The 72,089-nt window shown below is 47.1% G+C and overlaps 1 protein-coding gene and 2 pseudogenes across 4 annotated transcripts; all 3 read left to right on the forward strand.

Moving 5' to 3' along the window:
* Positions 1-772: 772 nt before the first annotated feature.
* Positions 773-11,025, forward strand: LOC148479177 (E3 ubiquitin/ISG15 ligase TRIM25-like). Of its 3 annotated transcripts, none has more exons than XM_088454817.1 (2): positions 773-1,787; positions 10,997-11,025. In XM_088454817.1, the coding sequence occupies exons 1-2, from the start codon at positions 773-775 to the stop codon at positions 11,014-11,016; spliced, it is 1,035 nt and encodes a 344-aa protein (XP_088310943.1). In that variant the 3' UTR covers positions 11,017-11,025. The 3 variants fall into 3 exon arrangements, with proteins under 3 accessions (XP_088310943.1, XP_088310942.1, XP_088310940.1); XM_088454816.1 differs by lacking the exon at positions 10,997-11,025 and having other exon boundaries at positions 773-1,049; positions 1,182-2,359; XM_088454814.1 differs by lacking the exon at positions 10,997-11,025 and having other exon boundaries at positions 773-1,005; positions 1,132-2,359.
* Positions 11,026-43,400: 32,375 nt separating this feature from the next.
* Positions 43,401-48,596, forward strand: LOC148479178 (E3 ubiquitin/ISG15 ligase TRIM25-like; annotated as a pseudogene). Its single transcript, XR_015871988.1, has 2 exons — positions 43,401-43,459; positions 45,717-48,596. The product of XR_015871988.1 is annotated as an E3 ubiquitin/ISG15 ligase TRIM25-like (transcript).
* A 7,901-nt stretch (positions 48,597-56,497) lies between these two features.
* Positions 56,498-57,998, forward strand: LOC148479179 (E3 ubiquitin-protein ligase TRIM39-like; annotated as a pseudogene).
* The last annotated feature ends 14,091 nt before the right edge of the window (positions 57,999-72,089 follow it).

The raw sequence follows: 72,089 nt of genomic DNA on the forward strand, positions 1-72,089 counted from the left end.
ACGCGCAGGTAGTTCCAATAGTCGTCCGAGTTGTTCTCCTTGATCTCCATCAGCAGGGACATGTGAGAGTGGGTATCCCTTTGTAGAAGCCACTCCTTGGTCCAGCATGCTCTCGTCCTTCTTCGCTGGGCCCTCTTCCTAATCTCCCGACGGTTATTTTTTTCATACAAGATACAAACTACCTCTGTAAGAAAATAATTATATGAGGGGATATACGACTCTTTCTGATATTGAATGGGACATTAGAAATCCTTGAATTATTTTAGTTTGGTGGATGGTGATTGTGAATACAAGAAAAGTATTTAATGTCTGTGTTCCCACTTTATGAAATTTGTTTTTGAAAGGATTATATAGGAATAAGAACATTAATAGCAGCGCTATTATATGTCACTTGTTCTCCCTTCCATGTTTGGAGCAGTAGATTGAACTGTTCATTTGTGAAAAACTTCTGCAGCTTTGGAAGCGCTTTAATTGGAGTTTTCTATGTAGAACTAGATGTGTACTGGTGACCAGCCAATTGCCCGTACACATACTGCTCAACCAGGCTGGCAAATTTATATGCCTGCCCAGCTGTGATGTCAGTGCAGACACATTGCCTTTGTATGCACTTACCAATCAGTACATAAGTCAGTCTAGTGTGTACCCAGCTTTACTGTAACTGAGCCTGTGGCTATAATCTGAGTCAGCTCAGCCTCGCCCTGTGTGCAGAATGTGACCACACTGGTATCTGAGTGTCAGAGTTCACTTTCATTTCTCTCTCCTGCTGCCAGCGATGGCGTCTGCTGATCTGGGACAGGAGCTGGTCTGTTCCATCTGCCTGAGCCTTTATACAGATCCTGTAACCCTGAGATGTGGCCACAACTTCTGCCGGGGCTGTATTGATCGTGTGCTGGATACACAGGAGGGGTCTGGAGTTTATAGGTGTCCTGAATGCAGAGCAAAGTTCAAGAGGCGTCCTGTACTGATACGGAGCATAAACCTGTGTAAAATAGTGGGGAGTTTCCTGTCTCAGCCAGATCAGGAGGAGACTGGGATCTTCTGCACTTACTGTGTGGACTTTCCTGTGCCTGCTGCTAAATCCTGTCTGCTGTGTGAGGCTTCTCTGTGTGATAAACACCTGAGAGTACACAGCAGTTCAGCAGAACATGTCTTATCTGATCCCACCACTTCCCTGGGGAAAGGGACATGCTCCGTCCATAAGAAGATCCTGGAGTATTACTGCACTGAGGATGCTGCCTGTATCTGTGTGTCCTGTAGTTTGGCTGGAGAACATCGGGGACACCTGGTGGAGTCGCTGGATGAGGCCTCCAAGAAGAAGAAGAAGAAGGATAAGCTGAGAAATGTTCTGCAGAAACTGAGCACAACGAGAGCAGAGACTGAGAAAAGAGTCCAGAGTCTGCAGGAGTGCAGGAGAGAAGATCAGGGAAAAGCAGCTGGTGTAACAGAGACAGTCACTGCCCTGTTTAGAGACATCAGGAGACAGCTGGAAGACCTGGAGAAGAGAGTCCTGAGTGAGATCTCCAGGCAGGAACAGCGCGTTTCACTCTCAGTCTCTGATCTGATCCAGCAGCTGGAAATAAAGAAGGACGAGCTGTCCAGGAAGATGCGTCACATTGAGGAGCTGTGTAACATGTCTGATCCAGTGACTGTCTTACAGGAACCAGACACAGGTGACTTGTGTGATACTGAGGACACAGAGAGACATGATAACCAGGTCCGTGGTGCAGGAGATCTGGATGTGGGTCTCATCTCAGGGAAATTACACACATTATCTGATATAATAACAGGTATAAATACAGGGATCTATGTGCAGGAACCTACAGACATATTACTGGATGTAACCACAGCTGGTAATAATATACAGATATCAAGTTATAGAAAAACTGCATCATGGTCACAGATAAAGCAGAATCACCCAGTAACACCAAAGAGATTTCAGTGTAGTCAGATAATAAGCTCCAGGGGATTCTCCTCAGGGCGACATTACTGGGAAGTGGATGTCAGTACATCAGTGTGGTGGAGGGTGGGGATGTGTTATCCCAGTATAGACAGGACAGGAGTTCAGTCATACATTGGATATAATAACAAGTCCTGGTGTGTGTGTAGGTATAATAATCAGTACTCAGTGATACATGACAGTACAGAGATCCGGTTACCTGATAATATCCCCTGTGACAGAGTGAGGATATACCTGGATTATGAGGCAGGACAGCTGTCCTTTTATTCTCTGTGTGACCCCATCAGACACTTACACACCTACACTGCCGCCCTCACTGAGCCCCTTCATGCTGCATTATGTGTAGTGGGAGGTTGTATAACTATATGTGGGGGAGTCAGTGGCTGGAAGAAATTACCATAAGAATCTGCCCAGAGAAATCTCTCCTCTGCACAGGGAGAGAAATATAACTGGTAGGACCATTAGCCAATAGAATGAAGCATTAGGTGGGGCTACAACTGAGCCCCTTCCCCTGTGTAACCACATGACTGGATGTTCCCATGTTGGTGTGTTAAAAATTTTCATTATAAATCTATAAATATACATCTCTATGGGGGTTTCCCGCCTCTGACTCTCTGACAGCTGTGATTGGTTGCAATATCTGTCTGTCAGCCAGTGCGCACCATATTCATAGTTGCCAAGTCCGCTTATACAAGCGGAATTGGGCTTCTTTTCTTTGCAAGTTGCTTCTTTTTTTTGAAAGCAGCTTATTGCTTGTTTTTGGGCATATTTTTTTTTGTGCAGAAAATATCTGTAACCAACAATGACTGACCAGTAACACAGTATCTCATACATAGTAACACAATATCTCATACACAGTAACAATGACTGACCAGTAACACAGTGTCTCATACACAGTAACAATGACAGACCAGTAACACAATGTATCATACACAGTAACAATGACAGACCAGTAACACAATGTATCATACACAGTAACAATGACTGAGCAGTAACACAATGTATCATACACAGTAACAATGACTGAGCAGTAACACAATGTATCATACACAGTAACAATGACTGACCAGTAACACAGTATCTCATACACAGTAACAATGACTGACCAGTAATAGTGTCTCATACACAGTAACAATGACTGACCAGTAACACAATGTCTCATACACAGTAACAATGACTGACCAGTAACTCAATGTATCATACACAGTAACAATGACTGACCAGTAACACAGTATCTCATACACAGTAACAATGACTGACCAGTAACACAGTGTCTCATACACAGTAACAATGACTGACCAGTAACTCAATGTATCATACACAGTAACAATGACTGACCAGTAACACAGTATCTCATACACAGTAACAATGACTGACCAGTAACACAGTGTCTCATACACAGTAACAATGACTGACCAGTAATAGTGTCTCATACACAGTAACAATGACTGACCAGTAACACAGTGTCTCATACACAGTAACAATGACTGACCAGTAATAGTGTCTCATACACAGTAACAATGACTGACGAGTAACACAATGTCTCATACACAGTAACAATGACTGAGCAGTAACACAATGTATCATACACAGTAACAATGACTGACCAGTAACACAGTATCTCATACACAGTAACAATGACTGACCAGTAACACAGTGTCTCATACACAGTAACAATGACTGACCAGTAATAGTGTCTCATACACAGTAACAATGACTGACCAGTAACACAATGTCTCATACACAGTAACAATGACTGAGCAGTAACACAATGTCTCATACACAGTAACAATGACTGAGCAGTAACACAATGTATCATACACAGTAACAATGACTGAGCAGTAACACAATGTATCATACACAGTAACAATGACTGACCAGTAACACAGTATCTCATACACAGTAACAATGACTGACCAGTAATAGTGTCTCATACACAGTAACAATGACTGACCAGTAACACAATGTCTCATACACAGTAACAATGACTGACCAGTAACTCAATGTATCATACACAGTAACAATGACTGACCAGTAACACAGTATCTCATACACAGTAACAATGACTGACCAGTAACACAGTGTCTCATACACAGTAACAATGACTGACCAGTAATAGTGTCTCATACACAGTAACAATGACTGACCAGTAACACAGTGTCTCATACACAGTAACAATGACTGACCAGTAATAGTCTCATACACAGTAACAATGACTGACGAGTAACACAATGTCTCATACACAGTAACAATGACTGAGCAGTAACACAATGTATCATACACAGTAACAATGACTGACCAGTAACACAGTATCTCATACACAGTAACAATGACTGACCAGTAACACAGTGTCTCATACACAGTAACAATGACTGACCAGTAATAGTGTCTCATACACAGTAACAATGACTGACCAGTAACACAATGTCTCATACACAGTAACAATGACTGACCAGTAACTCAATGTATCATACACAGTAACAATGACTGACCAGTAACACAATGTCTCATAGACAGTAACAATGACTGACCAGTAACACAGTATCTCATACACAGTAACAATGACTGACCAGTAACACAATGTATCGTACACAGTAACAATGACTGAGCAGTAACACAGTGTCTCATACACAGTAACAATGACTGACCAGTAACACAGTGTCTCATACAAAGTAACAATGACTGACCAGTAACACAATGTATCATACACAGTAACAATGACTGACCAGTAACACAATGTCTCATAGACAGTAACAATGACTGACCAGTAACACAGTATCTCATACACAGTAACAATGACTGACCAGTAACACAATGTATCGTACACAGTAACAATGACTGAGCAGTAACACAGTGTCTCATACACAGTAACAATGACTGACCAGTAACACAGTGTCTCATACAAAGTAACAATGACTGACCAGTAACACAATGTCTCATACACAGTAACAATGACTGACCAGTAACACAGTGTCTCATACACAGTAACAATGACTGACCAGTAACACAATGTCTCATAGACAGTAACAATGACTGACCAGTAACACAGTATCTCATACACAGTAACAATGACTGACCAGTAACACAATGTATCGTACACAGTAACAATGACTGAGCAGTAACACAGTGTCTCATACACAGTAACAATGACTGACCAGTAACACAGTGTCTCATACAAAGTAACAATGACTGACCAGTAACACAATGTCTCATACACAGTAACAATGACTGACCAGTAACACAATGTCTCATACACAGTAACAATGACTGACCAGTAACACAATGTATCATACACAGTAACAATGACTGACCAGTAACACAATGTCTCATACACAGTAACAATGACTGACCAGTAACACAGTGTCTCATACACAGTAACAATGACTGACCAGTAACACAATATCTCATACACAGAAACAATGACTGACCAGTAACACAATGTCTCATACACAGTAACAATGACTGACCAGTAACACAATGTCTCATACACAGTAACAATGACTGACCAGTAACACAATATCTCATACACAGTAACAATGACAGACCAGTAACACAATATCTCATACACAGTAACAATGACTGACCAGTAACACAATATCTCATACACAGTAACAATGACTGACCAGTAACACAATGTCTCATACACAGTAACAATGACTGACCAGTAACACAGTGTCTCATACACAGTAACAATGACTGACCAGTAACACAATATCTCATACACAGAAACAATGACTGACCAGTAACACAATGTCTCATACACAGTAACAATGACTGACCAGTAACACAATGTCTCATACACAGTAACAATGACTGACCAGTAACACAATATCTCATACACAGTAACAATGACAGACCAGTAACACAATATCTCATACACAGTAACAATGACTGACCAGTAACACAGTATCTCATACACAGTAACAATGACTGACCAGTAACACAGTATCTCATACACAGTAACAATGACTGACCAGTAACACAGTATCTCATACACAGTAACAATGACTGACCAGTAACACAGTGTATCATACACAGTAACAATGACTGACCAGTAACAGTGTATCATACACAGTAACAATGACTAAGCAGTAACACAGTGTCTCATACACAGTAACAATGACTGACCAGTAACACAGTGTCTCATACACAGTAACAATGACTGACCAGTAACACAGTATCTCATACACAGTAACAATGACTGACCAGTAACACAATGTCTCATACACAGTAACAATGACTGACCAGTAACACAATGTCTCATACACAGTAACAATGACTGACCAGTAACACAATGTCTCATACACAGTAACAATGACTGACCAGTAACACAATGTATCATACACAGTAACAATGACTGACCAGTAACACAATGTCTCATACACAGTATCAATGACTGACCAGTAACACAATGTCTCATACACAGTAACAATGACTGACCAGTAACACAGTGTCTCATACACAGTAACAATGACTGACCAGTAACACAGTGTCTCATACACAGTAACAATGACTGACCAGTAACACAATGTATCATACACAGTAACAATGACTGATCAGTAACACAGTATCTCATACACAGTAACAATGACTGACCAGTAACACAATGTCTCATATACAGTAACAATGACTGACCAGTAACAGTGTATCATACACAGTAACAATGACTGACCAGTAACACAGTGTCTCATACACAGTAACAATGACTGACCAGTAACAGTGTATCATACACAGTAACAATGACTGACCAGTAACACAGTGTCTCATACACAGTAACAATGACTGACCAGTAACACAATGTCTCATACACAGTAACAGTGACTGACCAGTAACACAATGTCTCATACACAGTAACAGTGACTGACCAGTAACACAATGTATCATACACAGTAACAGTGACTGACCAGTAACACAATGTCTCATACACAGTAACAGTGACTGACCAGTAACACAATGTATCATACACAGTAACAGTGACTGACCAGTAACACAATGTATCATACACAGTAACAATGACTGACCAGTAACACAATGCCTCATACACAGTAACAGTGACTGACCAGTAACACAATGCCTCATACACAGTAACAATGACTGACCAGTAACACAATGCATCATACACAGTAACAGTGACTGACCAGTAACACAATGCCTCATACACAGTAACAATGACTGACCAGTAACACAATGTCTCATACACAGTAACAGTGACTGACCAGTAACACAACGCCTCATACACAGTAACAGTGACTGACCAGTAACACAATGTCTCATACACAGTAACAGTGACTGACCAGTAACACAATGTCTCATACACAGTAACAATGACTGACCAGTAACACAATGTATCATACACAGTAACAATGACTGACCTGTAACACAATGTATCATACACAGTAACAATGACTGACCAGTAACACAATGTATCATACACAGTACCAATGACTGACCAGTAACACAATGTCTCATACACAGTAACAATGACTGACCAGTAACACAATGTATCATACACAGTAACAATGACTGACCAGTAACACAATGTATCATACACAGTAACAATGACTGACCAGTAACACAATGTATCATACACAGTACCAATGACTGACCAGTAAAACAATGTATCATACACAGTACCAATGACTGACCAGTAACACAATGTATCATACACAGTAACAATGACTGACCAGTAACACAATGTATCATACACAGTAACAATGACTGACCAGTAACACAGTGTCTCATACACAGTAACAATGACTGACCAGTAACACAATGTCTCATACACAGTAACAATGACTGACCAGTAACACAGTATCTCATACACAGTAACAATGACTGACCAGTAACACAGTGTATCATACACAGTAACAATGACTGACCAGTAACACAATGTATCATACACAGTAACAATGACTAAGCAGTAACACAGTGTCTCATACACAGTAACAATGACTGACCAGTAACACAATATCTCATACACAGTAACAATGACTGACCAGTAACACAATGTCTCATATACAGTAACAATGACTGACCAGTAACACAATGTCTCATACACAGTAATTGACCCATATTCTCTAAGCTAAGCTATATTTTTCCTACCACAAATCACAGAGGGTTATAAATCTTTCCATATTTTGTTTTTTTAATAAAGTCTCCTTTAAGTACGTATGTAACAATAAATTGTTCTGTTTAAAATGACTGTCATTGTTTTTATCTGAGGTTCCCTTTACTGCACAAGTGTTACAGTGTCACAAAGTGTGGTCTACAGCTGTTATAGAACAAAGTATTTAGGTGATTTACTCTGAATTATTATAGGGGTGACGTGTTCCACTATTGCATACTTGGGGGTGATAGGGATCACGCAAATTCACGATTATGAGGAAAATGGAGGCGTATCGCGACCGTTGGGGGTGGGGGGGGAGTGGAGAGGCCAGGTTCTCCGGCTGACAGAGATTTCCTGGCCTCTTTCACTCATCTGTGGCGGCCGGCTTACGAGACTCCATGGCCACTCAGCCAGCCGAAGGACACGCAGATGATCTGATGCAGCTCGGATCAGTAATGCATACAGGAGGCGTGATGCCTCCTGCTGCATTACCATATTACAGCTATTGCAGTCTGTGCTATAGACCTTACTGTTACAACCTGTGCTTCATACCTCACAGTTCCAGTCTGTCTCATACCTCACAGTTCCAATCTGTGCCTCATACCTCACAGTTCTAGCCTGTGCTTCATACCTCACAGAACCAGTCTGTGCCTCATACCTCACAGTTGCAGTCTTTGCCTCATACCTCCACAGTTCCAGTCTTTGCTTCATACCTCACAATTTCAGTCTGTATTTTATACCTCACAGTTCCAGCTTGTGTTTAATACTAATCAGTTCCAGTCTGTGCTTCATACCTCAGTTTCAGTATGTGCTTCATACCTCACAGTTCCAGTCTGTGTCTCATACCTCGCAGTTCCAGACTGTGCTTCATACTTCACAATTTCAGTCTGTGCTTTATACCTCACAGTGCCAGCCTGTGCCTCACATCTCACAGTTCTAGCCTGTGCTTCATACCTCACAGTTCCAGTCTTTGTCTCATACCTCACAGTTCCAGACTGTGGGCCTGATTCAGACCTGCTCGCAAGCACATAGTGCTCGCAAGCAGGTCGATGGCCGGGCAGTACGCACGCGCGGAGTGCGCACTGCACCTGCGCGTGCCCTGGAGCAAATGAGAAATTCACTCACTCCGGGGCTTGCTACAAACGGGGCGGCTGTCGATGTTGCTCAACAAGTCGCCCCGTTTTGTAGGCGGGTCAGGGGGGTGGCTGGCCAAATGGAGGCGTTCCCTAAGGAACGCCTGGCGTTTGAGGGCGGCCCTACTGACATCACACGTGATGTCAGTAGTGAGCTTCCTGCTGTATTAGAGCAGGAAGCTCACTGGGGCTTGCGCGAACGAGACCCTACCACAAGGGGTGGCTGGTGGTTCCCGAAGGAACGCCTGCCATTTGAGGGTCTCAAAACCGGATAATTGGCGAAGACAGAATCTGTTTGCAATTGGAATCTGCGCAATGCTATCTTGTAAAGGGCGACAAGACTCCATCTTAGAAATAAAATCTCACAGCACTATTTTGTAAAAAAAAAAAGGTACATAGTCAGCCTTCCTCACACACAGGCAGACAGGGTTTAACACAAACAATAACTTATTAGCATTTGGAACCCTATACAAAGCCCATCCTGGAGAAAATCCCTATACCATAACACGACACAATATACTGTGGTGCTATGAGCATTCTTACATAAGAATATAGGAGCTGTGGCAATTGTAATGTAGCCCTAGCTATGGAGCTACACATTTGAGCCCATCTTCAACCCAAAACAGGCCGAATAAACAGGGAGGTTCCGACAGCACAGCTGGGAGCCTCCACCCTGTATGAGAACTAAGGGCCTGATTCAGAGCCGCTGGTAAGCGGCCGCTCGTTCGTTCCGAGCGATGTTTGCCCAACTGCGCATGCGTACGGATCGTAATACGCATGCGCGAAAATCGTTTGTTCACTAAATAGCGAATGCCTGCTAATATGAGTGACAGGAGGAGGCGTATGTGGGTGGTAACAGGGGAAGGTGCTTGTAAACGGGGAGTGGAGATCAGAACGCAGGCGTGCTTAAAGGTCAAAACGGGCGTTTTATGGGTGTGCATAATTAATACAGCAGCGTCACTGACCACGTCACTGGGTTATTTTATAGTCGAACTACTCGCAAATTTGTGGTAGGAGAAACCAACCACAAGAATAGCGAGCAGTTCATACGCTGGTCGATGTACTCGATTAATCTAATAAATAGCGGACATGACGTAGGATGCGAGCGGCCAGGGGGCGTTTTTATAAAAAAAACGACCGCATGTTTTGTTAGCTCGTTCAGACATAGAGGCGGCAACAGACCGCAAAGAGCGAACGGTTCATTTGAATAGCAACCCCCTTTTTCTGAACGAGCGAGCGCAAATAGTGACCGGCTCTGAATAAGGTCCTAAATTCATTGTATAAACACATTTTGCAATTGCAGTTTAAAAACATCAGAAAAATACATGTGTGCTTATGTGTATGTATATATATATATACATATATAGTTACATGTATGTATGTGTGTGCATGTGGCCCATCATGCATGGACTTATGTATATAATATCACACAGACTTATATTTGAAAAGTAGCAAAATTCCCTGCAATTCATACACACAATGTTAAACAGAATACAGTCAGTTTTTTAGTGATCCTTCCCAAAATCATACTGGCATGGCCACACACACACATAGATGCCCTTCCAGCTTAGTGCTGCTCGCTGAGTGCCCCACCGACCCTCAGACGCACAACGCAATTCAGTGCTGTTTCTCCCCGCATTACATTTAAAAGCAATGGTCCCGTAACGCAAAAAGGATAATTATTACTTGGTTTAAACGCAATGTCAGTATATAAAGAAATTAATGTTTTCTGTAACTATGGCTTAGTAAATGACAATTGGACTGTGTTTGGTGCCGTACTGATCTACTCTGTTTCCACAGCGTTCCGGTGGCATCGGTGAGAAGATCAGAATATGCGGCTATGAAATATGAATGTTAGAGAGAATAACTTCTTGAAATGTTGTATGCCATAGTTTAGACTAGATTTATTATGCAGCGGGAAAGTGGACACAATCAGGCTGTTGGAGGCTGGGTTGTGTCTTTGCACTGACCTATGAATTGTACCGTAACGGAAGAAGCAAGAAGAGGAACCAATGAGAACCTGCCAACGTATTCTATTGTATTGCTTATCCCAGTACGGGTATATATGTAAGTGTTCTGAAACAAGATGCCAGTCTGCAGTGTTCCTGTTATGCTGTTCGACGGAGGTCTCATTATTGATGCCGGTAACTGGTCCCAGAGCGCACGCTATGTATTGACTGTACCTTATGACCTAATGTTTGTACAATTTATTTTGCGCTCAATGTTAGATCATAGCGTGGTAACATCTGTACTTTTACCTGAATAATAATCTTTAGCACGTTGGACCGCTATTCAACTGTCTTAGAGGTTTATTAATGGTATAATTAAACACAGCGCTAATTAGCGACATCTTGTGGTTTTAGAAGGTATAGGCAGGTTTTGTCTTAGAGGTTCTAGGCAGGTGAATCTTAGAGGTTTATAGGCAGGAATGTACTAAAGGTTTATTTACGATTCAACAAGGGCGGCCCTACTGACATCACGAGTGATGTCAGTAGTGAGCTTCCGGCTCTATTAGAGCCGGAAGCTCACTGGGGCTTGCGGCAGATGAGACCCTACCACAAGGGTCTCGTCGCAAGCCCAGTGGTCGCGTTGGTCGCAATCATCACGACCATCATCTGGCCGCTCGCAAAAGGGTCACCCACAGCTTAGCGAGCAGCCAGAAGGCCGGACAAAAAAAAAAAACGCCCTTCAGACCTGCGAGCTGCCTCCAGCGAGCGGGTCTGAATCAGGGCCTGTGCTTCATACCTCACAATCTCAGTCTGTGCTTTATACCTCACAGTTCTAGTGTGTACCTCATACATCACAGTTCCAGTGTGTGCCTCATACATCGCAGTTCCAGTCTGTGCCTCATATTTCACAGTTCCAGACTGTGCCTCATACCTCACAATTCCAGCTTGTGCTTCATGCCACTCAGTTCCAGTATGTGTCTCATACCTCACAGTTCCAGCCTGTTCTTCATACTTCAGTTTTAAGCTATACTTTATACCTTGCAGTTCCAGTCTGTGCCTCATACCTCACAGTTGCAGCCTGAGCTTCATACCTAATTTCCAGCCTGTGCATGATACCTCACATTTCCAGTCTGTGCCTCATACCTCACAGTTCCAGCCTGTGCTTCATACCTCACAGTTCCAGTCTGTGCTTCACACCTCACAGTTCCAGCTTGCACTTCATACCTCACAGTTGCTCATAATTCACAGTTTCAGCCTGTGCTCCATACCTTATTTCCAGTCTGTGTCTCATATCTCACAGTTCCAGCTTGTGCCTTATATCGCACAGTTCCAGTCTGTGCTTCCTACCACTCAGTTCCAGTCTGTGCCTCATACCTCTGAATTCCAGTATGCTTTATACCTCACAGTTCCAGTCTGTGCCTCACCTCACAGTTCATCTGTGCCTCACACCTCACAGTTCCAGCTTGTGCTTCATACCTCACAGTTCCAGCCTGTGCCTCATACCTCACAGTTCCAGTCTGTTTTCTACCACTCAGCTCCAGTCTGTGCCTCATACCTCTCAATTCCAGTATGCTTTATACATCAGTTCCAGTCTGTGCCTCACACCTCAGTTTATCTGTGCCTCACACCTCACAGTTCCAGCTTGTGCGTCATACCTCACAGTTCCAGCCTGTGCCTCATACCTCACAGTTTCAATCTATGCTTTATATCTTACAGTTTCAACCTGTATTTCATACCTCACAGTTCCAGTCTGCGCTTTATACCTTATTTCCAGTCTGTGCTTGATACCTCACAGTTCCAGTCTGCGCCTCATACCTCACAGTTCCAGCCTGCACCTCATACCTCACAGCTCCAGCCTGTACTTCATACTTTACAGTTTCAGCTTGTTCCTCATACCTAACAGTTACAGTCTGTGCCTCATACCTCACAGTTTAAGCCTTCGCTTCATACCTTATTTTGTCTGTGCCTCATACCTCACAGTTCCAGCTTATGCCTCATACCTCACAGTTACAGCCTGTGCTTCATACCTCCCAGTTCCAGCTTGTGCCTCATACCTCACAGTTACAGCCTGTGCTTCATACCTCACAGTTCCAATCTGAGCTTCAAAACTCTGGGCTCGATTCAGACCCGCTCGCTAGATGCGTTCACACGCACCCAGCGTATGCAAATCTGGCAAAGGCAGTAGCATACCCACTATGTCTTAGCGTGCGATCGCTCTGTGTATGCAGATGCCCACCAGCTTGTCTTAAGACGCCCACTTGCGCACATCTCTAGGAAGTGTATGCATCAATGGGTAACATCGTGTACCATCGGATGCAATCGCAGACTTGTGGATGACCATACCCTGCCGCAAGCACTGTGAGTGCTTCAGTGTGGAAAACAACCAGGTGACGTGTACTGTGACGCTGCGTCTTACTGATGCACGCCTCTGAAACGGCGTTAAGACACTCAGCCACGCCTGCGTTCACACCTCCACTACTCCCCGTTTCTAGCGGCCAGCCCCTGTCACTACCCACCACCCACAAACGGCTTCTCCTGTCACTCAATCAGCCAGGCTGTCTATGCGCAGCGAGCGAACGCTTCCGGATCGCTCGGTCTGGTTCGCGCACGTGCACTGCGATGCGTACGTATGTGCAGAATGCAAGAAATTGGCTGTGTGCAAACGCAGCCTAGCGAGCGGGTCTGAAACGGGCCCTCTGTTCCATTCGGTCCCTCTTAAGGTGCGTATCCACTAAAAGACATGGAACCGGCGTTGTAATCGTGTGGTCGTTTCCATGTCTGTGATGTGACTACACGGAGCGTTCAGTCGTACAGTTTAAGCACATCCATCATACCCGTACATGCTGAACCTGACATGATCGTCAGGTTGACCAGCATGCACGGGCGATGATAGATGTCGGAAACGACCAGCGGGCACGATGCATGCACGATTTGCACGCGATTGCACAATAACGATGCCGTTATCGTGTAATCGCTTGATAATATCGCTATGTGGATACGCAACTTAACTACCTCACAGTCACAGTCTGTGCCTCAGGACTTCCCACAGTGCTAATACATTTTACTATTTCAGTCTGTGCTACCGCATTCATCACAGCGCTTCTACCTCACGGTCCGTCTGCTAACATTCTCTGCAGTGCCTCATACCTCTCCCATGACAATAGTACTGGAGCATTCTATGCAGTGTCCTAAGAATCACAGCTGCAGTCAGTGTGTACAGTACAGTCTCTGCTTCTACTATATCCTGTACTTCATACTGTGCCCTGCTCCTTGTGCTTCCCGTTGCTACAGGACTTCCAGCGGAACAGGTATGATTTATCGCCGGACGCATGTCGGGCAGTTGGAATCCCGACACCGGCATCCCGGCAGCAGTGGAAATCCCGATTGTCCTCAGGTAAGTATTAGCTAACCTAATTCTACCCCCTAACCCTCCCTTAGGGGTACCTAACCCTAACCCCCCCCAGGTACCTAACCCTAACCCCCCCCAGTACCTAACTAACCCTAATCCCATTTCTAAGTGCCTAAACTTAACCCCCTCTTCCCCGCTGCCTAAACCTAAGTCCCCCAGGGGGGTGCCTAACCCTAACCTCCCCCAATGGGGTGCCTAACCCTAACCCCCCCTATCCCTAGCCTAAACCTAACATCCCGGGGGGTGCCTAACCCTAACCTCCCCACCAGTGCCTAACCCTAACTCCCCCCCTATCCCTAGCCTAACCCAAACCCCCCCTATCCCTAGCTTAAACCTAACCCTCGCCCCCCCCTGCGGCTGACTCAGCACCACATAAGGACGCCCAGGGCTGTACCATAAGCACATCCGTAATACTTAGCAGAATAGCGAAACCATCGGTAACATCGAGTACCATCGCAGCCTCCAGCAGACTTGCACAAGTCCTGACCTTACTCGAGCGCATGCTATCGAGCCTCAGACTGCGTAGGCTGTCGCAGTGAATAATTTATCCACGACCCTGAAACGGTGTGCGAGCGCACTGGCACACCTGCGTTTCCCCGACCACCCCCAGTTACTACCCACAAACGGCACTTTCCTCTCAATCACTCTGCGGTGGGTCTGCGTAGCCTCTGCGATTGCAGTGGCTGGTTCGCGCACGTGTACTGCGATGCATACGCATGCACAGAATGCAACAATCCGCCGAATGCGTGCGTATTAGCAACTGCGATCCTTGGTTTATCAGGCCCAATGTTCAGTAATCGTTTTCAGGATCAGCTGGGCCAGAGTTTATTTACTGTAAGAGTATGTGCTGCATTCAGGATGCAGTACCCCAATGTCACCAGTAACAGTTTGGCAGTATAGAGCAAAGTCACCTATGATACTATAGGAGTGGGACGTGGCTGTTTCATCAATAGTCCCCCCCCCCCCCATAGCATGCAAAATGCCGTGAATTGCAGGTCCATTGGGAGGGGAAGGGGCTAAAATTACAAAAATCTTATAGAATTGCATCATATTGACCCCCCCTCCCTACAGATCCACGATATGCAGTATTATTTTCCCCATCGAGCCGACTTCACTAGGAATTGGGCTAATGCAGTCCACTCTTCCGGCGGACTACCTGAAAATTTGAGAGCCTCCAGACTCTCCTGACCTTGTGGTAGAGTTGGTAAATATGGTTAAGATAAGTGTTCAGATTAACAACTGGGGCAAGCTCTCTGTATTGTGTAGCCATCACTGGAAAGCTCTCCGTGTTGTATGGTGGTCACTGGAATGCTCTCTGTATTGTATGGCAGTCACTTGGATGCTGGTCACTGAGACTGTGGGCCTGATTCAGAGATGTATGCTAACCCGATGCTTAGCGCACATCTCCAATGCTGGGAAGACTGCGCATGCACAGGGCGAGTACTGCGCAAGTACGCAGTCTCTCCGAGATGCAGCTGGATTGACAGGTGTTCCTGGCCACCATTTCCGTTTTTCCGGAAGGGATGAGGCTAGGGTTTGCATCGGTGGACGCATAGTTCCTGGATTCGCAAGCTACCAGAAACCGGTTAAGCATCCTGGCCAAAGGAGCAACCATGGCGACCGATGGTTACAATGGTTGTGATGGTGATCCGAGGCACCATCTACAGACGCTGCACTCAGATCGCAGATGCAATGCAGGAGATCTCTATTTCCTCCAGATGCCACCTGCTGCATTTGCATTTAGTTGGACGGTATTGCACAACCTCTTACCTGCAGCTGCGCAATACTGTCCATCTCTGAATCAGCTCCTGAGTATGGGAAAGTTACACATGATATGGAGCGTACACACGGTCAGATTTGTCAGACTTGTCAGATTTGTCAGATGAACGACTGAACGATTAAACGATTTGAACGATTTGGACGATTTGACCAAAGTTTTGAACGATTTGAACGATTGAACGATTTTTGACTGCATTAAAATGAATGGAATCGTCCAAGTCTGACTGCAAACCCATCAGATGTCAGATATCGTTATCTGACAAACGGGAACGCGCATCGTTGATCGTCCATCGTTCAGGCATGTCAGATATGAACGATTTTCCATCAGATATGAACGACTGAACGATTTTTAAATCGTTATCGTCCATATCTGAAGAAAAAATCTGATCGTGTGTATGCACCTTAAGGAGGGGAATGTACACAACTAAAAAGTATATATAATGTTTATTTCTTGTGTACATACAATGCTTTGTGTTTTACACAGGATCTGTGGTAGGAAGCATGCGTAATAGTCCACCTCAGGCTATGATCCCCTTATTAGTAGTTGGTCAAGAAAGAAAGCTGACCCATAATTCTAATCAGTTATTAGACGACCATCTTGATGCAGTTTCCGAGTGAAAAAAAAAACAGTCATCTGAATATGGGTTGCCTGCTGAATACGTATTTCCAGTAATGGTAGGTGTTCCCCAAGGTTCTGTTCTTGGACCTCTCCTATTTTCCCTCTACACATCTTCTTTAGGTGAACTCATCAGCTCTTTTGGCCTCCAATATCATCTCTATGCTGATGATACTCAGATCTATCTTTCCTCCCCTGACCTTTCCCCCTTTCTCCTCATGCGTATCTCCAACTGCCTCTCTACTATCTCTTCCTGGATGTCCCAGCACTTCTTAAACATAACATGTCTAAGACTGAGCTGATCCATCTTCCCACCCTTCCGCATAACCTCACTGCCCACAATTACATTATCTATTAACGGCACAACTATCTCCTCTAGCCCACAAGTGCTCTGTCTTGGAGTTATCCTTGACTCCTCCCTCTCCTTCACACCTCACATTTATTATCTCTCACAGTCCTGCCGTTTCATCTCAAAAGTATTTCTAGGATCAGGCCCTTTATCTCCCTGGATGCAACTAAGACCCTCATCCACTCACTGGTCATCTCCAGATTGGACTATTGCAAACTCCTCTTATCCTGCCTCCCTGACTCCCACCGCTCTTCTCTCCAATCTGTCCTCAATGCTGCTGATTGGCTCATCTTCTTTAAATGTACTACATCTGCCTCCCCTCTCCTACAAGCCCTATAATGGCTCCCCTTCTCCTGCAGAACCCAATTTAAGGTTCTTACACTCACAAAGTCCTTACCCAATCTTCTCCCATATCTATCCCTGATCTCATCTCACTTCACACTCCAGCCCAACCACTTCACTCAACAAATGCACGCCGCCTCTCCTGCCAACTGATTACTTCCTCCCACTCCCGCCTCCAAGATTTTGCCCGTGCTGCTCCCCACCTCTGGAACTCTCTCCCTCTTCTCCACCTCTCTCTAGATTCTCCACCTCTCTCCAAATCTTCAAACGGGCTCTAAAGACCCACTACTTCATCAAAACCTTCCAGCTCTCATCCTAACCTGCTGCTCCATGCTCCTTCCACACTGACTACCCCGTCTGTGTCACCCCGGTCTGTCTGCCCCTCCCCTTTAGAATGTAAGCTCTAACGAGCAGGGCACTCTTCCCTCATGTGCTTCTCCTTAATTTACTCATACGATCATCTACTCCAAACTCCCCACAAGGGCACCTAACACTTGGTTGCTGATGCCCTGCTGCCTTTGAGTGTTATGATCGCTATTACAGCAATATTTATAAACTATGTCCTTGTCCTGCATTGTTTTGTACTGTAAGTCGCTGTTTTCTTGTTTGCTCATTTGTTGACATACTTTTTGAGGCACTGCAGAACCCTTGTGGCGCCATATAAATAAAGGCTAATAATAGTAATACATGATATTTTATGGTTTTAGACAAATCTGGAGCATGACATTTGAAGAGAGTGGAGGACATGGGCCCGTACAAGAATAGGGAGTGTCTGAAAGAGTTATAGTAGTCTCAGGAGAATGTTCATCTGTACTGTGTTAACCACCAAATCTAGTGTTTGTGCCAGAGTAAGAGGTCTCTCTATATTTTTGCAATCAAGGAGGGATAGTTCGCTTTATATGTACAGACTTAGCAATATGACAGCCTAAATAGTCAATGGAGGGAGTTCACATTGGAAGTTGAATTTGAGAAGTTTTTTAAGGTGGCCAGGTAAGTGGAGTGGGAGCACCTCAGATACAAAATTCTTGATTTTATATCCAGAAACCACACCTAATACAGACAGCTCCCGAAAGAGGTTGGAGAGCGAGGTGAGAGTTTTCGACAGGGTGAGGAGGACATCGTCCATGAAGAGTGACATCTTGTAGTGTGCATATTTGAAAATGATCCCACAAATGTCCGGATAGTAGTGTATTCTCGAGGCCAGAAGTTCAATAACCAAGATCAACAGAGGAGGAAACACTGTCTAGTTCGGTTAGTTATAGGGAAATTATCGGAGAGAACGCCACCTGCAAGAACCGTGGCAGATGTCTTGTAATAAAGGGCCAGGACAGCTTGCAAGAATTAGCCATGGAATCCAAAGGTCCGTAGAGTCTGGGCCAAAAAAGATCCAGTCTATCCTGTCAAAGGCTTTCTCCACGTTCAGAGCAAGTGCTAGTGATGGAATTTTAAGGCTATTAATATGTGTTAATTCTAGCACTCTGCACCTGTCACAAGTTCACAACCCATGAAGCTCCTATTTCCTTTCTGGGGTGTCGATCCCTGCTCTGGTACTTCTAGCTCACTCTGTCTGTAGTTTGTTGCATCGGCTGAATGTGCTAGAAGCACCAGATCAGAGCGACACCCCAGGCAAGAAAGAGGAACTGCACAGGTTGTGACAGGTGCAGGGCGCTAGAATAAACACTACAATATGATAAATACCATCAATACTACTGTAATAACTTAATTATTACTAATAAAATTTACATTTTAATACAACTGCTCCACACCAAATTAGGGGTCTTATCGCAACTGCGATTACGCATGCAGTCTCGCTGCGATGATATGCTAATCCATTGCGATCGCTATGCCGTCGCATCACAACCTAAGGACGCCCACCTTGCCTTATACACATCCGTAATGTTTAGCAAGACTGCAAAACCATCGGTAACAGTGAGTACCATCGCAGCCTCACGCACACTGGCACAAGCTCTGACCTTACTCAGGAATTGCTAATCTCACCGCATGCTGTGAGAAAATGGAAAATCCTGACAACATGCCTTGTCTCATTTTCTTATGTTTATGGGGCTGATGTTCATGTCATTGAGCGACTTTTTGCAACAGCGCATGCTTGAGAAATTCCTAAAAACGCTCACGACACATGTGTTGCACAGAGCTTACGCACAAAGACGCCATGGTATCAGAACTGTTGTGGAAAAGTGGCGGCCGTTCCTGATAGGGTGCACAGCTACTGGCATAGGAGGCCATAATTAGATGGAAAAACTGCACCTACCATTGGCCCAGTGGAAGCTTCGATGGTGCGACTGATGGTGGCACCTAAGGACGCACCAATAGGTATTACTGCGTGTATGGCGGTGATAATGGGTGTCACCGTACTTCCACATTCAGGCGCACGGATGTACCCGAGGGAAGGAGTATGTAGTGGCATTTGCATAAAGTCGCTAATGGGCGACCACCAATCGGTCACGGAGCTGGGATGGCAAATGCAGCAGGGGGTATTATACACAGCAGGGGGTGTAATACACAGTAGGGGTATAATACACAGAAGGGGGGGTAATACACAGTAGGGGGTGTTAACATGGGGGTGTTATACACCTCGTACTGGATTTGCATATTAGCAAGGACGGAATTGCATTTACATGGTAGATGGGACTTTAATATTTATTAACAATGATGTCCAGAGACAGACTGTATTATGTATACAACACCTGATTAAAGTACTATATTGCGTATGACCTGGGTATCAGAAGTTTAGCATTTCCATATCTCCTGGTGTAAATTGTAAGTGGTAGTGGAGCTGGGTTGGGTACGGGCTGTCGGCGCTCAGGATCCTGGCATCAAATTCTCGACTGTGGCATCCTGACAGGGTTAGGATATTGATCACTTGTTGGTAGGTATCCTAACCCTGCTATGCACTGTTCCTCCCCTTCATAGCACTGTGCCATGCACTGTTCCTACCCTTCCTAGCACTGTGCCATGCACTGTTCCTCCCCTTCCTAGCACTGTGCTATGTACTGTTCCTCCCCTTCCTAGCACTGTGCCATGTACTGTTCCTCCCCTTCCTAGCACTGTGCCATGCACTGTTCCTCCCATTCCTAGCACTGTGCCATGCACTGTTCCTCCCCTCCCTAGCACTGTGCTACGCACTGTTCCTCCCCTTCCTAGCACTGTGCTACGCGCTGTTCCTCCCCTTCCTAGCACTGTGCCATGTACTGTTCCTCCCCTTCTTAGTACTGTGCAATGCACTGTTCCTCCCCTTCCTAGCACTGTGCCATGCACTGTTCCTCCCCTTCCTAGCACTGTGCCATGCACTGTTCCTCCCCTTCCTAGCACTGTGCCATGCACTGTTCCTCACCTTGCTAGCACTGTGCCATGCACTGTTCCTCCCCTTCCTAGCACTGTGCCATGCACTGTTCCTCACCTCGCTAGCACTGTGCCATGCACTGTTCCTCCCCTCCCTAGCACCGTGCCATGCACTGTTCCTCCCCTTCCTAGCACTGTGACATGTACTGTTCCTCCCCTTCCTAGCACTGTGCTATGTATTGTTCCTCCCCTTCCTAGCACTGTGTCATGCACTGTTCCTCCCTTTCCTAGCACTGTGCTACGTACTGTTCCTCTCCTTCCTAGCACTGTGCCATGTACTGTTCCTCCCCTTACTAGCACTGTGCTATGCACTGTTCCTTCCCTTCCTAGCACTGCAACGCACTGTTCCTCTCCTTCCTAGCACTGTGCCACGCACTGTTCCTCCCCTTCCTAGCACTGCTATGCACTGTTCCTCCCCTTCTTAGCACCATGCCATGCACTGTTCCTCCCCTTCCTAGCACTGTGCCATGTACTGTTCCTCCCCTTTCTAGCACTGTGCTATGCACTGTTCCTCCCCTTCCTAGCACTGTGCTATGTACTGTTCCTCCCCTTCCTAGCACTGTGCCATGTACTGTTCCTCTCCTTCCTAGCACTGTGCCATGTACTGTTCCTCCCCTTCCTAGCACTGTGCCATGCACTGTTCCTCCCCTTCCTAGTTGTGCTATGTACTGTTCCTCCCCTTCCTAGCACTGTGCCATGCATTGTTCCTCCCCTTCCTAGCACAGTGCCATGCACTGTTCCTCTCCTTCCTAGCACTGTGCCATGCACTGTTCCTCCCCTTCCTAGCACTGTGCCATGCACTGTTCCTCCCCTTCCTAGTTGTGCTATGTACTGTTCCTCCACTTCCTAGCACTGTGCCATGCATTGTTCCTCCCCTTCCTAGCACTGTGCCATGTACTGTTCCTCCCCTTCCTAGCACTGTGCCATGTACTGTTCCTCCCCTTCCTAGCACTGTGCCATGCACTGTTCCTCCCCTTCCTAGCACTGCTATGCACTGTTCCTCCCCATCCTAGCACCATGCCATGCACTGTTCCTCCCCTCCCTAGCACTGTCCTACGCACTGTTCCTCCCCTTCCTAGCACTGTGCCATGTACTGTTCCTCCCCTTCCTAGCACTGTGCCATGTACTGTTCCTCCTCTTCCTAGCACTGTGCTATGTACTGTATCTCCCCTTCCTAGCACTGTGCTACGCACTGTTCCTCCCCTTCCTAGCACTGTGCCATGTACTGTTCCTCTCCTTCCTAGCACTGTGCCATGCACTGTTCCTCCCCTTCCTAGCACTGTGCCATGCACTGTTCCTCCCCTTCCTAGTTGTGCTATGTACTGTTCCTCCCCTTCCTAGCACTGTGCCATGTACTGTTCCTCCCCTTAATAGCACTGTGCCATGCACTGTTCCTCCCCTTCCTAGCACTGTGCCATGCACTGTTCCTCCCCTTCCTAGCACTGTGCAATGCACTGTTCCTCCCCTTCCTAGCACTGTGCCATGCACTGTTCCTCCCCTTCCTAGCACTGTGCCATGCACTGTTCCTCCCCTTCCTAGCACTGTGCCATGTACTGTTCCACCCCTTCCTAGCACTGTGCTACGCACTGTTCCTCCCCTTTCTAGCACTGAGCTACGCACTGTTCCTCCCCTTTCAAGCACTGTGCTACGCACTGTTCCTCCCCTTCCTAGCACTGTGCTATGTACTGTTCCTCTCCTTCCAAGCACTGTGCCAAGTACTGTTCCTCTCCTTCCTAGCACTGTGCCATGCACTGTTCCTCCCCTTCCTAGCACTGTGCCATGCACTGTTCCTCCCCTTCCTAGTTGCGCTATGTACTGTTCCTCCCCTTCCTAGCACTGTGCCATGCATTGTTCCTCCCCTTCCTAGCACTGTGCCATGTACTGTTCCTCTCCTTCCTAGCACTGTGCCATGCACTGTTCCTCCCCTTCCTAGCACTGTGCCATGCACTGTTCCTCCCCTTCCTAGTTGTGCTATGTACTGTTCCTCCACTTCCTAGCACTGTGCCATGCATTGTTCCTCCCCTTCCTAGCACTGTGCCATGTACTATTCCTCCCCTTCCTAGCACTGTGCCATGTACTGTTCCTCCCCTTCCTAGCACTGTGCCATGCACTGTTCCACCCCTTCCTAGTTGTGCTATGTACTGTTCCTCCCCTTCCTAGCACTGTGCCATGTGCTGTTCCTCCCCTTCCTAGCACTGTGCCATGTACTGTTCCTCCCCTTCCTAGCACTGTGCCATGCACTGTTCCACCCCTTCCTAGTTGTGCTATGTACTGTTCCTCCCCTTCCTAGCACTGTGCCATGCACTGTTCCTCCCCTTCCTAGCACTGTGCCATGTACTGTTCCTCCCCTTCCTAGCACTGTGCCATGCACTGCTCCTCCCCTTCCTAGCACTGTGCCATGCACTGTTCCTCCCCTTCCTAGCACTGTGCCATGTACTGTTCCTCACCTTTCTAGCACTGTGCTACGCACTGTTCCTCCCCTTTCTAGCACTGTGCTACGCACTGTTCCTCCCCTTCCTAGCACTGTGCCATGCACTGTTCCTCCCCTTCCTAGCACTGTGCCATGCACTGTTCCTCCCCTTTCTAGCACTGTGCCATGCACTGTTCCTCTCCTTCCTAGCACTGTGCCATGCACTGTTCCTCCCCTTCCTAGCACTGTGCCATGCACTGTTCCTCCCCTTCCTAGTTGTGCTATGTACTGTTCCTCCCCTTCCTAGCACTGTGCCAGGCACTGTTCCTCCGCTTCCTAGCACTGTGCCATGTACTGTTCCTCTCCTTCCTAGCACTGTGCTACGTACTGTTCCTCCCCTTCCTAGCACTGTGCCACGCAGTGTTCCTCCCATTCCTAGCACTGTGCCATGCACTGTTCCTCCCCTTCCTAGCACTGTGCCATGCACTGTTCCTCCCCTTCCTAGCATTATACTGTTCCTCCCCATCCTAGCACTGTGCCATGCACTGTTCCTCCCCTTCCTAGAACTGTGCTATGTACTGTTCCTCCCCTTCCTAGCACTGTGCCATGTACTGTTCCTCCCCTTCCTAGCACTGTGCCATGCATTGTTCCTCCCCTTCCTAGCACTGTGCCATGCATTGTTCCTCCCCTTCCTAGCACTGTGCCATGTACTGTTCCTCCCCTTCCTAGCACTGTGCCATGCACTGTTCCTCCCCTTCCTAGCACTGTGCCATGCACTGTTCCTCCCCTTCCTAGCACCGTGCTACGCACTGTTCCTCCCCTTCCTAGCACCGTGCCATGCACTTTTCTTCCCCTCCCTAGCACCGTGCCTTGCACTGTTCCTCCCCTCCCTAGCACCGTGCCATGCACTGTTCCTCCCCTTCCTAGCACTGTGCCATGCACTGTTCCTTCCCTTGCTAGCACTGTGCCATGTACTGTTCCTCCCCTTCCTAGCACTGTGCTATGCACTGTTCCTCCCCTTCCTAGCACTGTGCTATGCACTGTTCCCTCCCTTGCTAGCACTGTGCTATGCACTGTTTTTCCCATTACTAGCACCGTGCTACGCGCTGTTCCTCCCCTCCCTAGCACCGTGCTACGCGCTGTTCCTCCCCTTCCTAGCACTGTGCCATGCACTGTTCCTCCCTTCCTAGCACTGTGCCATGTACTGTTCCTCCCCTTCCTAGCACTGTGCCATGCACTGTTCCTCCCCTTCCTAGCACTGTGCTAGGTACTGTTCCTCCCCTTCCTAGCACTGTGCCATGCACTGTTCCTCCCCTTCCTAGCACTGTGCCATGTACTGTTCCTCCCCTTCCTAGCACTGTGCCATGTACTGTTCCTCTCCTTCCTAGCATTGTGCTATGCACTGTTCCTCCCCTTCCTAGCACTGTGCCATGCACTGTTCCTCCCCTTCCTAGTTGTGCTATGTACTGTTCCTCCCCTTCCTTGCACTGTGCCATGCATTGTTCCTCCTCTTCCTAGCACTGTGCCCTGTACTGTTCCTCCCCTTCCTAGCACTGTGCCATGTACTGTTCCTCCCCTTCCTAGCACTGTGCCATGCACTGTTCCTCCCCTTCCTAGCACCGTGCCATGCACTGTTCCTCCCCTCCCTAGCACTGTGCTACGCACTGTTCCTCCCCTTCCTAGCACTGTGCCATGCACTGTTCCTCCCCTTCCTAGCACTGTGCCATGCACTGTTCCTCCCCTTCCTAGCACTGTGCCATGCACTGTTCCTCCCCTTCCTAGCACTGTCCAACGTACTGTTCCTCCCCTTCCTAGCACTGTGCTACGCACTGTTCCTCCCCTTCCTAGCACTGTGCTACGCACTGTTCCTCCCCTTCCTAGCACTGTGCCACGCACTGTTCCTCCCCTTCCTAGCACTGTGCCACGTACTGTTCCTCCCCTTCCTAGCACTGTGCCATGTACTGTTCCTCCCCTTCCTAGCACTGTGCTACGCACTGTTCCTCCCCTTCCTAGCACTGTGCTAGGTACTGTTCCTCCCCTTCCTAGCACTGTGCTACGCACTGTTCCTCCCCTTCCTAGCACTGTGCCATGCACTGTTCCTCCCCTTCCTAGCACTGTGCCATGCACTGTTCCTCCCCTTCCTAGCACTGTGCCATGTACTGTTCCTCCCCTTCCTCGCACTGTGCCATGCACTGTTCCTCCCCTTCCTAGCACTGTGCCATGCACTGTTCCTCCCCTTCCTAGCACTGTGCCATGCACTGTTCCTCCCCTTCCTAGCACTCCTCCCCTTCCTAGCACTGTGCCATGCACTGTTCCTCCCCTTCCTAGCACTGTGCCATGCACTGTTCCTCCCCTTCCTAGTTGTGCCATGCACTGTTCCTCCCCTTCCTAGCACTGTGCCATGCACTGTTCCTCCCCTTCCTAGCACTGTGCCATGCACTGTTCCTCCCCTTCCTAGCACTGTGCCATGCACTGTTCCTCCCCTTCCTAGCACTGTGCCATGTACTGTTCCTGCCCTTCCTAGCACTGTGCCATGTACTGTTCCTCCCCTTCCTAGCACTGTGCCATGCACTGTTCCTCCCCTTCCTAGCACTGTGCCATGCACTGTTCCTCCCCTTCCTAGCACTGTGCCATGTACTGTTCCTCCCTTTCCTAGCACTGTGCCATGCACTGTTCCTCCCCTTCCTAGAACTGTGCTATGTACTGTTCCTCCCCTTCCTAGCACTGTGCCATGCACTGTTCCTCCCCTTCCTAGCACTGTGCCATGTACTGTTCCTCCCCTTCCTTGCACTGTGCCATGTTCTGTTCCTCTCCTTTCCTAGCACTGTGCCATGTACTGTTCCTCCCCTTCCTAGCACTGTGCCATGCACTGTTCCTCCCCTTCCTAGCACTGTGCCATGTACTGTTCCTCCCCTTCCTAGCACTGTGCCATGCACTGTTCCTCCCCTTCCTAGAACTGTGCTATGTACTGTTCCTCCCCTCCCTAGCACTGTGCCATGCACTGTTCCTCCCCTTCCTAGCACTGTGCCATGTACTGTTCCTCCCCTTCCTAGCACTGTGCCATGCACTGTTCCTCACCTTCCTAGCATTATACTGTTCCTCCCCTTCCTAGCACTGTGCCATGCACTGTTCCTCCCCTTCCTAGAACTGTGCTATGTACTGTTCCTCCCCTTACTAGCACTGTGCCATGCACTGTTCCTCCGCTTCCTAGCACTGTGCCATGTACTGTTCCTCCCCTTCCTTGCACTGTGCCATGTTCTGTTCCTCTCCTTTCCTAGCACTGTGCTATGTACTGTTCCTCCCCTTCCTAGCACTGTGCAATGCACTGTTCCTCCCCTTCCTAGCACTGTGCCATGTACTGTTCCTCTCCTTCCTAGCATTGTGCTATGCACTGTTCCTCCCCTTCCTAGCACTGTGCCATGCACTGTTCCTCCCCTTCCTAGTTGTGCTATTTACTGTTCCTCCCCTTCCTTGCACTGTGCCATGCATTGTTCCTCCTCTTCCTAGCACTGTGCCCTGTACTGTTCCTCCCCTTCCTAGCACTGTGCCATGTACTGTTCCTCCCCTTCCTAGCACTGTGCCATGCACTGTTCCTCCCCTTCCTAGCACTGTGCCATGCACTGTTCCTCCCCTTCCTAGCAGTGTGCCATGCACTGTTCCTCCCCTTCCTAGCACTGTCCAACGTACTGTTCCTCCCCTTCCTAGCACTGTGCTACGCACTGTTCCTCCCCTTCCTAGCACTGTGCCACGCACTGTTCCTCCCCTTCCTAGCACTGTGCCACGTACTGTTCCTCCCCTTCCTAGCACTGTGCCATGTACTGTTCCTCCCCTTCCTAGCACTGTGCTACGCACTGTTCCTCCCCTTCCTAGCACTGTGCTAGGTACTGTTCCTCCCCTTCCTAGCACTGTGCTACGCACTGTTCCTCCCCTTCCTAGCACTGTGCCATGCACTGTTCCTCCCCTTCCTAGCACTGTGCCATGTACTGTTCCTCCCCTTCCTAGCACTGTGCCATGCACTGTTCCACCCCTTCCTAGTTGTGCTATGTACTGTTCCTCCCCTTTCTAGCACTGTGCCATGCACTGTTCCTCCCCTTCCTAGCACTGTGCCATGTACTGTTCCTCCCCTTCCTAGCACTGTGCCATGCACTGCTCCTCCCCTTCCTAGCACTGTGCCATGCACTGTTCCTCCCCTTCCTAGCACTGTGCCATGTACTGTTCCTCCCCTTTCTAGCACTGTGCTACGCACTGTTCCTCCCCTTTCTAGCACTGTGCTACGCACTGTTCCTCCCCTTCCTAGCACTGTGCCATGCACTGTTCCTCCCCTTCCTAGCACTGTGCCATGCACTGTTCCTCCCCTTTCTAGCACTGTGCCATGCACTGTTCCTCTCCTTCCTAGCACTGTGCCATGCACTGTTCCTCCCCTTCCTAGCACTGTGCCATGCACTGTTCCTCCCCTTCCTAGTTGTGCTATGTACTGTTCCTCCCCTTCCTAGCACTGTGCCAAGCACTGTTCCTCCGCTTCCTAGCACTGTGCCATGTACTGTTCCTCTCCTTCCTAGCACTGTGCTACGTACTGTTCCTCCCCTTCCTAGCACTGTGCCACGCAGTGTTCCTCCCATTCCTAGCACTGTGCCACGCACTGTTACTCCCCTTCCTAGCACTGTGCCACGCACTGTTCCTCCCCTACCTAGCACTGTGCCACGCACTGTTCCTCCCCTTCCTAGCACTGTGCTACGTACTGTTCCTCCCCTTCCTAGCACTGTGCCATGCACTGTTCCTCCCCTTCCTAGTTGTGCTATGTACTGTTCCTCCCCTTCCTAGCACTGTGCCATGTACTGTTCCTCCCCTTCCTAGCACTGTGCCATGTACTGTTCCTCCCCTTCCTAGCACTGTGCCACGCACTGTTCCTCCCCTTCCTAGCACTGTGCCATGCACTGTTCCTCCCATTCCTAGCACTGTGCCATGCACTGTTCCTCCCCTTCCTAGCACTGTGCCATGTACTGTTCCTCCCCTTCCTAGCACTGTGCTACGCACTGTTCCTCCCCTTTCTAGCACTGTGCTACGCACTGTTCCTCCCCTTTCTAGCACTGTGCCATGTACTGTTCCTCTCCTTCCTAGCACTGTGCCATGCACTGTTCCTCCCCTTCCTAGCACTGTGCCATGCACTGTTCCTCCCCTTCCTAGCATTATACTGTTCCTCCCCTTCCTAGCACTGTGCCATGCACTGTTCCTCCCCTTCCTAGAACTGTGCTATGTACTGTTCCTCCCCTTCCTAGCACTGTGCCATGCACTGTTCCTCCCCTTCCTAGTTGTGCTATGTACTGTTCCTCCCCTTCCTAGCACTGTGCCATGCATTGTTCCTCCCCTTCCTAGCACTGTGCCATGTACTGTTCCTCCCCTTCCTAGCACTGTGCCATGCACTGTTCCTCCCCTTCCTAGCACTGTGCCATGCACTGTTCCTCCCCTTCCTAGCACCGTGCTACACACTGTTCCTCCCCTTCCTAGCACCGTGCCATGCACTTTTCTTCCCCTCCCTAGCACCGTGCCATGCACTGTTCCTCCCCTTCCTAGCACTGTGCCATGCACTGTTCCTTCCCTTGCTAGCACTGTGCCATGTACTGTTCCTCCCCTTCCTAGCACTGTGCTATGCACTGTTCCTCCCCTTCCTAGCACTGTGCTATGCACTGTTCCCTCCCTTGCTAGCACTGTGCTATGCACTGTTTTTCCCATTACTAGCACCGTGCTATGCGCTGTTCCTCCCCTCCCTAGCACCGTGCTACGCGCTGTTCCTCCCCTTCCTAGCACTGTGCCATGCACTGTTCCTCCCTTCCTAGCACTGTGCCATGTACTGTTCCTCCCCTTCCTAGCACTGTGCCATGCACTGTTCCTCCCCTTCCTAGCACTGTGCTAGGTACTGTTCCTCCCCTTCCTAGCACTGTGCCATGCACTGTTCCTCCCCTTCCTAGCACTGTGCCATGTACTGTTCCTCCCCTTCCTAGCACTGTGCCATGTACTGTTCCTCTCCTTCCTAGCATTGTGCTATGCACTGTTCCTCCCCTTCCTAGCACTGTGCCATGCACTGTTCCTCCCCTTCCTAGTTGTGCTATGTACTGTTCCTCCCCTTCCTTGCACTGTGCCATGCATTGTTCCTCCTCTTCCTAGCACTGTGCCCTGTACTGTTCCTCCCCTTCCTAGCACTGTGCCATGTACTGTTCCTCCCCTTCCTAGCACTGTGCCATGCACTGTTCCTCCCCTTCCTAGCACCGTGCCATGCACTGTTCCTCCCCTCCCTAGCACCGTGCTACGCACTGTTCCTCCCCTTCCTAGCACTGTGCCATGCACTGTTCCTCCCCTTCCTAGCACTGTGCCATGCACTGTTCCTCCCCTTCCTAGCACTGTGCCATGCACTGTTCCTCCCCTTCCTAGCACTGTCCAACGTACTGTTCCTCCCCTTCCTAGCACTGTGCTACGCACTGTTCCTCCCCTTCCTAGCACTGTGCTACGCACTGTTCCTCCCCTTCCTAGCACTGTGCCACGCACTGTTCCTCCCCTTCCTAGCACTGTGCCACGTACTGTTCCTCCCCTTCCTAGCACTGTGCCATGTACTGTTCCTCCCCTTCCTAGCACTGTGCTACGCACTGTTCCTCCCCTTCCTAGCACTGTGCTAGGTACTGTTCCTCCCCTTCCTAGCACTGTGCTACGCACTGTTCCTCCCCTTCCTAGCACTGTGCCATGCACTGTTCCTCCCCTTCCTAGCACTGTGCCATGCACTGTTCCTCCCCTTCCTAGCACTGTGCCATGTACTGTTCCTCCCCTTCCTCGCACTGTGCCATGCACTGTTCCTCCCCTTCCTAGCACTGTGCCATGCACTGTTCCTCCCCTTCCTAGCACTGTGCCATGCACTGTTCCTCCCCTTCCTAGCACTCCTCCCCTTCCTAGCACTGTGCCATGCACTGTTCCTCCCCTTCCTAGCACTGTGCCATGCACTGTTCCTCCCCTTCCTAGTTGTGCCATGCACTGTTCCTCCCCTTCCTAGCACTGTGCCATGCACTGTTCCTCCCCTTCCTAGCACTGTGCCATGCACTGTTCCTCCCCTTCCTAGCACTGTGCCATGCACTGTTCCTCCCCTTCCTAGCACTGTGCCATGTACTGTTCCTGCCCTTCCTAGCACTGTGCCATGCACTGTTCCTCCCCTTCCTAGCACTGTGCCATGCACTGTTCCTCCCCTTCCTAGCACTGTGCCATGTACTGTTCCTCCCTTTCCTAGCACTGTGCCATGCACTGTTCCTCCCCTTCCTAGCACCGTGCCATGCACTGTTCCTCCCCTCCCTAGCACCGTGCTACTACTGTTCCTCCCCTTCCTAGCACTGTGCCATGCACTGTTCCTCCCCTTCCTAGCACTGTGCCATGTACTGTTCCTCCCCTTCCTAGCACTGTGCCATGCACTGTTCCTCCCCTTCCTAGAACTGTGCTATGTACTGTTCCTCCCCTCCCTAGCACTGTGCCATGCACTGTTCCTCCCCTTCCTAGCACTGTGCCATGTACTGTTCCTCCCCTTCCTAGCACTGTGCCATGCACTGTTCCTCACCTTCCTAGCATTATACTGTTCCTCCCCTTCCTAGCACTGTGCCATGCACTGTTCCTCCCCTTCCTAGAACTGTGCTATGTACTGTTCCTCCCCTTACTAGCACTGTGCCATGCACTGTTCCTCCGCTTCCTAGCACTGTGCCATGTACTGTTCCTCCCCTTCCTTGCACTGTGCCATGTTCTGTTCCTCTCCTTTCCTAGCACTGTGCTATGTACTGTTCCTCCCCTTCCTAGCACTGTGCAATGCACTGTTCCTCCCCTTCCTAGCACTGTGCCATGTACTGTTCCTCTCCTTCCTAGCATTGTGCTATGCACTGTTCCTCCCCTTCCTAGCACTGTGCCATGCACTGTTCCTCCCCTTCCTAGTTGTGCTATGTACTGTTCCTCCCCTTCCTTGCACTGTGCCATGCATTGTTCCTCCTCTTCCTAGCACTGTGCCCTGTACTGTTCCTCCCCTTCCTAGCACTGTGCCATGTACTGTTCCTCCCCTTCCTAGCACTGTGCCATGCACTGTTCCTCCCCTTCCTAGCACTGTGCCATGCACTGTTCCTCCCCTCCCTAGCACCGTGCTACGCACTGTTCCTCCCCTTCCTAGCACTGTGCCATGCACTGTTCCTCCCCTTCCTAGCACTGTGCCATGCACTGTTCCTCCCCTTCCTAGCACTGTGCCATGCACTGTTCCTCCCCTTCCTAGCACTGTCCAACGTACTGTTCCTCCCCTTCCTAGCACTGTGCTACGCACTGTTCCTCCCCTTCCTAGCACTGTGCCACGCACTGTTCCTCCCCTTCCTAGCACTGTGCCACGTACTGTTCCTCCCCTTCCTAGCACTGTGCCATGTACTGTTCCTCCCCTTCCTAGCACTGTGCTACGCACTGTTCCTCCCCTTCCTAGCACTGTGCTACGCACTGTTCCTCCCCTTCCTAGCACTGTGCCATGCACTGTTCCTCCCCTTCCTAGCACTGTGCCATGCACTGTTCCTCCCCTTCCTAGCACTGTGCCATGCACTGTTCCTCCCCTTCCTCGCACTGTGCCATGCACTGTTCCTCCCCTTCCTAGCACTGTGCCATGCACTGTTCCTCCCCTTCCTAGCACTGTGCCATGCACTGTTCCTCCCCTTCCTAGCACTCCTCCCCTTCCTAGCACTGTGCCATGCACTGTTCCTCCCCTTCCTAGCACTGTGCCATGCACTGTTCCTCCCCTTCCTAGAACTGTGCCATGCACTGTTCCTCCCCTTCCTATCACTGTGCCATGCACTGTTCCTCCCCTTCCTAGCACTGTGCCATGCACTGTTCCTCCCCTTCCTAGCACTGTGCCATGTACTGTTCCTGCCCTTCCTAGCACTGTGCCATGTACTGTTCCTCCCCTTCCTAGCACTGTGCCATGCACTGTTCCTCCCCTTCCTAGCACTGTGCCATGCACTGTTCCTCCCCTTCCTAGCACTGTGCCATGTACTGTTCCTCCCCTCCCTAGCACTGTGCCATGCACTGTTCCTCCCCTTCCTAGCACTGTGCCATGTACTGTTCCTCCCCTTCCTAGCACTGTGCCATGCACTGTTCCTCCCCTTCCTAGCATTATACTGTTCCTCCCCTTCCTAGCACTGTGCCATGTACTGTTCCTCCCCTTCCTAGCACTGTGCCATGCACTGTTCCTCCCCTTCCTAGCATTATACTGTTCCTCCCCTTCCTAGCACTGTGCCATGCACTGTTCCTCCCCTTCCTAGCACTGTGCCATGTACTGTTCCTCCCTTTCCTAGCACTGTGCCATGCACTGTTCCTCCCCTTCCTAGAACTGTGCTATGTACTGTTCCTCCCCTTCCTAGCACTGTGCCATGCACTGTTCCTCCCCTTCCTAGCACTGTGCCATGTACTGTTCCTCCCCTTCCTTGCACTGTGCCATGTTCTGTTCCTCTCCTTTCCTAGCACTGTGCCATGTACTGTTCCTCCCCTTCCTAGCACTGTGCCATGCACTGTTCCTCCCCTTCCTAGCACTGTGCCATGTACTGTTCCTCCCCTTCCTAGCACTGTGCCATGCACTGTTCCTCCCCTTCCTAGAACTGTGCTATGTACTGTTCCTCCCCTCCCTAGCACTGTGCCATGCACTGTTCCTCCCCTTCCTAGCACTGTGCCATGTACTGTTCCTCCCCTTCCTAGCACTGTGCCATGCACTGTTCCTCCCCTTCCTAGCATTATACTGTTCCTCCCCTTCCTAGCACTGTGCCATGCACTGTTCCTCCCCTTCCTAGAACTGTGCTATGTACTGTTCCTCCCCTTCCTAGCACTGTGCCATGCACTGTTCCTCCGCTTCCTAGCACTGTGCCATGTACTGTTCCTCCCCTTCCTTGCACTGTGCCATGTTCTGTTCCTCTCCTTTCCTAGCACTGTGCTATGTACTGTTCCTCCCCTTCCTAGCACTGTGCAATGCACTGTTCCTCCCCTTCCTAGCACTGTGCCATGTACTGTTCCTCTCCTTCCTAGCATTGTGCTATGCACTGTTCCTCCCCTTCCTAGCACTGTGCCATGCACTGTTCCTCCCCTTCCTAGTTGTGCTATGTACTGTTCCTCCCCTTCCTTGCACTGTGCCATGCATTGTTCCTCCTCTTCCTAGCACTGTGCCCTGTACTGTTCCTCCCCTTCCTAGCACTGTGCCATGTACTGTTCCTCCCCTTCCTAGCACTGTGCCATGCACTGTTCCTCCCCTTCCTAGCACTGTGCCATGCACTGTTCCTCCCCTCCCTAGCACCGTGCTACGCACTGTTCCTCCCCTTCCTAGCACTGTGCCATGCACTGTTCCTCCCCTTCCTAGCACTGTGCCATGCACTGTTCCTCCCCTTCCTAGCACTGTGCCATGCACTGTTCCTCCCCTTCCTAGCACTGTCCAACGTACTGTTCCTCCCCTTCCTAGCACTGTGCTACGCACTGTTCCTCCCCTTCCTAGCACTGTGCCACGCACTGTTCCTCCCCTTCCTAGCACTGTGCCACGTACTGTTCCTCCCCTTCCTAGCACTGTGCCATGTACTGTTCCTCCCCTTCCTAGCACTGTGCTACGCACTGTTCCTCCCCTTCCTAGCACTGTGCTAGGTACTGTTCCTCCCCTTCCTAGCACTGTGCTACGCACTGTTCCTCCCCTTCCTAGCACTGTGCCATGCACTGTTCCTCCCCTTCCTAGCACTGTGCCATGCACTGTTCCTCCCCTTCCTAGCACTGTGCCATGCACTGTTCCTCCCCTTCCTCGCACTGTGCCATGCACTGTTCCTCCCCTTCCTAGCACTGTGCCATGCACTGTTCCTCCCCTTCCTAGCACTGTGCCATGCACTGTTCCTCCCCTTCCTAGCACTCCTCCCCTTCCTAGCACTGTGCCATGCACTGTTCCTCCCCTTCCTAGCACTGTGCCATGCACTGTTCCTCCCCTTCCTAGCACTGTGCCATGCACTGTTCCTCCCCTTCCTAGAACTGTGCCATGCACTGTTCCTCCCCTTCCTAGCACTGTGCCATGCACTGTTCCTTCCCTTCATAGCACTGTGCCATGCACTGTTCCTCCCCTTCCTAGCACTGTGCCATGTACTGTTCCTGCCCTTCCTAGCACTGTGCCATGTACTGTTCCTCCCCTTCCTAGCACTGTGCCATGCACTGTTCCTCCCCTTCCTAGCACTGTGCCATGCACTGTTCCTCCCCTTCCTAGCACTGTGCCATGTACTGTTCCTCCCTTTCCTAGCACTGTGCCATGCACTGTTCCTCCCCTTCCTAGCACTGTGCCATGTACTGTTCCTCCCCTTCCTTGCACTGTACCATGTTCTGTTCCTCTCCTTTCCTAGCACTGTGCTATGTACTGTTACTCCCCTTCCTAACACTGTGCAATGCACTGTTCCTCCCCTTCCTAGCACTGTGCCATGTACTGTTCCTCCCCTTCCTAGCACTGTGCCATGCACTGTTCCTCCCCTTCCTAGAACTGTGCTATGTACTGTTCCTCCCCTCCCTAGCACTGTGCCATGCACTGTTCCTCCCCTTCCTAGCACTGTGCCATGTACTGTTCCTCCCCTTCCTAGCACTGTGCCATGCACTGTTCCTCCCCTTCCTAGCATTATACTGTTCCTCCCCTTCCTAGCACTGTGCCATGTACTGTTCCTCCCCTTCCTAGCACTGTGCCATGCACTGTTCCTCCCCTTCCTAGCACTGTGCCATGCACTGTTCCTCCCCTTCCTAGCATTGTACTGTTTTGGTGTTTCTACCATCTGCTGAAAGATATTCTAGAATCAATGTTTTATTTAATAACCACATCCTTTGTCTTTCTAAATTGACATGTTGATGGGGTGAATCATTTTAATAGACATTATTGGTTCAGATTGACAACATTTATAGCAGATTAATAAATTATATACAATATACAAGATTAACAAAGCTATTTAATATTAAACGCTCCACCAAATGTGCTTTTTTTATAGACACAAATCTTACTTAAACTATCAAAAAATGATATCACGGTTTTGCATGTTGGTATATAAATAGTGTGGGTGAGCCTTGCCGGTACCATGTTGGTATAAATAGTGTAGGTGAGCCTTGCCGGTACCATGTTGGTATATAAATAGTGTAGGTGAGCCTTGCCGGTACCATGTTGGTATATAAATAGTGTAGGTGAGCCATGCCGGTACCATGTTGGTATAAATAGTGTAGGTGAGCCTTGCCGGTACCATGTTGGTATATAAATAGTATAGGTGAGCCTTGCCGGTACCATGTTGGTATAAATAGTGTAGGTGAGCCTTGCCGGTACCTTGTTGGTATATAAATAGTGTGGGTGAGCCTTGCCGGTACCATGTTGGTATATAAATAGTGTAGGTGAGCCTTACCGGTAAAATGTTGGTATATAAATAGTGTAGGTGAACCTTGCCTGTACCATGTTGGTATATAAATAGTGTAGGTGAGCCTTGCCGGTACCATGTTGGTATATAAATAGTGTAGGTGAGCCTTGCCGGTACCATGTTGGTATATAGTGTAGGTGAGCCTTGCCGGTACCTTGTTGGTATATAAATAGTGTAGGTGAGCCTTGCCGGTACCATGTTGGTATATAAATAGTGTAGGTGAGCCTTGCCGGTACCATGTTGGTATATAAATAGTGTAGGTGAGCCATGCCGGTACCATGTTGGTATAAATAGTGTAGGTGAGCCTTGCCGGTACCATGTTGGTATATAAATAGTGTAGGTGAGCCTTGCCGGTACCATGTTGGTATATAAATAGTGTAGGTGAGCCATGCCGGTACCATGTTGGTATAAATAGTGTAGGTGAGCCTTGCCGGTACCATGTTGGTATATAAATAGTATAGGTGAGCCTTGCCGGTACCATGTTGGTATAAATAGTGTAGGTGAGCCTTGCCGGTACCATGTTGGTATATAAATAGTGTAGGTGAGCCTTGCCGGTACCATGTTGGTATATAAATAGTGTAGGTGAGCCATGCCGGTACCATGTTGGTATAAATAGTGTAGGTGAGCCTTGCCGGTACCATGTTGGTATATAAATAGTATAGGTGAGCCTTGCCGGTACCATGTTGGTATAAATAGTGTAGGTGAGCCTTGCCGGTACCTTGTTGGTATATAAATAGTGTGGGTGAGCCTTGCCGGTACCATGTTGGTATATAAATAGTGTAGGTGAGCCTTACCGGTAAAATGTTGGTATATAAATAGTGTAGGTGAACCTTGCCTGTACCATGTTGGTATATAAATAGTGTAGGTGAGCCTTGCCGGTACCATGTTGGTATATAAATAGTGTAGGTGAGCCTTGCCGGTACCATGTTGGTATATAAATAGTGTAGGTGAGCCTTGCCGGTACCATGTTGGTATATAAATAGTGTAGGTGAGCCTTGCCGGTACCATGTTGGTATAAATAGTGTAGGTGAGCCTTGCCGGTACCATGTTGGTATATAAATAGTGTAGGTGAGCCTTGCCGGTACCATGTTGGCCCAAATATCCATTTGTTTCACTGTTTAAACAGAGAATTAGCTCCAAAATGGTAACGTTACATCATAAACTGGTATTTGTTCTGAGGGCTCAGAGTTCATTCATCAAACAATGCTGAGTATGCGGTTAAAGAACAGATAGAATGTTATCTAGAGGTGCCCATGTAATAATATACCTACTAGTGTTCACTCTAGCTCCGGCGCCGGAGGTAGAGAGGGCACGACCGAGAAGGGGGCGTGGTCATCAAAAAGGGGGCGTGTCTATAGGACGCGTCCCCTTTTTGTCACTCTTGGGGGCGTGCCCGGCACTTACGGACACGCCGGGCAGCCCCCAAGCCCTGCAGACAGGGAGAATAGATGCCGGGCGCATGCGCCCGGCGTCTATTCTCCGGCGGTGACCGGGTCACCGCACATTTCTTCACCTGCGGGACACTGCGACCCGCGGGTGAAGACAGTTCCCGCAGGCTGTTAGGGCAGGGCGCTTTTTGCCCTCCTTCTGGTGGGTAGGGCGCTTTTTGCCTTCCAGAAAGAGGGCAGGGCGCCGCGTCCCGCTAAAACAGCCCAGCGAGAACGCTACCTACCATATATTTGATAAAGTTCCCATCTAAAGCAGCGATACATGCTAGAGCAGGGGTTCCCAACCACGGTCCTCAAGGCACACTAACAGTCCAGGTTGTAAGGATAGCCATACTTGAGCACAGGTGTCTTAATTAGTACCTCAGTTATTTTGATTTAACCATCTGTGCTCAATCATGGATATCACTAAAACCTGGACTGTTAGTGTGCCTTGAGGACCGAGGTTGGGAAACACTTTGCTAGAGACTGTTCTGCTGTATATTCCCTTTGGAGCTGTGTACCACTAAATGAGATAAGGTCTAGTGCAATTGCTTAAGTAAATATACCACTGCTGTGGTGCAGAGATAATGTCTAGTGAACATTGTTAGAAGGGTTATGAGTTTGAATCCCAGACTGGGTTAGAACTCATAACCATGGAGTTCAGAGCCGGCCTTAGGCATAGGCATTATAAGCAAATCCCTAGGGGCGACTGCAATGCCCAGGGGCATCCGACGGCTTTGCTGCTGCCCTCCCCTGGCACTGCAGTTCAGCGTTTGGCCAGGCCAGAATGAGCTTCTGTACAGAAACTAGTCAAAATTTTGCCTAGGGCACCAAATTGGCTAGGGCCGGCTCTGATGGAGTTATTAACTATATGTAATTTTTTAATTTTGAAATAGTTTAGAATTTTATGTGATTTAAGCTTTATGTCAAGAATTTCCAGTCATGAGCTCTAAATGGGCAATAGATAGTTCTGCTTATATATTGGATTTATATATTGAAATTATATTTTATACTGCATATTTAAATATTGATGTAAAATGAATTTACTTATCCTTCTATTGAGCAATACATAAGAGCATGGACAGAGTTGCATATTAGAGGATACAATTCGAGTTCCACCTGAACTCCGGTCTAACACACCTGGAAACTATAAGTAACCTGAGTCTTGGACCTAATTAAAGCTCTCTCTGAGCTATATAAACCCATTCAAATCAATTGACAGCCACTCTTTGAAAAAGCCCCCTTTGAAAGGGGCAAAACGCGTCAGAGGATTTCCCATAACTATACGGCACCACCTACTTGTGGACAAACCTTATTGGATCCACCAGCTGCTCCATTGGCAACCATACTTTTCTCCGCACAGCGGCACTACAGGGAAATACTGGCCTCAATAATCCAGCTGAGTAACGCTATCGGGTAAGCAGAAACGAAGGGAGACTGAAGGACTGCTAATGCAAAGTTAGCCCTGCTCTAACACCCGCTCACCCTGACTGGAGAAGCCGGCTCTCACTGCACACAGCGGGGCTGTATCGCTGGACTTATATCATGGATAGCCGAGCGTTCCTAATAGCTTAGCAGGAGCCAAGGGAGATTGTATGATTGTCTGTTCTCAGCCAGCCCAGCTGTAGCATCAGCTCACCCTGACTGGAGAGGCCAGCTCCTAATGCACATTGCGGAGCTGTACTGCCTGATCTCTCCCACGGACAGGTACAATTTAAATACAGCGATATACAAATATCCGGCTGGCAACATTTTGTATAATATCTATTTGTCTTTGTGGTGGACACGTCATTACCATTCCAATTGGATTGCTCTGGGTATTCAACCTTTATATTGATTTCAGCTATCTATGTCATATTATGCACAAGTAGTTTAGTGGTCTCTAGTGTAGATTTATATGATCAATAGAGGTTTATTGTTTCAATGTATTTTACATTTTATTCATTGTGAGATCTCTGTTTTTATATTAATGTGTATATTTTATTATCATTTATTAATAATAAAAGACTAAAAATTTAATAAATAAATTAGTTTATATTTCCCGGTTTGGAGCCATGACTGGTTCTTGTATGCATGTGAATTCTGCTACCTCGCAGTAGATTTCTTTATATTAGCGCAGTCTGATACAAATTGTATTTTCTATGGGTGTTCACAAATCCCATCATTCAAGACTTGCTGCCTTCGATTAACTCATAATTTTTGCACAATTGTTTGATATAATTTGACTTTTTAGATTAGCGCCGGGATCATTGGTTTGTTGAGCTGTGTACCAGAGACTGTTCTGCTGTATATTCCCTTGGGAGCTGTGTACTAAGGGCCTGATTCAGAGCCGGACGCTCTGACAAGAGCGCTCGCTCTGAATCAGGGCCGTCCCACCTAAAATTGGAGCGGCCTCCTGGCCGCTCGCATAGCTGTGGGTGACCACCCACAGCTTATGCGAGCGGCCAAAAAGGTGGTCGCGATGGTCAAGACCATCGGGCTTGCGACGAGACCCTTGCGGTAGGGTCTCGCTTCCGCAAGCCCAGGAGTGCTTTAGGCTCTATCACAGCCAAAAACACTCCCACTGACATCACTAGTGATGTCAGTGGGACCGGACCATGGTTACGCCTCCGTCTGGGCAGCCACGCCCCCGGCACGCCCACCAAAGGGGGCGTGCTGTCTCTCACCATTGACAGCACGCCCCCTCTGGTGCGAGACCCCTAATGACGGCTTGGCCGTCATTATTCGGGTCTCACGCATGCGCACGACGGAGCAGCCTCCGTCGTGTGCATGCGCACTTGGGCAACATCGACCCGCTGGCGAGCGCACAGCACTCGCGAGCTGGTCTGAATCAGGCCCTGTGTACCCATGAGAAGGAGGCGCTGACCAGCTGCCCAAATGGAAAGGTAAAGCCGGCTATAGCTGCACGCACAGTATACCTGTCAGCTGCCAGGACTCTAAAGGGGGAAGGTTGGGGGTTAGGGACTAGGGGGAGGGTTAGGCACTAAGGGCCTGATACAGAGGTGGACGCTAATGCGTACGCAGCCGCGCATACCCACGCTCGCAGCTGTGAAAATATGCTAATGTTAGCAAAGATCACCCGAGCATAAAAATGCCCACTGCTGCCTCCGTACTTGCATGCATGATCGCATGCACGCATAAATATCGGTAACATCGGCGGCCATTTTACCCTTCCGGCAGGTCTGACCTGCCGCAGCCTAAGGAGCTCTTCTGCCACGCAGGGCTGCGTATGCACTTACAGTGGCTAATTTATGCACGCCCACGTAATGGCGTTCAAACGCCCAGACACGCCAGCATTTTCTTAAGCACCCCCCTTGTTAACACCTCCCAAAGGGTCACTTCCTGTCAATCAATCTGCAATGGCTCTCTGTGGTCTGCGAGCTCGCGTGGCGATGGCTGCGGGATTGCACATCTGCCATCACAAACTGCGTTGCATGCGCAATGGCAAACAATCGCTCAGTCTGCGTGCGAATTGTAAAAGCCTCCACCTCTGAATCAGGCCCTAAGGGCAGGGGGTTAGGTTTAAATTTAGCCACCGAGGAGGGAGGATTATGCCTAAGGTTAGTATACTTACGTGTAGTCGTCGGGATTCTAACCGCCAGGATCCTGATCACCTGCATCCCGTACCCATCCCGGTCCCATCTATATAAAGACCATGATATATGCACTAAAGGGTTTTGATAATATTACAAGTGCTCTGGAGAAATGTATGAAGCTTCCGATGGGATATGTAGTCGCAAGAGTGATTCCATTGTGATAAAATCCACCTCCTATGAGATCTCTTTGCACGATACATTTTTGCATGAAATATTGTGTTTATTTGTTGGATTAAGCCTCAGATGAGGACGTCATTTTATTGGAATGTTATAAGCAACTGGTTGGCGATTACTATTATTCTTATTATAAATATATGTATTTATATCTTTTTATATAATAGTGAATTGATGTGTGGTGTTTCCATTCATATCAGACCTCTATTTTTTATGAGCGCAGAATCGCAGCCATGTAACCATCCATAACTGCACACAACAGTTATTAAATCAACCACAGGATAACTAAAAATGGTCCCCAAGAATCAGCATGACAGATGAAGAAGTCGAGTGACCTAGGCGCCATTTTTGTTTTGCAGCCCCCTGAAGTGAGAAATACGGTACGCCACATTAACAGCAATGATTTTCTTACATTGGGGGCTGAAAGCTTACATAAATGAGTAAAAACATTAGGACTATAATATTAATTTACCTATGTAGTAATGTGATCATTTGCCATTGTCCCAGGGGGAAATTAGGGTTAGGCACCTCCAGGGAAGGTTAGGCTGCGGGGAGAGGGGGTTAGGGTTCGGCACCACTGGGGGGAAATTAGGGTTAGGCACCTCCCAGGGAAGGTTAGGCTGCAGGGAGAGGGGGTTAGGGTTCGGCACCACTGGGGGAAAATTAGGGTTAGGCACCTCCCAGGGAGGGTTATGTTTAGGGTGCAGGGAGGTTTAGCCACCACTAAGGGAGGGATCTTCAATAGTTGGGCTTCCGGGATCGGGATTTGAACCAGTGGCCGCCGGTATTTCATACCCAACCCATAAGAGTTTAACTAAAAAGTTGTCATTATGGGGAACATTGGGGAAGGGGTTTTTACAGATTGGGGAATCATACTGCTTTTACATTTACATACCTCCCAACTGTCCTGTATTCAACGAGACAGTCCAGTTTTTCTGGGACCGCCCCACTGTCCCACCCGCAGGCTGCAGTGTCCCGCGGTGAGTGGAAAGTTGGGGGGAGCACAAACCGCAGCGGGCAAGAAGAAGTAGAATAGATGAAGTGAAGCTCCGCCCCCTTTATAGGAAGCACCACCCCCTTTTCAGGCACTCACATCTACAGCACACAAATGTCCCTAATCGCTACTCCTAAAAGTTGGGCGGTATGCATTTATGCGCTGGGTCTGATCCGGTATTTGGAACAAGGTTCCAAACCAGGTCAGACCCAGGACATGCCCCCTTCAGACCGCGGCACCCGGCCTGGGTTAAACTCTGCAAATTACCCGGGTTGGATTGCCGGGTCACTCAACCTGGGTCTCCAACCCTGGCCCATTTTACACCTAACAGCAACCAGGGTTTACCCTTCAATAACCCAGGTGGATGGACATTGATGGTTGATGTTTGCCGGCCATTGATGTTCTTACGATGGTAGTGTTTTTTTACCATTTGATGGCAGCTTTCCAATGTTTGTCACCAACGAATGGTATTGTCCTGATGGTGTTCCGATGGTTACTTTTTTTAAAAAAACTGCTGAGCGCTGCGTCGTTCCTGGCTATAGTTGTCTGCATCGGCATCACAGTACACTCAGTAGCTGCCCCGGGCCTTGGCTCAGTCCCGTCTCGCCCCCAATCCAGCCCTCGGTCCCGTCCTCTGCCAGCCAGCCACTACATGGGCATTGCGTATGCGCAAATCATTTGACTATTTTTTTTTCCATCGAATACTTTTCATGCGATGGTTACTTACTGTCACATCAAAAGTTTCAATGGTGAAAGGCCAGCCATCATTTCATGGTGGGTGCGCGATGTCCGTCCCTAGTATTATTCAGTCCCAACATTACATGCTTCATTGTTGATAGGTGTGTGGGTGACTTTGCATCATCTATCAGAGAGATTATAAAGCATAAGCTGCTCTGATATAACACAGACATAACCCTGGACACCATCCCAATGACACAGTGCTGTGTTGGGCTATTTTAAGCCAGGTATTGGTATTTACAGGCAGTAAATACAGCAAAATACTGTTATACAGAGGAATAACCCTGCAATGTATTTACCCCTCTCACAGCCAAATGTCAGTGTGACAGGAAACTTACCAATATGTGAGATAATTACCTGGGTTGTATGTGATTGCTCCAATGTTCTCTCATGACAAGAGGGAGCACTGTTCCAATCTGCATCAGAAAGGTTTAGTAGTACACCAGGATGGCGGCCATGTTTCTGGAGACTAATTTATATTATTCCAACAACACAGCACATGCTTAGATAGACAGTGACTCCGCCCACCTGGCAGATGACTCCTCCCATGCTCCTGGGTGAGTGCTGCTGCTGGCTGACCAGGATCACACACATGTGCTGGTAGTGACCGCCTCTCACAGACACACACCTGTCCCTGATTATTGCTGACACGAGCTGGGAGCTTCTCATACATCCATCAGGTGAGTATCTGACTCTGTTATACTCTGAAGCCACTATATAAATATAATTTTATTTTTTCCAGAACTATAATACTGGGAGGAAGTGGGAATGCAAAGGCTTTGCTAGTATAACATGCTTACCTACCCGCCAACATGACCCGTTCCATTAGGTACAACATGCTCTGCTCCTGGTCTTCCCACCTAATGTATGATTGCAGTCACCGGTGTTGAGCTAAGTAATAGATGAGACAGATGTTTCAGCACAGGTGGCTGCAATCATAAATTAAGAGGGAAGTCCAGGAGCAGAGCATTTTGTACCTAAAGGCCCCCATACATCAGCAATCGTGCAATTTGCAATCGATTGTGTATAAAAATCTTTCTCTTTTTCAATCGATTGTGGCAATTCTGCAATCGATTGAAAAAGGGAAAGATTTGTCTACACAATCGATTGCAAATTGCTGCAATCAATTGCTGATGTATGGGGGCCTTAACGGAAAGGGTCATGTTGGAGGGTCTGTGCTTGTCATAGTAGGGGCTGGGGGGGGCTTTTTTTTTTTCTTCTCCAGTTCATTCCAGTCTGAGATTTTGTTACCAGCGGGCGCCCTGAAGCGGCAGACGGAGGCTGGTTCTTACTCCGCCGTCCGGCTCCCGCTGTAAGTGAACGTCTCTCCCATAGTTCCGAGGAGCAGTCGGACTATGGTGGGCACAGGAGTGGGGGGTTCAGGTAAGTAAAGCTTAGTGTGTGTCTATGGGGTCTATTTGCTAAGCCTTGGAAGGAGATAAAGTGAACGGAGATAAAGTACCAGCTAATCAGCTCCAAACTGCCATGTCATAGTCTGTGTTTGCAAAATGACAGGAGCTGATTGGCTGGAACTTTATCTCTGTTCACTTTAACTCCATCCAAGGCTTAGTAAATAAACCCCACAGTCTTTTACATGTAAGCAGGGATGGGGTACCTCAGGCCCGGGGGTCGTATAAGGCCCGCGGAATCATTTGATCTGGCCCTCTGAGCTTTTTTCTGCTAGCCTCATCTGGCTAGCAGGGCACGTAGAATGGCACCGTGCAGCCAGAATCTATGCAGCAGGGCCACCGGGAGCGTCCTTAGGATGCTTCAGACGGTCACACTGCTGCCCTTACAGCTCCCCGGAGCATCCCCAGTATGCTCCGGGCATTGCTGTAATCACTGGCGATTGTTGCCCTTCCCTGTCTGACGTCACAAGGAGGGGGCGTGGCCTGCACCAGGCCCGCAAATAATTTTATATATATCAAAATGGCCCTTGGCAGAAAAAAGGTTCCCCACCCCTGGTGTAAGGGGCACTGTATAAGGGGCAGTACTACTGGGGGCACTGTATAAGGGGCAGTACTACTGGCGGCACTGCATAAGGGGCACTACTACTAGGGGCATTGCATGAGCGGCACTGCTACCTACCCTCCAATATGACCCGTTCCATCAGGTACACAATGCTCTGCTCCAGACTTCCCACTTAATTGATTGCAGCCACCTGTGTCGAAGTAGTTAAATGATGAGACAGATGTTTCAGCACAGGTGGCTGTAATCCTAAATTAGGTGGGAAGTCCAGGAGCAGAGCATTATGTACCTGATTAAATGGGTCATGTTAGAGGGTCTGCTTCTACTAGTGGAATTGCATGAGGGGCACTACGACGGGGGCACTGCATAAGAGGCACTACTACAGTGGGCATTGCATAAGGGACACTACTACTAGGGGCACTACTACTTGGGGTACTGCATAATGGGCACTACTATTGGGAGCATTGCATAAGGGGCACTACTACTTGGGGTACTGCATAATGGGCACTACTATTGGGAGCATTGCATAAGGGGCACTACTACTGGGGGAACTGCATGAGGGGCACTACTACTAGGGGCATTGCATGAGGGGCACTACTACTGGGGGCACTGCATAAAGGGCACTACTACAGAGGCATTGCATAATGCGCACTACTACAGGGGCATTGCATAACGGGCACTACTACTGGAGACACTGCATAAAAGGCACTACTACAGGGTCGTTGCATAAGGGGTCATTGCCTAATACCCTGCTCGAGTCCCAGGAAGAAATGCCGGGTCAATGGGTCTTTTCAGTGGGTCTTTTGGCCAGTTTATTTTGGCCAGTGGAAAAGGGGTATTAGTAACCTGTCCCTTTATGCATTGTCCCTTAGCTTAAATGAGGGCAGCCTCGCGCTGTGTGCAGAATGTGACCTCACTGGTATCTGAGTGTTATAAACTTTCACTTTCATTTCCCTCTCCTGCTGCCAGCGATGGCGTTTGCTGATCTGAGACAGGAGCTGGACTGTTCCATCTGCCTGAGCATTTATACAGATCCTGTAACCCTGAGATGTGGCCACAACTTCTGCCGGGTCTGTATTGATCGTGTGCTGGATACACAGGAGGGGTCTGGAGTTTATACCTGTCCTGAATGCAGAGCAGAGTGTCAGGAGCGTCCTGCACTGATACGGAACATAACTCTGTCTAACATAGTGGGGAGTTTCCTGTCTACTCAGCCAGATCAGGAGGAGACTGGGATCTTCTGCACTTACTGTATTCACTCTCCTGTACCTGCTGCTATCTCCTGTCTGCATTGTGAGGCTCATCTGTGTGATAATCACCTGAGAGTACACAGCAAGTCAGCAGAACACGTCTTATCTGATCCCACTACTGCCCTGGGGAACAGGAAATGCTCCATCCATAAGAAGATCCTGGAGTATTACTGCACTGAGGACGCTGCCTGTATCTGTGTGTACTGTTCAGCTGGAGAACATCGGGGACACGAGGTCGAGACACTGGATGAGGCCTCTGAGAAGAAGAAGGAGAAACTGAGAAATGTTCTGCAGAAACTGACCTCAAAGAAAGAGGAGACTGAGAAAAGAGTCCAGAGTCTGCAGGAGCGCAGGAGAGAAGAACTGGAGAAAGCAGCTGGTGTATCAGAGACAGTACCTGCCCTGTTTAGAGACATCAGGAGACAGCTGGAAGACCTGGAGAAGAGAGTCCTAAGTGAGATCTCCAGACAGGAACAGTGCGTTTTACTCTCAGTCTCTTCTCTGATCAAGCAGCTGGAAATAAAGAAGGACGAGCTGTCCAGGAAGATGCGTCACATTGAGGAGCTGTGTAACATGTCTGACCCAGTGACTGTCTTACAGGAACCAGACACGAGTGACTTGTGTGATACTGAGGACACAGAGAGACATGATAACCAGGTCCATGGTGCAGGAGATCTGGATGTGGGTCTCCTATCAGGGACATTGAACAAATTATCTGATATAATTAAAGGTATAAATATATGCTTCTATGTTCAGGAACCAACAAACATATTACTGAATTTAAACACAGTTGGTAATAATATACATATATCAGCTGATAGGAAAATTGCATCGTGGTCAGATATAAACCAGAATCACCCAGAAACACCAGAGAGATTTCAGTATCCTCAGGTAATAAGCACCAGGGGATTCTCCTCAGGGCGACATTACTGGGAAGTGGATGTCAGTAAATCAGGGAGACGGATGGTAGGAATGTGCTATCCCAGTATAGACAGGAGAGGAGATCAGTCAGACATTGGATATAATAACAAGTCCTGGGGTTTGTGGAGATGGTGGTATAATAATCAATACTCCATGAGACATGACCATAAAGAAATTAGTTTATCTCCAAATATCCCCTGTGACAGAGTGAGGATATACCTGGATTATGAGGCAGGACAGCTGTCCTTTTATTCTCTGTGTGACCCCCATCAGACACTTACACACCTACACTGCCACCTTCACTGAGCCCCTTCATGCTGTATTATGTGTATGGGAAGGGAGTATAAAGATATCGGGAGGGGGAGCCAGGAGCCATGAGAAATTACCATAATTTAAGAAATCCATCAACAGACTGGTGACATCACAGGGAGGGGAGTCTGATTGGGGGGACATTAAGCCAATGGAATGAAACAGTGGGTGGAGCTACAGCTGAACCCCCTCCCCCTGTGTAATCACATAACCAGTGTGACTGGAGGTGTTCCCTTGTTGGTGTATTAGAAACTGTTGTTATAAATATATAAACTGTTGTTATAACTATATAAATACTAGTGTAATGGGTCACCTCAGTCTCCGCCCCCTCTCTGCTGTCCCCTGCGGCTCCATAACCTATGTACTATAAGGACCCGCGATCATTGATCGGGGGTCGTTATAGTAGTGAGGGAATCTGCTGCATGTAATGGATGCAGAACGATCAGATAGCAATCGTCTAATCGTTATCTGATCGTTGCTGTCGTACCGTGTGTACGCAGCATTATACAGTGTTGCCTCCTTATACTACCTCTTTCTCAGCGCATTAAAATGTTTTAATTCCATTATAAGCCACCTTTGCTATGACACCAGTTTTGGCCTGTGTGTTATACTGGCATTATAAAGGGGTAGCATTGTGTATATATAGCAGGAAGGGGATATTATCTACAGTCTGCTATCCGGTTATACATGGTAATTGCATGCACGTTCCACACAAGCTTGCAAAAATGAAAGTTTGCATAGACTCACAGCCAGAATGAGTCACAGTGTACAGTGTTGCAGTGCGGTAATAGTGTGTGTTCTGTATATCGTTTCCCTTCGCTGCTCATTTGATTTGCAATGACTGAAAAAAATCTAAACAGATGTAATTAGAGAGTAACACAATGTTTTATATGATTACCGACCCTTAGAGTTTAATAGTTTTGTGTTTTTTGTAAAATTATAATTTATATGGTGTTAGACGATAAATCGGGTTGGAGTCTGCACAGGTCTGTAGAATAATGATGTTATTTTTTATTATCTTAACTGCTCCCTATTCTCTCTACCCACTTACTTGGCACTAACGCATGAGATGCAACCGCGGTGCGTTACCTGACCAGATCGCATATTATGCATCAGTGCCGCCCTGCTGCGTCCCCCTTGTGTCATGGAGGAAATCCATTCTGTACATATGGAGAACATACTTTCCCCTCCTGCTTACCACCAACATCAATCCTAAAATGCTCCCCAGAATGGCACTACGGGGCGCATGCACCTAAACTAAAAGTGTAAGGATGCGAACATATTCCACCTCCGAGCACAAATATGCTGATCTCTGCTGTACTGATGATCAGTCGTCCCTGGGACTAATGATCAGTCGTCCCTGTCCCATGCTCCGCAAAAAGGTGAGGGTGTGGGGCTATGCCACAGGGAAGAGGGGTAATCGGGGGTCATCTTTGGCACTAGGGGGAAGAGTAGAGGGGTGGGTTATGCTCACTAAAACTTTTTATTGTGGCATTTATTTAAAAAAATTAAATAATGCAAAGTGACAAATGGGGAGCTGGGGCACTAAACATTGTGCGCCCATTTTCATAGGGGGTAAGGGTGGGGGCTCTTCCATGGGGATCTATTACCATTAGGGTGTTGGGGGCCATAATGGTGGGGAACCTTTTCCACTGGGGGGGGATATTCTGATGTGATGGTGGTGAGAAGTTATTTTTTGATTGGGGTCTATGGGCAGGGAGGGGTGCAATACAGGTATGTTTTTTTTTTTTTAATAATAAAATATTGAAATATATTTTTAAAAATGCATTTCAAACTTTATTAAATAAAAATAATAATTTCTGAGTGGTTTTTGGTTGAAAAAAGAAGTCAGTTCAGTGGTTATTGGGTCATGATCCCAATTTCATAGGGAGATGCTCCCAAGAATAGGTCAGACCATACAGCAAGAGAAGACCTTTTAGTATTCTTAAGTGGGGCGCACACCTTATGCAGTAAGAGTATACTGCAGTGATACAAAGGATTGAAAAGTATGATATGCAATATCTGTTCATTAATGAATGGTAATTATCCCATAAAGAATTGTGAATAGTATGGTCCCATTTTATGTCCCATAGAATCTATTATAACAATGCTGCTATAGTAATACACTTTAGTAAATGCCATCCAATGCATTATACTACCTAGTATTAGGGAATATTAGAAGATAATCTTAATTAGGTAACTAAATACTTTGATCATATTATACTTGAGTCATTTTTAAAATAAGTGTCACAAATCCAGCTGGCTCTCAGATACACACCTTATGCAGTAAGAGTATACTGCAGTGATACAAAGGATTGAAAAGTATGATATGCAATATCTGTTCATTAATGAATGGTAATTATCCCATAAAGAATTGTGAATAGTATGGTCCCATTTTATGTCCCATAGAATCTATTATAACAATGCTGCTATAGTAATACACTTTAGTAAATACCATCCAATGCATTATACTACCTACTATTAGGGAATATTAGAAGATAATCTTAATTAGGTAACGAAATACTTTGATCATATTATACATGAGTCATTTTTAAAATAAGTGTCACAAATCCAGCTGGCTCTCAGATACGTCACTCTGAAGTCGCTGGTCGTGATTATGTCACTTAGGCAATCATGGTTCCAATAACACAACTTCACTGCCAGCAGTAGGGGCTCATTCAGTGGTCTGTCACTAGGTTCCCCTTCACTTCTGCCTACACACAGTTATTAATATTCCAATGATACTTGCACACAATTGTATGTAGCGTGTACCTTGCGAATCCCAGGCTGAGTCCGTATAAGAACAGCAGAGACCAAACTAAGTTAAAGGAGATTTAGGGCCATATTCAATTAGGGAGTGAAAAGTCCGTGCTGGACTTTTCGCTCCACATCGGCGGTTTTCCAGGGATAAAGTATCGGGTGTGTGCCCGCTTTATCCCCGTATTCAATTAGGAAGCCGGGAAAACGGGAGCCGGCTGAAAGGTAAGTATCAGAAAAAATATGAGAATTTTCGGGAAATGTCCCTGGGTCTCCCCTAAAGATGTCTAGACATGGGGGTTCACTATGGGTACCCCCAATTTAACCTGTTGAAGGAAGTCGGGGATTGTAATAGCCGCAGCAGGTGCATAAATGCGGCTATTGAAGAAGTGGTGAGGAATAGCACTTAGGTTTTTTTTTTTGAAAAATAACTTGTTCCATCAAATTTGGGGTACCTGAAAATGGGTGCAAGCATATTTTAAAGTCCCTAAAATTATTTTTAAAAATTTAAAAAAAATGCACCTGCCGCTACTCCGGCAATGAAGAAAACACCTGCCGCATACATGGGGACCCCTTTAAGGTAGTTTTTTGGGGTGTCCCAATTTTTTTTTTTTTTGACACATATCTTTTTTAGGGGACATTCCCAGGGGTGCAGGCAATTTTTTTTAAGCCTGCACCCCTAAACCCCAATTCTGCACTTTTTTTCACCAGCAAAAGGCTGGTGAAAACTTATTCCCGTTTTTTTATATTGACTTTTCACATCGGCGAAAAGTCAATGTAACAGAATATGGGGATAATTGAAATAGGTGAAAATTACGTAATCGGCGATAAATTATTGCCGATTCCGACATTTCGCCTCAGATTGAATACGGCCCTATATTTAAAAAAAAAAAGATTCCCAATGCTTAAGCTGGGTACATACGTAAAGATTTTCTGTCCAACCATCCAACTAGTCGATTGGTTGGAATGAAAATCTGGTAAGGTATGAAAGCAAATGACAATCAGCAATTTGCTCCCAAATGCCGGAAAATGGACAAAAACTGTTGTTTGAGCAAATTGTTTAGATCAAACATTTAGCAAACTTGTCTGACGCCATTTTCATCTGTTTTCTGGCATTTAGGAGCAAATTGCTGATCTTCAGTTACTCCCATACGTTACCAGATTTTCATTCCAACCAATCAACTAGTTGGATGGTTTACGTGTGTACCCAGCTTCACAGTACAGAAAGGTTTAAACAGTTAGTGGAAGGTCACAAGAAGTTCAAAAGGGGGGAGGGGGGAGAAAAAGATGGCGTCATACTTGAAGGAATGGTCATAACTCTCAGGGAATTTTGGCATAAAGGAGCTCATACTGTACCTCAGCAATCACAGAAGAACGATTCACAGATCCTGTGATTTATTTGTTTTTTCCCCAATCCACCTATCTGCAGCCATACATTAGATATTTTTCAGTGTTTGTAGATCATTTTCAGGAAAGACAGATCTGCCGATGGTGAAAGGCCCATCATTTTACCAGTAACAGTCGGCAAATTGGCTGACTGTTACTATACACTAACAATCTACAGCCCCGATTGCTTTGTGAAATCCAACATGTCGGACAACCTGATTTACTGATCCCGATCACTTTTTGGTGGTAATAGGAGATGGGAGAACCCTATAAATTGGAGATATTTTTTTTTTCCCCAATCATCTGCAAGACAGGGAATTGTCCCAATCCATCGCAGATCATAATGGGCTTTCGGTAAATATTGGACACTTGGGTTATCAAACAGTCTTATTGAAGTATAGACCAGACCCTCTGGCTATAGGTCATAAATTAACATGTGCAGATGAGCCCCTTTTGAAGCACATCCTTATGTGTGATTTTGGTCACAATCGTTTACAACTCGCTTTAAGGGCTGTAGTCATGTGATCCATACACGCCAATCCTTCGACCGATGTGTCTGCGCTGACATCACAACTGGGCGGGCATCTATATTTGCCCACCCAGTTGAGATGTCAGTCGATCCCTGCAGCATTTGTACGGGCGGTCGGAGGGCCGTCTGTACACACAGCCAGATGCAGTGATATATCTACAAGATATATCGACATCGGCTGTGCTGCAGGATAGAGGCGACATCTGCGAGCGACATCATTCACAGACATATTGTCTGTACACACACGCTGATGCACTATGCGATATGTCGTTCATCGGCTGACTGAATGACATATAACATAGGTTGTACCCAGATTTAGGGTGAATGGCAGGTAGCCCTGAGGACTCAGATATTCCCTGGGGATCTTATCTAAGTAAATGCTGCAATATCTGTCATTCCAACCGGCATCATATAAATGTCTCCTAGCACTAGAGATTACTGTGTTTGCTAAAGGTACGACGGACATGAAAGATGAATATTATTATCTTATCCATAAGCAGAAATTATGCAATGTGGATGCAGGTAATGTAGGCGCTAGCTGCCGCCGCCCCCTCTCAACGATATTACCTAAAGCACATTAGGAAGCCGCCAATCTCTGAGGTGGAGAAACACGTTTTATACAGTGACGCCGGCTGTCATTTTCCTGCACTCACCAAGTACTATACAAAGGGGGCTGTACGGCTACATCCCCTAGAAATGAGCAATGGAAACCAACAGGTAGCAGCGGGAGAGTCTCTTGCCAGATCCTCTGGTACTGCGGGCTCAACATCTCGGTAAAGAGTTGCATATTTTTCTCTTATATAACCACATGGCCATGACGGATAAATGACACATATTGCAGATTGCAGAGGCTTTGAAAAAGGCATGTATGTTCAGAGGAACAGCTAATCACATTTTTTTTCTCTGGAGACTAAATGATTTTTGAAATACAAATATTGCAGCACCAAACTATTACCAAGTTGCTATAAATAATTGGACAAATATTTATGTCCGTTTTTATTTCAGGAGTGCAACAACTGAATAAACATACATGCTGCTATAAATCAGTCTAGTGCAAAGAACAAAAATTACCAACTTATTTCAAAACTATCTCTACAGCTGGATACAAAATAGACTCTATATTATTGTTGCTGTTTTTGCCTTATATGTTTCAATTTGTGACAAACCTTAGATAATTAATAACTGTTCCACATCTTTCTAAGGGTGTTGCCATTAGAAGTCTACACAGGACTCTGATTTTTATTAAAGGGGCCAAATAATGTGGTTTTTATAAATGTATCAATTATATATATTTTTTTTATTAGATATATTTTGTGGTTTTATTGATAGTAATCGGACTATAAACATTGCCGGCCAACATTAAGATAAATTTGATTGGTAAGAATCATATCTATATATTTTTATGTGTGTATTTTTAGGAAAATAAATAATATATATTTATTACTACTGTTTCTAGCGCTCCTTTCCCGTTTTTCCAGTTATAAGAACAGTTGAAAGTATCTCTTAAATGTCGTATAAGAGCTGACACTCCATGCCTTTAGGATAATCACTCTCATTTTCATCTTCGGCAATGTCCTCTGTAGCAGTTCCCCTGATCTCTGTCACGATCTGTTACGGGAAGTCCCTCATATGAGGACAAAAAGCTAGTTCATCCCACCCTACTATTGGGCCTACATTGTTCTGTTGGAAGTCTATCCGAAAGAGCCTCTCCATCTCCTCTCTGACTTCCCCGTATTTGTCTTTCTTGTCAAATGTTAATTTTCCTCCTGGATTAGACCACAGAGCTTTTAGTTGTTGGCTAGACAAGGGTCTTTTTTGAGTTGGACAGCTGGTGAGTGGGGACAAAGTGGCATCCTTTGCTGACATACAAGGAACTTACCTCAAGGGGAATTCTGGCAGTACCTACAAGTTCACCACTTCCTTCACTCTCTTGGCCCCTCTGGCACCCTCCATACAGTCTTAACGCCTTTTGAACTCCTGTGTGCCAGTACCTCGCCCCCTACTCATACTATTTATCTGATATATAATTTTCTCTCGGATGATGTGAGTATCTGTCTTCCACCCTTTACTAAAACATGGGATTTTTAGTGGGCGCTGAGGTGGGGGAAGCCAATTGGGTTAAAATATTTAGTTTGGCACATGCTTGCTCTCCTAGTGTTGGTGTTCGGGAGACCCAATAGAAGTTGATATCCCGTTGGTATAGGTCTCCAGATATCCTTTCAAAAACGGGATTGGGTGTGCCGAATACATGCTGGCGGTGCTTAAATGCCCCTGGCAACCTGTTCCACATATGGTGGCAATGCTCTCACCTCCGTCCGTTTTGGTCAGAAGTCCTTATACTCTCTGCAATTATAATCAGAGAACCGGTTCCATCTGATCAGTTGTTTTGGCTGTTTCACCTAACCCCTGCCCCCATCTCGAGATACAAGAAGTCCCTATTGTGCCATTTAAATAACGCGGCTAAGTCAGTTATCCCAGTAAGGTGGTGCTCCTCCTCTCCTCCAACGGTTAGAGACTGGTTTGATAGAATTGACCTCTATATGGAAATGGAAGATATTCTGTCTTCTACAGAAGACAACTACACAGTTTTTAGGGATACATGGTTTCGTTGGCTGGATTTCAAAGATTCGGACACCTTTAAAAATATTATTGCTGCACGTCCTTCTTAAGCCTCTTGATGGCTTGCGATACCCTCGGGGTCTATAATTTGACTGGCCTTTAGTTTTAATAGTGTGGAGTTGCTTCTTTGTTTGCTTTTATTGAACCCGGAGCTGAATTTAATTTTATAAAATTTTATTTTCCTTGTTTTTTTTGTCTTGTGTTTTGTTTTGCTTTATTTGTTTTATACTTTATTTGTATGTAATCGGTGATTGCGATTTCTATGTTTGTTTATCTATTATAAGTATATTAATTAATAAAAACTAATTTGCACTAAAATAATTATTTCATGTTCATTCAGCCGCCTGAGGAAAATGCCTTGTGCTTCCATTTTACTACGGTATTTGTGTAACTAATACAAATGCATTTGCCATTCATGAAGGAGTTGGACATTAGTAAAATAGAGTAGTTGGCATCATAGGTTTGGAGTAAAACCTTTCACTTCCTTGTTAAGGGCGATAATGAGCCCTATTGCCTTCAAAAGTCACCATTGTTGCTGGCAAAATCAGTCTTTGGCCCTCATTCAGAGCCACTCGCTAGCGGCAGTACGCTCGTTCCGAGCGATGTTCGCACATCTGCGCATGTGTACGGTTTTTAGTACGCATGCGCGAACCAGTCGGTGCGGCCGAAAATCGTTGATACGCAATATAGCGAGGGCCTGCTATTTTGAGTGACAGAATGAGGCGTATGTGGGTGGTAACAGGGGAAGATGCTTGAAAACGGGGAGTGGAGATCCGAACGCAGGCGTGCTTAAAGGTCAAAACGGGCGTTTTAAGGGTGTGCATAATTAATACAGCAGCGTCATTGACCACGTCACTGGGTTATTTTTAACTCAGAACTGCTCGCAAAATAGCGGTTGGAAACACCAACCACAAGAATAGCGAGCAGTTCATACGCTGTATGATGTACTCGATTAATCTAATAAATAGCGGACATGACGTATGGTGCGTGCGGCCAGGGGGCGTTTTTATCAAAAAAACGAGCGTATGTTTTGCTCGCTCGTTCAGACTTAGAGGTGGGAACAGACTGCAATTTGCGAACGGATCATTTGAATAGCCACCCCTTGTTTTTGAACGAACGACCACAAATAGCGAACGGCTCTGAATCAGGCCCTTTGTTCTTTAATAAAACTGTCCACTAAACATCTGTGTCACTTATATAGTAGCTTCTGTGTAATCCTGAAAAAAATAATAATAATAATAATATCACCATTTCAATGATAAGTATAATGTGTGCATGATGTCCCTTTTATGTATTGGCTGTGTCCCTTAGTATAACTGAGCCTGTAGCTATAATCTGAGTGACAGCTCAGCCTCGCCCTGTGTGCACAATGTGACCTCACTGGTATCTGATGGGCCCATTTATCAAAGTGCATTTGAGGTAAATTCCCCGAAAACACCTGTTTTCGGGGGTTTACCTCAAATACTTAGTATCCCCCGAATGTATGAAGGAGGGACCGCAGCAGGTATCTCCGATACCTGCTACGATCCCTCCATTGCCGCCGGCCGCCGCCTCCCCCATAGGATTCTATGGGGGATGTGATGCTGCCAAATGTATCACATTCCCGATATTGACCCCAGCAGCTAACGCCATCTGAAGATAGCGTTAGCCGCTGTGTCCTGTGGGCACTCACCGCATTTCAGCCGGCGGAGGGATCTTCCAGATCCCTTCGCCGGCAATGGGCACCGCTCATGTGCAGTCCGCGGGACTGCGCACGCGCAGCAGCCCGGAATGCGCTCCGGCCACATCGCAGGGACGGGCTCTTTTCGAAGCCCGTCTCTCTGCATGTGCCGGGTCATACATTCGACCGGTATGATCGCATTTTGCAATGCGATCGTGGGCGGTACTGCATGCCCTGATCGCATTGCAAAATGCGATCCTTAATAAATGGGCCCCTGAGTGTCAGAGTTCACTTTCATATCTCCCTTCTGCTGCCAGCGATGGCGTCTGCTGATCTGAGACAGGAGCTGGACTGTTCCATCTGTCTGAGCATTTCTACAGATCCTGTAACTCTGAGATGTGGGCACAACTTCTGCCGGGTCTGTATTGATCGTGTGCTAGATACACAGGAGGGGTCTGGAGTTTATACCTGTCCTGAATGCAGAGCAGTGTAACATAGCGGGGAGTTTCCTGTCTACTCGGCCAGATCAGGAGGAGACTGGGATCTTCTGCACTTACTGTGTGGACTCTCCTGTACCTGCTGCTAAATCCTGTCTGCTGTGTGAGGCTTCTCTGTGTGATAAACACCTGAGAGTACACAGCAAGTCAGCAGAACACGTCTTATGTGATCCCACCACTTCCCTGGGGAACAGAAAATGCTCTGTCCATAAGGAGCTCTTGAAATATTACTGCCCTGAAGATGCTGTTTGTATCTGTGTGTCCTGCTGTCTGATTGGGGAACACAGAGGACATCAGATGGAGTCACTGGAGGAGGCCTCTGAGAAAAAGAAGGAGAAGCTGAGAAATGTTTTGCAGAAACTGACCACAAAGAGAGCGGAGACTGAGATAAGAGTCCAGAGTCTGCAGAAGCGCAGGAGAGAAGATCAGGGAAAAGCAGCTGGTGTAACAGAGAGAGTCACTCCCCTGTTTAGAGACATCAGGAGACAGCTGGAAGATCTGAAGAAGAGAGTCCTGAGTGAGATCTCCAGGCAGGAACAGCGCGTTTCACTCTCAGTCTCTGATCTGATCCAGCAGCTGGAAATAAAGAAGGACGAGCTGTCCAGGAAGATGCATCACATTGAGGAGCTGTGTAACATGTCTGACCCAGAGGACACAGAGAGACATGATAACCAGGTCCGTGGTGTAGGAGATCTGGATGTGGGTCTCATCTCAGGGACATTACACACATTATCTGATATAATAACAGGTATAAATTCAGGGATCTATGTGCAGGAAGCTACAGACATATTACTAGATGTAACCACAGCTGGTGATTATATACAGATATCAGGTGACAGGAAAACTGCATCATGGTCAGATATAAACCAGAATCGCCCAGAAACACCAGAGAGATTTCAGTGTCCTCAGGTAATAAGCACCAGGGGATTCTCCTCAGGGCGACATTACTGGGAAGTGGATGTCAGTAAATCAGGGAGACGGATGGTAGGAATGTGCTATCCCAGTATAGACAGGAGAGGAGATCAGTCAGACATTGGATATAATAACAAGTCCTGGTGTGTGTATAGGTATAATAATAATCAGTACTCAGTGATACATGACAGTACAGATATCCGGTTACCTGACAATATCCCCTGTGACAGAGTGAGGATATACCTGGATTATGAGGCAGGACAGCTGTCCTTTTATTCTCTGTGTGACCCCATCAGACACTTACACACCTACACTGCCACCCTCACTGAGCCCCTTCATGCTGTATTATGTGTAGGGACAGGCTGTATAACTATATCTGGGGGAGTCAGTGCCTGGGAGAAATTATCATAAGAAATATGCCCAGAGAATGGTGACATCACAGGGAGGGGGAATATGATTGGGAAACATTCAGCCAATAGAATGAAGCAGTAGGTGGGGCTACAGCTAAGCCCCTCCACTGTGTAAGCACTTGACCAATGGGCCTGGAGTAGTTCCCATGTTGGTGTGTTAGATGCTGTCATAAATATATAAATATACATCTCTGTGGGATATCTCCACCTCTTGCTCACTGAGAGCTGTGATTGGCTGTAGAAACTGTCTGTCACACGGTGTGCACTCTATCACTGTAGTCAGTGCTACGCTTGCTCCTATTGGCTGTAACATGCACAGGGGGTATATGGGGTATTGTTTCTATAAACCACTGCCTACTGGGAATTGTAGTACAAGAGCATTCTTACATAACACAACACATCCCATCATGCCTTATTACTTATCATTATATATATATATTTTTAGAATCAATCCGTATACTTACTATTATTTTTTTATTTTAATAGTGTTGGTTATATAGCGCCACCCTCACCTCACCCCAGGTTCTTTATCAGCATATGGGAGCTTTAAATGTATTCCTGACGTTAAAAGTCACACTGGCCATAACAGCAGATTTGTGTACCAACTCCCATTGGCACCATACAGAGGGAGCGTTATACAGGTAACAGTGCCCTGTGCTGGCAGGCCTGCCGATGTTTGCAATGTGCGCATGCATACGCATTGCCGTGCGCGTGCACAAACCAGTCCATGCGATTGCGAAGCGATTGCCCCTTGAACAAAGATGCCTCGCTAGAATGAGTGACAGGACGTGCCATTTGTGGGTGGTGAAAGGGGTTGGTTGATGGAATCGGGGGAGTGGTGGTGCAAACGCAGGCATGTCTGCGCATCTGAACGCCATTTCAGAGGCGTGCATAATTAAGATGCAGCGTCATAGTACACGTCACATGGTTGAATTACACACTGAAGCGCTCGCAGTGCTTGCGGTAGGGTATGGTCAGCCACATGTGCTGTGTACGGTTCCGATGGTACTCGATGTTACCGATTGTTGCATACACTATCTGGAGATGACGTGTATCACTAAGGGAAAGTGGGCATCTTAAGACAGGCTGGTGGGCATCTAAATACATACCGCGACCGCACGCTAAGACATAGTGGGCGTGGTAATGCCTTGCCGTGCGATCGCGGGATTTGCATACTTTGGCTGCTTGCGAATGCATCTAGCGAGTGGGTCTGAATTGGGCCCTCATTTCCAATTTACATTTAATATTGACAAGAACACACATTTATATTGAAGAGTGCCCCAGCTAAAAGAGTTTACTTTGTCTTGTACAAACTGTCAGACTTTAAAGGGATAAGGGCTGGGGGCACAGAAATGAAACACTCTGCTTTCACAGATGACGTCTAACTCTGCATTGGTAATTCTGAAACCGCCCCGAGGGTAATTCTCGCAAAAATCCTAGACTATGGGAAGATATTGGGGTATACGGTGAACTTATCCAAGTCTGTGGGGCTCCCTTGCATCCAAAGATACACGTTCCATGATGGGGTCATCATCTTCTGGTGAAATAGGCTAAAACTTACATTGATTATCTGGGAATTCAACTTCCTAAACAACCATCAGAGCTGTATAAGCTCAACATCACAAATGCAATTACACAGACTGCCAGGGAGCTGGAGGGTGGGAGCCAGCTACTTTTACCTTATATGGGTAGAGCTAGTCTCATCAAAATGGTGACGTTTCTGAGATTATTATACTTTCTTCAGATTCTTCCTCTCCTTTTGTCTCAAAAAGATCCTCTATTCCTAAATTCATTAGCCGGGCATTTGGGGATCCAAACGCCCATCTATAGGGCTGATTAAACTGCAACAGACCAGCCACGCCCCCTTAGGATTTATTTATTATCTAATTGACTTTTGCGGGGCTGCACACTGGGGGCGGGGCACTGTGAGCCCCTCAGCCTTGGTGCTAAGCTGGGGGGGGGGCGTGATCAGAGTGAACGCTCCCCTCCCCCACAAGCATAGGAGACCGCTGCGGTTGCTACTCAGCAGCCTGGAGCAGTCTCCCACTGAAGCCCAGCACACACATCATTTTTTTGAACACATACTTGAGTACATTTACTACTAATATATATATATATATATAAAATAATTTTGTGACTTGCTACATTAGACAATGATAATGTACATGTCCTTTTACGTCACGCTGGATGTCCCACTCCGTCCCCAAAACATATGTTTTTTTATGTACAAAGAAGAAATGCACAAAAAAATGTATATATTATTAAACCATTGTTTCCGCTTACCCTGCACAGGAAAAATCAGAACCCAGCCACAGAAGTTTAATGTTATGTTACCCTGGAAGGATCTTGTATTTTGTCCCGTTCCGTCGCAAGTACATTGTAATTTTTTATATTTTTTTTGCAGCAATTAATAACCTTTAACTTTTATTTTACTAGAATCAACTGTAAGCTTTAGCTAATTTATGATAAAAGAAAGAAAATTATAGATTCATTATTCAACCTTATTCATGGACTGGGATTCAATTTTAAATTTACTCAAATGTCCCCTTCCGTCACATGGAATACCCCATTAATTCTGACCCCTCCTCTTTCCTGTACTGGCGCCTTTCCTTTCTGGCCCCAGCTCCTCCCCTTCACAGGGTTCTTTTTTTGTGGCCACATTGATTATTACAATTTATATATGTTTATGTATTCACTCTGTATGAATACACACATAGTTTTAGCACCAGTAGCCATCTTCCTGTTCCCCCTCCCCCAGTCATCTCCCTGCTCCCCCTTACCTGTGTCCGGGGGCAGCAGAACTCACCCTCCCTCCAAACACACACACTCTCCCTCTGTTTGGGGGCAACATCAGCCATCTCCCTGAACCCCCCCCCCCCCCCCTCTGTCTGGGGGCAGCAGAAACCACCCCCAACACACACATACATACACTCTATCCGGGGGCAGAAGCAGCCATCTCCCTCTGTCCAGAGGCAGCAGAAGCCACCCTCCCCAAAAACACACACAGCCTCCCTCGGTCTGGGGGCACCAGCAACCATCTACCTGCCCCCACCCACCCCTGTCTGGGGGCAGAAGCAGCCATCTGGTTGCTGCTATTTCCAAGTTGGAGAAAGGACCTCTGTGACGTAGACACCACGTGACCGCTGCAGGAGGCTGGACCGCTCCTGCGTTACCATCCACTAGGGCATAGAAGGGGAATATATATTTGTGGCGACAGCAGCGAGCCACCGTGCCCGAAGCGTGGCGAGCGTAGCGAGCCCGCGAGGGGACACTTTTGGTCCCCCGTTACCATCCCCGCCCCTCCCCCTTTCAGGCCGAGTCACGTGGGTGTGACGTCACAGGGCCATCAGCCCTGTATTGTCTAGACATAACCGCAGCCATCTCCCTAGTTCCCCTCCCTCTTCCTTGTGGGGAGCCGGCTGTGATCTCTCCCTCCCTGGCTCCCCAGTAACATCCTGTCACTGACACATGCACTTACACAGTTCCTCAGCAGCAGAGGTCACTGCAGGAAGCTGGTCCGGTCCGCCGTTCCGGTATCAGGTCCAGTCCGGCTCTTACCAATAACCTAATGCCTGCTGCTGCCACTACATGGCCAGTTTTGCTAACTGTCTGCAGCTGAGCCATTCGGTGAGATGACCTTTCAGCAGCAGCCTCTCCCCGACCCATTCCCACCCCCAGGAGAAGCCCACCACAATCTGTGCTTACTCGTGCAGGATCAATGTGCCATTCGCCCTAGGCTGGGAGCTGGCTGCACACAGGAATAACTCATTGCACCTCTGATTACAGCACAGGCTGAGTGAGGAGGAGGGGGTGTACAGTAAAGGAGAGGGGTGGGCACAGCCTATTCAATGCATGATGCAGAGAAGTGGGATGATCAAGGATTGACTGTGCTAGGGGGGAGGACAATAGCTCCAATTGCCCCCTTGCCCCCCCCCTTTACCTGGATCTGCTACTGCTCTTTAGGGTCTTTTGGTAGCAGGTTAGAAAATATGCCCTAGACCACTTGGTGAATTATATACTATTCACTGACGTGTGGGCTATATTTGGAATTCTGCTAGAAGGTTAGCAAGTGGCGACGGTTGCAGAAGACTTTTATTATTATTATTAGTGCTGTTGCCCATAAGGCAATATTACAGACATGGATTGATGCTACCCCTCCAACATTGGAGCTACAGTATTTCAAAAGAAGCCCTTCCAGGTCTTTAACATGGACTGGGCTGAAGCCACCCTTGAGGTAGAAACTCTTTTTTCAAAAATGTTTCAAACCTGGGAAAGTTGTATCACAACCTTGACTCTGGGGTTCCAACCTGTACTGAACAGATAAGCTCTTATTGCACTTTTCCAAATTGCGCATTTTTTCAATGTACGCTTAATATTTGTTGTTTTTATTGTGTGTAATAAATGTTTTATCACACTATACTGTATGTTATCACTATGTTTTTTTGGACTTAATGCATTTGTGGGAATTCCACAAAGTCATTTAGAACAGCTGATTTGAATCATCCTGGAATAGGACACACTTAAGGCTACTTTCAGTGCAATGTACCAAAGATTTATGGAGCAGAAATTTTAATAAAATAAATATGTCATGTTCATTCAGTCTTCTGATGAAAATGCCTTGTGGTCATACTTTCCTACCCTTCCGGAATGGCCAGGACACTCTCGGCCATCTGAAAAGGTGGACAAGTCTCCCAGAGGTTTGGGCCATCTGGCTGCGGTCGCCCACTTTCCCAGTGAAGTGGACGGCACAAGCGGCTGATGACCCAATTTGCGTTGAATCGCGTAATTGTGGCTCCGCCCCCCCACTTTACACTGTTGGTAATCTCGCCATTGCATAGCAGGGGTGGGGCTATGATGATGTGATCGTGTAGTCATGCCCCAGACCCACCCGCCCCACCCCTAGATCCGACCACCATGCCCCGCCTCTGCAGTGCAGACCTGGATGCCTTCTATGGAAAGAGGCAGCTAAGTGGATGGCAAGCCTGCTTGTGCTTCCATATTACTACAGTAAATGTGTAACTAATACACATTGATATGCATTTGCCATTCATGAAGGAGTTGGACATTAGTAAAATAGAGAAATCGGAGTCATAGGTTTGGGGTAAAACCTTTCACTTACTGTAGAGGTTGATGCGATAATGAGTCCTATTGCCTACAAAAGTCACCGTTCTTGCTGGAAAAAGCAGTATTTGGGGGGAGTGACGCCTTTTAGAGACTCTCCGTGACCCGGGTGGATGACGTAGAAATCTGCCGTTTCCAGCCTGCCTCCAAAACCACCGTTGGCAGCCACTCACTGCCTGACATTGGAGCCCCCCATTGAGCTTAGTCACCTTGATCTGGGCCACTTCTCCACTGATAGCGGAGCTCTGATGTCCATGCAGACCCTGACCATCCTCCTCTGGGACCCACCTAGCAGCCCACAGGTCTACCAGGTTGCCCCCGCTTCACCATGCCCTTTGTAGCCTAGGGGGGTCGCAGCGGCTGGTCGCATGTACCCTCCATAGTGCCGGAGACTCTCTACCCTGCCTGCCTCCACTGCTTCCAGCTCCCGCCAGACGTGTTCTGCCACCAGACTCCTTCTCGCCGGCACTCCTGACCGGGGTCTTACAGCTCCAGCTGGAGCCTGCCTGACTCTACCACAGCCCCCGGCACTCCTGCTGCTGGGCCTGTGTACAGAGGCTGTCCACTGCCTGCCCGTCTGGAAGCTGCACTCCCCTGCAACTTCTCTAGGAAAGGGCTGCCTTCCTTAACTCAGTTGTCCCTGCTGCCCTCCTCCTGCTGCCTCCACAGTGAGTGGCCTTCCCAGGAACACCTCCATTTGCATTCAGTACTGCGTCTGCCCTGGGTAGGTGATAACAGCATACCTCCCAACATGACCCTCTCCAGGAGGGACACAATGCTCTGGTCCTGGACTTCCCTGGTAATTTATGATTGGTGGCGGCTCCAGAGGTGGGGCTACAGTACAGTCCAAAATTCAAATAGGGGAGTCACACCAACTGCCAGTTAGTCCCAGCCAGTGATGTGGCTCCCCTATTTGAATTTTGAACTGCACTGCTGCAGCCCCACCTCTTACCAGGGAAGTCCAGGACCAGAGCATTGTGTCCCTTCTGGAGAGGGTCGGGTTGGGAGGTATGTAACAGGGTATCTCTGTCCAGTCAAGCTCTCTATTTCCAGCTGCACCTGGGATTTGTAGTGCAACAAATTTGAACTTGTTTCACCTGCTGGTTGTCTATTACTGCTCTATGTGCCCCACCTTCTTCTTATCTTTCCCCCTCCCTGCGTGGGGCTCCGCTCTTTAGCCTGCTCCCAACCTAACTCTGTCTACCCCTTAGCACCTGCCTGCACCTCCATACCCTGTGATTCTTCCCCCGCTGCTGTTTCTATTGCCTTCCTGGCACCACCCCCAGGAGTTCTCTCCCTGAACATGTTTTGAGGCTGCTCATACCTGCTCAACATGCTACCAGGAAGCTACCATGCAGTATAATGGGGCGGATATATGAAGCTCTGGAAAGTGATAAAGTGTAGAGTGATAACTGACCAACCAATCAGCTCCTAACTGTCATGTTACAGGCTGTGTTTGAAAAATGACACTTGGGAGCTTATTGGTTGGCAGTTATCACTCTTCACTTTATCACTTTCCAGAGCTTAGTACATCTTCCCCTTTATCTCTCCATCCTGCCAGCTGACATGTAAGGACTGATTTTTTCAATACTCCCTCTCACCCCTGGTGACCGCTTGTGTAATTTTGGTATTTATTATACCAAAAGGTAAGAAACCCTCTGGAGGTGACCTCGCCCTTTATTTCATGAAACAGAAACTCCACTATTGGTGCCAGAACAGACCAACTGGAGCACAGAATCGAGGAAGTGGTCATCTCCCAGGAATCCTACAATACTGATCTCACTCAACTTCACCATGAGGTTGTTCAGATCCAAGAAGATCCTGAGGGCCAAGACAATAGAGTCCTATGCAACAATATACACATCAAGGGCATACCTGAAGCTGTCAAGCTCCCTCACACTTAGGTTAAATCCCTCCTCCCAACATTAGGCATATCAGAAGATTTTGCCTACACATCCTCTGCTTTGCTTCCCCAAAGGCATCAACAGATGATATCTCTACGCCCTCCCATCCGAATGGTCTTCAGTCCCTAAATCCTCCAGGGCATCTACTCCAGCCTCCAAAACTAGAACTCTTCTAAAGGTTTATCATTTTATTGTTTCTATTGCCTTCCAATTTGAGATCTGCACCCACACCCCCCGTGTAGATTTTCTACTGATGTTTCGCTGTGCTTTCCTGGACCCTGCCTAATCCTACTTTAGCTTCTCCTGTAGTCATTCTTGAGGACGTGTGTCCGGCAGTGCACCACTGAGACTTTCACTTTCATATGTATTATTTTAAGGTTTGACAACATGATTGTGCCATTCATATGTTATTTTGTTGCCTATATGTTTGCAATTTTTCTATATGCTACCTCATTTATGTTTTTTACACCAACTTGCAAACCCACTCTTACACTCCCTCTCCCACCCTGACCTTTTTGTTCCTCATACTGGGATTTAGTCATGCCCTACACCGATGCCTATGACCTCTCCCCTTCTCCTCCCTTTTTTTATTATACTCAACATACATTCTGCTGTACTTTTCTTTTCTACACTTCTAGAGTTGTCACCTTTGAAGAACTGCGGCTTCCCTTTGCCATGCATACCCCAGGGTTTTATACCTGCTTTCTGACTAATGTGCCTCCCTATCACATAGCCTCTCTTCCCCCTGTCAGCGCCTAGACAGGACATTCTTTCTCTTTCATCTCAACCATCGCACATGGGTCTTAAACTAATCTACTTTAATGTAAAGGGTCTTAACAGAAGTGTACCAAGCTTTTTTCAACCCTTAACATTTACAAAAGTGACCTGGTCTTCTTATAGGAGACCCACTTTTTGCGAGATCTCCACCCACAGTTGCACTCTAAGGCCTACACTACAACACCTGTGACTCTAAAAATATGGTCCTTAACTCCACATTGGATCTACTTCGGGGGCCACCGACTCCAACAGGGCTGACCTCTGTAATACCAAAGCTCTCCTTAATCTTATGAAGTCCCAACTTCTCTATGTCTCCTGGTGGGTCTGGAAACCCCTAATTCAGGACTACACCTTCTTCTTCCCAGGACATTACTCATAGTCCCCCATAGACATGATTCTGTTCAGCCACAACCTAGCCCACCCCCTCATGAATGTTCAGGTCTACCCCTTGATCTGGTCTGACTATGCGCCTATCTCAGCTGACCTTTTGGGTATCACTCACTGCCCACATACAATTACATGGCATATGAATAACACTCTCCTCCACAACCAAGGTGTGGTCACATGATTTAATATGCTCCTTATGGATTATTTTCATGTAAACACACTCCCAGACACCTCTCCCTCAACTCATTGGATGGCCCATAAGGCTGTCCTGAGGGGGCACCTGATTAACATGGCCTTTAAAATCAAGAGGGATTTTCTGACCCATACTAATGCTCTCTCTATTTGACTCCAACAGCTAGAGGTCCTTCCCTGCAGAAATGCTTGAGGCCTGAATTGTCATGATAGCTAAAGAGGGCAAAGACCCAAGTGTTTGCGCTAGCTACAGACCTATTTACCTGCTTAACCTGGATGTCAAAATCTACGCAAACATTTTGGCCAGCTATAATTCTCTCTTGATGCTGAATAAGTTTTTGATAGGGTCTTTTGAAGTTTCATTTCTCACGAGTTATCAGGAGACTCCCTGATGGGTGTCATGGCCCTCTATTCTGGCCCTTTTACTAGAGTTTCTATCCACAGAGTCCCTTCTGATTCCTTTTCCATCTTGAATGGCACCAGGCAGGGATGTCCCATCTCCCCTTTAATCTTTTCCCTTATAAATGAGCACCTAGCCTCCCTTGTCCGACTCAATCCTGGCATCAAGGGTGGGCAGGTCGGGAACATCTACTCTAAAATTGCCCTTATTGCAGATAACATTCTGCTTATGCTTACTCAACCTAGGATCTCTTTGCCCAATCTCTACAACCTCCTGGATAGTTATGGTGAACTTTCTGGTTACAAAATCAATTACTCTAAGTAAGAGGCCATGCTTCTTCATGTCCCCCCTTGGGATGCCAAATCCCTTAAATCCTTCTAAAATTTTAAGTGGCAACACAAAATCTTAAATACCTTGGGATTTTCCTGACTTCTCGCTATGACTTACTGTACCAGGAAAACTTTCCACACCTTTTCACGAAAATTCATGCAGACCTTATCATTTCGTGACTGAGCAGTATCATTGCCGTCAAAATAATATTCTTCCAAATAGACTTTATGTATTCCAGACCCTCCCCATAACCCTGCCCCACTCTCTCCTCCATAAAATACAATAGAGTATTGCCATCTTTTTTTGGAATGGCAAACCCCCCCAGATTATCCACCGCCATCCTTAAAAAGTCCATATCCTGGGGCAGTAGGGGTCTTCCAGATTTTAAACTCTACTACTTAGCTACTTACTTCTCCCAAATTGCTTCCTCTTACTCTTCTTCTGGAACGACTTCCTGGCTTGACATTGAAGCCAACCTTATTAACTTCCCATACCTGTTCTCTCTCTGGGGCTTACAATAGAGGTCCCATCCCCCCCTTCCAGACTCCCTCCCAATCTTTAATTCCTACTACATCTGTGGACTCTATACTCTATTAAGTTCTGCATCTCCTCTCGCATATCTCCACTTAAACCCATAAGGCGCAATCCATAGTCTACAAATGACCCACATGACTTGGTGGACATATCTGGCCCTCAATTTTCCTGGGGATTTTAGTGCACATGGGCTCTGGCTTTCCTTTTCAGACCTACTGTACAGTCAAAAGTCCCTGCCCAACCTTTGAAAGCTGCCCAATACAGCACTTGCAACAAGATTCACTTCTTCATACCCTCACCCCCTTTAAACACCTGTAAGTTCCACCCCATGTCCATAGGAATGATTTCCCAAATGTATGGTTTTCTCATTAATGCTACTCTTCCCACTCATAGCCCTCATGAATCTTCTTGGGAGGCGGACATTGGCCCCCCACCAGACAAGAAAGCTTGGAACAACATGAGACAGGCTATTGGCAAATCCTCCATTCCACACAGCTTAACGAAACCACGTACACATTATATTACAGCTTGTACTATACCCCATTAAGACTCTCAGAAATGTTTCCTTCTGCCACACTTCTCTGCTGGAGAGACTCTCCTCCCAGGTACTCTAACCCATGTCTGGAGGACCTGCCCAGTCCTTGATACTTTTTTGGACCTGGTCCATATCCTTATAACCTATTTGAAGCTCTGACCCCACGAGATCTATGATTTTTTTCTGTTACCCTCACCCAATCTCTCCAAGCTCTCCAAGAAGTTGTTGTCCTACATTCTAGTAGCTACCAAAAAATTGATAGCTTGCAATTGGAAAAAACCCTCTCCCACCGTCTCTCTCTGCCTTAAGATTGCAAATTTGGGATATTGCGGCGATGGAAAATACCACTTCTTATCTCCACAAGAGGGGCCAAGTGTGGGCTCCATGGCTCTCCTATGAAGGCACCCCTCACGCTTGACCCCTATACTTACCTCCTCCATTGGACCCATGTGCGGTGGGGAGGGACATCCTCCTTGCTTCTCCCTTCCTTGCTACATTACCTTCTCAAGTAGTCCTGTTCCCTCCCTTATACTTCCACGCACACCCCTTTCTACCCCCAATACATTGTTCTCTATTGGTTCTATTTATATGTTCTGATTTCTATTGTATTTTTTATATTTGAGAATGTGGCTCATTGCTGATGCTATCTGCATTCACATGTACATTCCTATGTTCAGTCTGTCTACTCTCATGAGCTCTATAAATAAAGGTTTTTTTTTAAAGCGTTCTTTGGGCCTGATTCAGCTGTGGATGCAAATGTAATCGCAAATGCAATCACCTACAGATCGCAGCTACTAAAATAGGCTAATGCTTTCAAAAGCACAGCCCACATAAATACAACCACTGTCGCCTTCTCATATCCGTCCAATATCGCTCAAACATTGGTAGGATCAACATACATCGGGCAGTCACGCAGCATTTCCAACAAGTCTGACCAGCCGCAGACACTACAGGTCTCCTCGCACACAGAGAGTTCTCATGCGCCGTATGCAAGTAACGTCTTACGTAGATCTGGTGTGACGAAAGTCTTTCCTCGAGGAGGGTCAGAAGTGAGCTTAGTAGAAGCAAATGATGTGGGATCTAAGACTGGAGGAGAAGGCTCCTGGACTTGATCTTGTTCTGAGTTCAAAGAGCGAGATAAGGCATCAGCCTTAGTATTCTGAGGACTTGGACGATAGGAGAGTTTAAAATCAAATCGAGAGAAAAACAGCACCCATCTGGCCTGTCTAGGATTCAAACAGTGAGCTGTTTGTAAATAGAGCAAATTCTTATGATCAGTGAACATTGAAATGGGGTACTGAGCCCCTTCTAGAAGATAACGCCATTCTTCTAGGACTAGCTTAATCGCGAGCAGCTCTTGGTCTCCAATGGAGTAGTTCCTCTCTGTGGGTAGGAATCTCCAGGAGAAGAAACAACAGGGGTGTATCTTCCCATCATCGAATAGCTGGGAGAGAACAGCTCCTACGCCTTCCGTAGAGGCATCTACTTCCAGAATGAAAGGCTGAGTCAAATCGGCTTGTTTCAACACTGGTGCTGAGATGAAGGCTTGTTTCAACTGATGAAATGCAGAGGTAGCTTCTGGAGACCATATATTGGGGTTCGCTCCTTTCCAAGTAAGAACTGTAATAGGAGCAACCAGGGAGGAGAATCCTTTGACAAACTTGCGATAGTAGTTAGCGAAGCCTAAAAATCACTGAATGGACTTTAGCGTGGTAGGCAATGACCAGTCGAGAATGGCCTGTAGTTTCTGTGGATCCATTTGAAATCCGGTTCCAGAAATAATGTATCCAATGGACAGAGTCTCAAACGTGCATTTCTCCAACTTGCAGAAAAGCAAATGCCTTCTTAACCTGAGAAGAACTTCTTTGACCTGGGAGCGATGTGACTGGAGATCCTGAGAGAAGATTAATATATATCGTCTAGATAGACTACAACTGATGTGTAGAGAAGGTCTCTGAAGATCTCATTAACAAAGTGCTGGAAGACAGCCGGGGCATTGCTGAGGCCGAAGGGCATAACCAGATATTCATAGTGCCCGTCCCAGGTGTTAAATGCAGTGTTCCATTCATCTCCATCACGTATACGGATCAAATTATATGCTCCTCTTAGATCGAGCTTGGTAAAGATGGAGACACCTTTCACTTTGTCAAATAGCTTAGTTATGAGTGGAAGCGGATACTGATTCTTGCCGGTGATATCATTGAGTCCACGGTAGTCAATGCAGGGGCGAAGTCCACCGTCTTTTTTTTTTACAAAAAGAACCCCACTCTGTCTGGCGAGGTGGAAGGATGAATAAACCCTTTCTCCAGGTTTTTTTTATATACTCAGACATGGCTTGAGTCTCAGGCAATGAGAGGGTTAGGTCCATCCATGAGGTGGAGTCTTTCCTGGAACTAGGTTAATGGGACGTCCCATTCACGATGGGGAGGAAGAGTGTCAGCACCCTGCTTACTAAAAACATTACAAAAGTATTGGTAAACTTTGGGGAGACCTTCTAAGGGTTCCACAAGAGAGTTTCATAAAGGAACCACTTGATGAAGACAATTCTGAAAGTAAAATGGACTCCAGACGGTAATCTGTAAGGAAGCCCAATCAATACGGGGATTATGTCTTTGAAGCCATGGAAGGCCCAGAATTAATTTGTGAGGCTTTAGGAATCACAAGATAAGACAAACTTTGTACATGGAGCGCCCCAACTTTGAGCTTCAAAGATTGGGTGCGATGCGTAATTCTTCCACCGGCGATTCGACTACCATCTATAGCCGTTAAGGACACTGGATGTGGCAGCCATTCAGTAGGAATGTGATGTCTGTGAACGAAATCCGCGGTGAGGAAATTCCCAAAAGCAGCACCTGAGTCAAGCAGACCAGGAACACTTAAATAGACTTGGTTCACCTCCAACATAGCAATAAGGGTAGGAACAGTTTTCTTACGAGATTCCATGAATACTCCTAACTTAACCCCTCTATTATAAGTTAGGAGAGGGCGTTTAAGACGGGAAGGACAAGACTTGAGATAATGCTGCGGAGAGGTGCAGTACAGACAAAGATTTCCTAGACGTCTTCTCTGACGTTCTTCAGTAGTCAGCCGGGAGCAATTCACTTGCATTGGCTCATCAGGAGGAGAAGAAGTAATACATGGAGCAGGTCGACCCTTGGCTCAGTCAAACCGACTTCTCTCTATAACTCGCTCTCTGTGTCATAGGTCGACTTTATTACATAAGGAAATCAGACCATCCAACAAGCTAGATCATCTTTGATTCTCTCAGATAACCCATTCCAGAAAGCTGCTGTTAATGCATCTTCATTACAACTTAGCTCTGAGGCTAGAGTACGGAATAATATCACATATTGACTGACAGTCTTGCTGCCTTGACGAAGATGTAAAACATTGTTGGAGGCAGAGGTCATTCTACCAGGTTCATCGAAGATTTTTCGAAAGGTTGATACGAACTCAGTGTAATTGGAGAGAACTGGGTCAGCCTTCTCCCAGAGTGTAGAAACCCAATCCAAGTCTTGACCAGTTAATAAAGATATTATATACGCCACTCGAGTTCTGGCAGTGAGAAAGTTTGCTGCCTACAATTCAAAGTGGATCTCGCACTGGTTCAAAAATCAATTTTATTAATTATGGTGTGGATATTATTGCAATTATAAATGGGTCACTCTCCAAATAATATATGTAATGCATTGCCAAAACCCTGCATTACATATGATATATTATTTAGAGAGTGACCCATTATTAATTGCAATAATATCCACACCATAATTAATAAAATTGATTTAGTCACAGAGATTTGCCATATAAAATCCCATGCTGGTAATTTAATTACCATCCACCTTGACAGTACCTCAGCACTAGTGGATAAAAGGTTATATTGTGTACCTTGTCTGTAACACATGTCATCCCTAC

Source organism: Taudactylus pleione, unplaced genomic scaffold, assembly GCF_031769625.1.
Source record: "Taudactylus pleione unplaced genomic scaffold, aTauple2 ptg000634l, whole genome shotgun sequence".
NCBI classification, from domain to species: Eukaryota; Metazoa; Chordata; class Amphibia; order Anura; family Myobatrachidae; genus Taudactylus; species Taudactylus pleione.

Excerpts from the sequence above, each read along its gene's own strand:
- LOC148479177 (XM_088454814.1), top strand. The coding sequence starts at position 773 with ATGGCGTCTGCTGATCTGGGACAGGAGCTGGTCTGTTCCATCTGCCTG. Across the intron at positions 1,006-1,131 it reads AAAATAGTGGGGAGTTTCCT|CAGTTCAGCAGAACATGTCT; the intron begins GTCTCAGCCAGA and ends GAGAGTACACAG.